General features: G+C 33.4%; 5 protein-coding genes and 1 pseudogene across 6 annotated transcripts; 2 read left to right on the top strand and 4 right to left on the bottom strand.

The window, feature by feature from the left end:
- Positions 1-431: 431 nt before the first annotated feature.
- On the bottom strand, positions 432-5,791 carry LOC145597411 (NAP1-related protein 1-like). 2 transcript variants are annotated; one of them, XM_081653568.1, is made up of 10 exons: positions 5,525-5,791; positions 4,174-4,296; positions 3,976-4,026; positions 3,735-3,806; positions 3,490-3,603; positions 3,334-3,395; positions 2,591-2,645; positions 2,420-2,491; positions 2,281-2,325; positions 432-776 (listed from the first exon to the last, which is right to left on the bottom strand). In XM_081653568.1, the coding sequence occupies exons 1-10, from the start codon at positions 5,651-5,653 to the stop codon at positions 717-719; spliced, it is 783 nt and encodes a 260-aa protein (XP_081509694.1). In that variant the 5' UTR covers positions 5,654-5,791; the 3' UTR covers positions 432-716. The 2 variants fall into 2 exon arrangements, with proteins under 2 accessions (XP_081509694.1, XP_081509695.1); XM_081653569.1 differs by having other exon boundaries at positions 2,420-2,476; positions 5,525-5,790.
- A 4,060-nt stretch (positions 5,792-9,851) lies between these two features.
- Positions 9,852-15,791, bottom strand: LOC145597114 (disease resistance protein RGA2-like; annotated as a pseudogene).
- A 6,361-nt stretch (positions 15,792-22,152) lies between these two features.
- On the top strand, positions 22,153-27,251 carry LOC145599327 (uncharacterized). Its single transcript, XM_081655725.1, has 10 exons — positions 22,153-22,285; positions 22,644-22,686; positions 22,780-22,839; positions 22,919-23,068; positions 23,458-23,483; positions 24,072-24,180; positions 25,521-25,555; positions 26,589-26,662; positions 26,749-26,837; positions 26,951-27,251. Exons 2-10 carry the CDS (start codon positions 22,644-22,646, stop codon positions 27,013-27,015), a joined length of 651 nt encoding a protein of 216 aa, XP_081511851.1. The 5' UTR covers positions 22,153-22,285; the 3' UTR covers positions 27,016-27,251.
- A 10,480-nt stretch (positions 27,252-37,731) lies between these two features.
- On the bottom strand, positions 37,732-39,314 carry LOC145597325 (protein PHYTOCHROME KINASE SUBSTRATE 3-like). Its single transcript, XM_081653461.1, has one exon. It carries the CDS (start codon positions 39,208-39,210, stop codon positions 37,999-38,001), a length of 1,212 nt encoding a protein of 403 aa, XP_081509587.1. The 5' UTR covers positions 39,211-39,314; the 3' UTR covers positions 37,732-37,998.
- A 1,987-nt stretch (positions 39,315-41,301) lies between these two features.
- LOC145597326 (putative methyltransferase PMT2) lies at positions 41,302-45,252 on the bottom strand. The gene is made up of 7 exons (XM_081653462.1): positions 45,091-45,252; positions 44,034-44,668; positions 43,641-43,851; positions 43,201-43,480; positions 42,473-42,862; positions 42,226-42,303; positions 41,302-41,837 (listed from the first exon to the last, which is right to left on the bottom strand). Exons 2-7 carry the CDS (start codon positions 44,658-44,660, stop codon positions 41,606-41,608), a joined length of 1,818 nt encoding a protein of 605 aa, XP_081509588.1. The 5' UTR covers positions 44,661-44,668; positions 45,091-45,252; the 3' UTR covers positions 41,302-41,605.
- Positions 45,253-45,701: 449 nt separating this feature from the next.
- LOC145597112 (cation/H(+) antiporter 14-like) lies at positions 45,702-48,891 on the top strand. Its single transcript, XM_081653281.1, has 4 exons — positions 45,702-45,971; positions 46,373-47,341; positions 47,635-48,247; positions 48,365-48,891. The coding sequence occupies exons 1-4, from the start codon at positions 45,702-45,704 to the stop codon at positions 48,889-48,891; spliced, it is 2,379 nt and encodes a 792-aa protein (XP_081509407.1).
- Positions 48,892-72,089: the final 23,198 nt, after the last annotated feature.

Genomic DNA, 72,089 nt, shown 5'->3' with positions numbered 1-72,089 from the left:
AAACTTGGGTGAAAACTGTTTGTTTACTTCAAGTGAAGCATATATTTTTACGACTCAAATTCACGTTATAATTTATTTTCTTGAAGTTCAAAACATAAAATTACACAGTATCAATCAAAATTCAATATCTAAAATACATAGACTGAATTAGCAATCAAATCCGTTTCACGTCCACCATTAGCCTAATTCATATACCAAATTAACATTTATTTTGTGGTAACCGTATTACTTGGAGAGTAGAATAGAATGTAACAGGGCACTGAAAATACATTGTACCAAGCTTTAATCTCACAAGACGGATGATAGGAGAGCTAGAAAGAGAGCTATCACCTAGCCACACCAAAAAACACATAATTTTTGCACTCATCGTCATTATAATCCTATTCCATTCATCAAATTTACTGAATAAAAGAGCACACTAAACAAAAATATACCAGCATCAGGAAAAGCTCGCATATATATTATCGAGACAACAGACATATAAAGACTAGTAACCCCGATATGTTACTGTAGAAGTCGGATACCTATTTAAATTAAGCAGAGCTAACACTGGAATAAAGCCACCATTTGTCATTTCTCAACCTATCAATTCAGTATCATCCCAACTAATAACCCCACTTTACAAAAAAAAGCTATAGTAATCCGAAAAGCAAAGCAAAGCAAAACCTGTAATAGCATCTTCAAATCGAAAGACCATCCACCACCACAAGCTACATTTATTCTTCATCCTCGTCATCATCTTGCTCATCATCGTCGTCGTCAGAGCCTTCTTTACCCTATCACATTTAAGAGAGATGTCAATTTCACAGCATTGCCTAGAATTTCACAGCATGCATTATATTATTGATTGTGCCCTGCTGTGTAATTCCTTACCATTCCCCTTCCGAAAACAAGAACACTTAGCATTGACAGGAGAAGGGAAGGAGAATAGGAGATAGCAAGAAAAGAAATTTAAGCAAGGGAGAGAGAGAGAGGCAGCCCTGTGTAAGTGAGGCGTGATTCCAATATTAGGCTAAGACGCAGCCTTTTGAGATAAAATTTTGCTCACTGTGGTCAAGGGTTCTATATCTGAAACCACAGAGTCCACATTCCACACTATTACAAATTCGACCCTTTTCAGTTTAGGACTGGGTTAGAACTTAGAAAGTAATTACTAGTGATTAGTGTGAGAGGAAGGTAAAAGATGGTTAAGGTGAATAGAGTACATAAATGATGGGGTTGACAGTAATCAGGGAGTTGCTGACTTGTATTAAGGGGATTCTTATGTCTTGGTAAATTAATCAGTGAGTAATAATTTAGGAATTTGGGTAATTAATCAGTGAGAAACAATTTAGGGATTTGGGGTAAATTAATCAGTGAGAAACAATTTATAAGGGTACATTATTTCTTGAGAGGAAGGTGGAAAATGGTTATGGTGAATCGAGGACAAACATTATAGGGTTGACAGTAATCAGGGAGTTGTCGACTTGTTAATAAGGGAAATCTTACTTCTTGGTAAATTAATCAGTAAGAAAGAATTAAGGAATTTTTTTTGTCTTCCTTTAATCCGTTTCCTGTTGATGAATTTGATTTGTCAATATAATATCAACCCCCTGATTCATGGCCCAAATTTCTTGTTACTAATGATTAACTTAACATAGAATGCGAAGCCAAAAGTAACGTACTTAACAACTCATGGCATGTAAACTCTAGATTAATAAATTACAAAACCATACTTATGTTTGGTTTGATTATGGAATAGAGTGTTAAACAGGTTTCTCAAAAGGAATGGTTTTGAAACTCTTTAAATAATTGGACAAACTTAAATTTAGGTTTGAAACTCTTAAAATTATAACACAAATTTAAGGTATGAGTTTAATACAATTTAAACCCATACTTCATACCTAAATTCTCTGACACACACCCTCTCAATGAATGATAAGAAAGAAGACATCTTTGGCTGGGTCAAGTACGATATGGAAGGTGAACAATATTGGGTCTAGGAGTAAGAAGGCGCGCTTTGGGTGTACCCCTTTAACCGTTTAACGTGAGGCGCACAATATAAAACGAGTAAAAAAATTTGCCTGTGTTCGCCTCATGCGCCTCTTTGTATGTAACTAGACTAAAGCAAAAAAAGGCGTTCTACCCTCATTGCCTAGAGCCTCATAAACTAGGCACACCATTTTATACACTGAATATTATACGCCTAATCACCCTTATGCAACCATCATAAACAATATTTCTACAGCTGAACAAGAATTCAATGAAGAGGATGAGCAAAATTTAATGTCATAAATTTACCTCTTCGTCATCATCTTCGGCCTCAAAATCTTCTTCATCGGCTTCCTATAGTAAAAATCAAAACGCACATAAGTCATGATATGTACAAACATCATCAAATTTGGCCTAAAAATAACATAATGCAGGTTAAAAAAATTACATTGTTGAAGTATGTGAGAGGGTTAGGCCATAGGTCCTCCTTGATGATTTCAGCGACCTGCATATGTACCACCTAACTATCATAAGTTGCCAGTTCCAAAAGAGAGCTACTAATATACTTCAATTATTCTGGGCAAAATGACAACAAAGGCCACCAAAATAACCCCGTTACCTCGTCATGGATGTCATCATCAGTTTGCTGAGTTTCACTGAACCAGCTGAAGAAGCTGCAAGCCATGAAAAATCAAAGTGAACTTCAATGAATTGGCTTACTAAAGTAACTAAATTACACAAAATGCAAATGTCTCTAACAAGACAAAAACATAGTTTCATCAAGGCCAATTTAGTGATCATACACTGATACACCTAAGACCAAACAGTTATTATAAAGTTCCAAAAGGAGTGTGAATCCCTCCCAACTAAATAGCCAAGGAAACATCAACCTAGACCCATCAATCAAAACATGATCAAGTTCAAATAGAGGTATAAAAAATCTATACTGCCTCATGAAGGCTGGGGTTTCAAACCATCAAAAGATCAGCTTATTGAGCCAAGCCAAGCATACCACTTGAGCTACTCGGGTAGACCACTTATCAAAGCAAAAAATTTCCTCCTTAATTCACCATCTTGATCATAAATGTTTCATCTATGGGGATTATTCCATTAACCTGGTCAAAATTCTCTCATTACACTTAAGATCATCCACACAGATGCTTAGACATATAGACATCACTTAACAGATTAATCCCCCAAACCACATCTACCACTTTTAATGGCTCAACCAGTAACAATCTAAGAAAACCAGAAAGCTGGAGTAGTATAGCCACAACTGTCCTTCTCAACAGGAAAACAGGCAGAATACAACTAAAAGGCTAGTTTAAGAGTACAACTGAAAGTCATATAAGGAAAATCTACCTTTCCTCAATATGGGCTCTTTTGTTCCCTTTCTTGTCATTGTCTACACCATTTGGGATTCCCTGCACATATTTTTCACAACAAATTAAATTATCAAGTCAGAGGCATACTAAGCAGTGAAGCGCCTTTAGAAGAAAGATGAAAAAAGGACATTACCATGCCTTCTTTCCACTTAATGGAAGTTGCAGTCACTTTAGTAGTCCCTTCATCAAGAAACGTGAATGTTTTGGTAAGCTTTGTATCTTCAAAATAAGGATTGGGGCTGAAGTTCTGGATGCAACACAGATGATATTACAGATGTTAGCCACTTTCCATAATGAGATGAGATTTATGGATATAATCTAGAAGTCGGACATTATGCAATCAACGCCACATTCAAAACATGATTCACAAGTACTTACAAAGGTGATGGAGTATCCTGATTTCACATCTTTAGAATCTTCTACATCGATCGAAGTTAGATGCTTGAAAACCTATCAGCAGAATGAAGTGAATTGAAATGAGCAACTCTATAAAATTTCTAAAAAGAAACTGAGATCCTTAAGAGATGTAGCTCAATGATTCTCATCTTTTTATTTGCCTTTGAAGTATCTAAACATGTTAAAATTTCCAGAAAGTTATACTTCGTATGATAATAGGTACCTTGTGATCTTCTTCAGTCACTAGCTCACTTAGAGCAGGATGACTAAGAAACTGCACCAGCATATAAAATAAGTTAGCATTAGATACAAATTATAAAGTAATGATCAGAAAGCGTTTTTTCAAGGCAAAATTCTAGAAATTATACAAAAAGTAAATAAATAAGAGGTCTAAAAAGACTTTAAAAAGTAGAGTACTTACAGCAGTCAACCAAAAGTCTGGAATGGACTTTATGATTTCATTTCTCTTATCATAAACTGGCTTTCGAACCTCATTGTACCTCTTCTCCACTTCTAATACTTCATCACTAGCTTTCTCATTGATCTGGAAAAATAAATACAAGCATCTTTCTTTATAAGGTTTCCATAACACCACTCATATCAATCAATAACATCAAAAACGACAAATTTATTTAAAACTGTTGCTGGCGTTGGCCACGTGATGGCTAATGCTCACATATGACCAAATTGTTATTATGAGTTAATAAATGCATATTCAACCATGTAGATTTCTCTACTCACACTTTAGTAACATTAATTTAGCAGTACACTCTGCAAACTAACTATGTACCACTTGTTCAAGTCTTACTATCTGAGATCCTGAGGAAAGTATGTGAGGAATTAGCTTCTTGTTTTGAGACCATGTTGATGGACTACATATCTGTGAAAAGACCACAGTATTTGCTGCTGCTCCGAGATCACAGCCAAAAGTTTTAAATTTACCAACTACAAAGCACCATTTCAGAATATAGATCCTCAATTGGTGGGTGCTTAGTAAGGTAGCGTGTAGCCTACCTCACTAGTGAGTGAACTGTTACACATCGGAACAATGATCAAAGACATCGAAACAGAACATTTTCCTATAAGTTAAAAGAGCATTAAAAAGAAATATATCTATAATTCCAAAAACGAATTAAAAGGATACAAAAGTAGAAATACATTGACCCCTCCAGCTTGACACATTTATGACTCTTTGGAATATCATAGTATCCCTAACTCAAATATTAATCATGAACATAAAATAAATGAATGCATGCTTCCATGAAACAAAAGATAACAATTCAGATATTAATTCATGGTCATCCTACTCATATAGTCTCTCAATCCAACCCCATTTAAATTCACTAACTAATTAATCAATCCGACCCAATTGATTCACAAATTTCCTACAAAAAAGTGTCAAAATTCCAACCCCGTCACGAATCAAATAATTTCGTACATGTATAAATTCAAATCCCACATAAACATCATCAAACAAATTGTCCTGTTTAAGCAAACAAAACGATTATACAGATAATAAGTAGTTAATTTGCGCACAAATTCCACATAAATCAAGCCAATTAAACTTCCAAACAATCCACATGCACACAAAAATCAGCTAATCCTAAATACCCATCAACAAAAAACAAAACCCCATCAAAATTCCGAGCAAAAACCAGAACAAGAACATAAATTTAAACAAAAAAAGACAGTATTAATCAAATACAGAAAACCCACATCAAAAACCCCTCATAAACCCTAAAAAAACCAAATTAGGGACATAAAAATCGAACCTTTTCAAGATCATCTTGGATTTCCTGAAGCTTTTCAATGGAAAGTACAAGTTCGCTGTCGATCTGTTCAGCATTCTCCTCATCATTCTTGTCAGTAGCCTTCAATTTCTTCCCTTTGTCGGCCACCATTTTTTGTTGTTGATGCTGCAGCTGCTGACTTTCTCTCTCCTCCGAAAAACCCTAAAACTGGATATCCTAAAACCCTAAAAAACGGTTTATGCAGGAGGCCCCCTCTTCAAAGAAAAGAACAGAACAGAGGAGAGAGAAACTGGGCAACAAAGTTAGAAATTAGGGTTTTTGAGCTCTGTTTAGCTTGAACCCTACCTAATGAAAAACTGACACGTGGTTAATCAAGGTTGTTTTTGTCATTTTGAAATGTTTTGAAGGTGATTTTGGGTAATTAAAAAGGAGTTTAGTTGCTAAAAAATTTTAGCCGTTGGGTAATTTACTAATTTATGGAAATTTATTTTTTATTTATTATTATTAATTTTTTTTCTATATGGGTTTGACACATGTTAGAACTTAGAATGTTTTATCTTTGGGTATGGAGCCCATTGAAAGAATTAGATTGAGCCCATGATGAGTTATTTGCCATATGGCCCATATTAATAAGGTGGATTATTTATTTATTTTTAAAATACTTTCTCTGTGTTTTTTTTAGGAAACTTCTTTTGTGTTTTAAAGTTGCTACCAATTGAATTTTGCACTATTCGCAGTTTCGAACACTATAACTAACTTTTGTGATCTATTACTACGACAAAACATAGTTATGTTGTCCATAGAATTTTGTTTGAATTTTCCTAAATCCTAATGTATATTTTATTAATATTCACTTTTTTGTGATTTTACAATGATTATAATTAGAGATATAAATCGTTAAAATTATGCAATGACAAGTGTGATAATAATTAATAAAATGGTGTAAACTAAAAAATGGTGGTGATAAAATAGTACTTGTTTTAATAAGTATTACACTTTTTTTTTTGACAAAAAAACTACATGGTGCGGCTGGCCACATGGTGCGGCAGGGGTTACTTGTATGGTGTTACTATAGGTTTTACTTGTTTCTGGGGTTACTTGTATGAGTGTTACTGGTTTTGTTAGGGGTTACTTGTAGGTGTATGTTACTTGTATTCAGGGGTTACTTGTATGGTTGTTACTGGTTTTGGTCAGGGGTTACTTGTAGGTATTACTTGTATTATAGGGTTACTTGTATACGTGTTACTAGTTTTGGTCAGGGGTTACTTGTAGGGTGTTATTGGTTTGGTACGAGATTTTGATATGGGGTTACTCAACCCATTCAAGTGTTCCATACAAGTAACCCCAGAATACAAGTAACTCCAGAATTGAAACAAGTAACCCAAAATACAATTTTTTTTTCAAGAGTTACTTGTACGATGTTACTGGTTTTGGTCAGGGGTTACTTGTAGGGTGTTACTAATTTTGGTCGGGGTTACTTGTAGGGTGTTACTGGTTTGGTATAGGGCATACGTACAAGCAACCCTTGAACAAGTAACTCATACAAGTAACCTTGAATAAGTGACTCATACAAGTAACCCATGCATACAAGTAACCCTTAAATAAGCTAGTAACTCGTATAAGTAACCCTTGAATAATTAATCATACAAGTAACTCTTGAATTAACTCATACAAGTAACACCTGAATAAGTAATCCATACAAGTAACCCCTTAAAAAAAACAAGTAACCCCTAAAAAATACAAGTAATCAGTAACTCCTAAAAAAAAATAAAACAAGTAACCCCTGAATAAGTAATCCATACAAATAACTCTTGAAAAAAAAAATTAGGGTTTTTCTACATTATAACCCTCTAACTTTCCGTTTTCTACGATGTGCCCCCTTTTTTGAGAAATCTACACTGTAACCTCAAAATACATTTAGGTTCTATATGGTAACCTTGCCGTTAACTAATTCCATTAGTGGGGCCCACTCACCAATTAATAATATTTTTTAAACGATTTGCGTGTTGGAAATGGTCCCATTAATGGTTTTGGAGGCTATTTTGTTCCTAAAGGGCTTAGATTTGACAAAAAAAAATAACACAAATGGCGCGTTTTGCATATTAAAAAATGTCTCGATTTGCGTGTTTACGTATTTAATATGCAAAACAAGACATTTGTGTCATTTTTTTTGTCAAATCTGAGCTCAATTTGGACCCTTTAGGGCCAAAATAGCCCCCAAAACCTTTAACGGAACCATTTCCAACACGCAAATCGATAAAAAAATATTATTAAGTGGTGAGTGTGCTCCACTAACGGAATTTGTTAACGACAAGGTTACCGTATAGAAGCTAAATGTTTTTTGAGGTTACAGTGTAGATTTCTCAAAAAGGGGGGCACATCGTAGAAAACGAAAAGTTAGAGGGTTATAATGTAAAAAAACCCAAAAAATTATAAGTAACCCCTAAATAAATAATCATACAAGTAACTCCTGAAAAAAGAAAATACAGATAACACCTGAAAAATACAAGTAACCTTGACAATACCAGTAACTTCCATTATTTTTGTTGACTTGGCAGCAGGCCACACCATGTGGCATGCTGCACCAAAAAGGTTATCTCATGGTCCACATCTAAACCCATTATTACTTCTTATTATAATTATTATCATTATTATTATTATTATTATTAGAATTATTATTATTACTATAATTATTATTATTATTATTATTATTATTATTATTATTATTATTATTATATTTTTCCTTTCGGATCTATTATTTTTCAATAAACTATTAACCCCACTTACTTTTTTTATACTCCATTTGTTCCACAATAATGTTCCTATTCGGACTTTTTTACTTTTTAAAAAAAAAAAAGAGTGAATCGTCTAAATTTCTCTCAAATTATAAGAACAAATTTAGCCATGTGAATCCAGTTTGATTCGTCTTGGTGAGTACATTATTAATATCCAATATTTATAATTTTTGCTAGTGTGAGATTAAAGATATTTGCGATCAAAGATGGATAAAACTTGCATCGATTTACATAAAATGAACATCGGAGGGAGTAATTTTTTTGGAAATTTTGACAATTACCACCTGCTATTCTTTCCATTTCATCAATTACCACATTCTATTGTTTTTTTTTTTTTTTTTGAAAATTACCACCTACTCATTTCTAAAACATCAAAAGTTACCACCTTCTTGCCTCCCAACTACCACATGACGTCATCTGGGCCCCACTCTTTACCTTCCCTCCTTATTCCCTCCATTTCTCATTCCTAACTCCCCATCTCAGCATTGATGATTTCATACCTTAATGAGGGCAAATAAGTAAATAACATTTTAAAAGGTATAATTGTCCAATTACTATTTATATGAGTTAAATCATTCACACAAGGAAAAACATAAAGACAATTAACATCATATTAATAGGAGCGTAAACGTTAACAAATATTTTAGGGATAAAATTATCATCACACTATTCATAAGTGTACTTTTTAAAAGGTAGAGATTTATAAAGATGTAATACTACTTTTATTATTTTATGACAAATTTACTACTGCATTTTATAATTTACTATTACATTATGTATTTTCGACAAGATGGCATAATGACATGTTCTATAGGAAAATTATTCAACAAATGTTGTTAGGTTACGGGTAAATGGCGAGTAAAAGGCAGTAGTGAGTATCCACATGGGTGGTGGATCGGGTGTGGGTTTAGTTTTCTATCCACTTAGGCGAGTGTGGGTTGAAATTTTACCCACCACGGGTGATGAGTAGGTGGCGTTTATGTATAAAAAATTTGGCGGGTGCGGGTACAGGCCCGTACCACCCAATTACCATCCCTATTTTTTTTCAGCTAATGTTTTATTTTACTTATCATCTAAAATTTTTCAACCTATGTTCTAAATTTTTTTTGTATGTTTTAATTTTATTATCTTATATTCTAAAATTTTTCTATGCTCTAAAGTTTTCATATGTTCTAAAAATTTATTTTTCTTATGTTCTAAATTTTTTTGATTGTGCAATTTTTTTTTTCTTTTAATTAATTTTTGCTGACTTGGGTAATGGACATGGGAAGCACTATGAGCTCATCAGCATATATAATTAGAAAAATCTAGGTCTCTTATTAGATGCAACATATCACCTTGGCAACTTTTCCTAAATCGTACTCATTTAAGCGTGAAAAAAAGGGGATACATCAGTAAAATTGTACACAAGTAACACAACCTTTTCATCTTGGTTAAAGAATGGACAACAATTTTATTTTACAGAATGCTAACTGAATATAATTTACACAGTCATTGTCACTTATTTAACATCTCGTTAAAAAAATAAAAAAAAATAAAAAAAATATCGCACCTCAGCTTGCCTTGTTCTGCTTTTTCGAAGAAGCACCTTTACAGCAAATTCTTGAAATATTCATCACCTGCATCTTCAAAACTCCTTCTATATACCTACCATAACTCATCTTCAACACAGATACTATCATGTTCTCATCTTGTTTAATTATCGCGCAAGTGTTTTTCAAATATTGACACCTGATTTCACCTTGATTTTGAAGCAGACTTCTAAGTTCCGACCACCCTTATAAAAAGCGAAACGTTAGCACACTAGCCACAATATCTTCTCTTATATCGACCAACTATGCCTCCATTTGATAATGTTGCACTGTTTCCTTGTGTCACTCTCAACAAATATCACGACTATCTTGGAAAAGCCCCTTTGTTTCATGTAGGGTGGCTTCCTGTTTTCCGGCAATATTCTCCTTGAGAAAGTAGTCACTGCAATTCTGCTACCCCTTCCACTTAGAACATGTAGCACCATGTGTTTTCTGGAATTGAAGCACCCAATGCATTACATCACCGAAAAACTCACCAAACCTGAAGTCAAAGAAAAGATACTGAGATTCTGATGTATTTATCAGTACGCTTGTCTCTGAAATGCAAATGAACCTAAGAGAGGGCTTCGGATAATCCAGTTCAAATGTGGATCCAAAGAAAAGAATTATAACAATACTGATATCTTACTAATGTGCTAAATCAAATATACATAGTAACTTTACTTGCAGGCCTTACAGGAATTAGCAACTTCATTACTTCAACTCTTCATTAAGGAGTGAATATTAAGGTTTGTGCTGTCAAGATAAGAATTGGTTTGGTGAGTTTTTCGGTTTGGTCAACCACTTAATTTTGGACCCTTAATATTGACCAAACCTGAAGTCAATGCATTGGGTTCCGAATAATAAAATTTTGGACTCGAAACCTATAGGGCACCCTATTCATACATGTTCCCTAAGAGGGTACCCTACAGGATACACGAAACCGGAACCTATCATTTAAGCTTAAATATGAAAGCCCTATACCAAATTTATAAAAAAGTCATCACCTACCTCTCTCCCTCCTCTTATTCATTTTTCATCTTACTCTATAGAACATCCTTTTTTTATTATTATTTTTTTTTTAACAATTTATCAAGTAACTATTAACTTACTTTGAAAGACAGGGTACCCTGTTTTGGAACTGGAACCTACAAGTACAGGATTGTTACGCTCACCCCTAGGCATGAGTACCCGAGTCCGAGTTAGGGCTGATCATTTTCGGATATCCGATCCGATCTGATCTGAAAATTTCGGATATTTTCGGATCGGAGAAATTGCGATCTGAATTTTCTGATCGGATAGTCGGGTTTTCGAATCTGGTAGTTAAAATTTTCGGACAAAATCCGATCCGAAAATCCGAATTTTTTTTCGGATATCCGATGAAACATCCTAAATCTTAAAAACCGGAACGGATATCCGAAATTTCGGATCGGATATTTTTGAACACCCCTCTAAGTAACATAGGTTCGTGTCTATGTAGAGAAGCAGAAATCCCACATAAGAATAAAGCAGTAGACTTAAAGAATGGCCATTCATGTATCAACACCCCAAATACCTGTATAACTCTTTGTATCAAGAAAGGGAAGTTAACAAAACAATATTTTGGTAGTCAGATGAACAAACACTTCTAAGGACATGAATATTCAACCCTGGAAAATTTAATACAGTGCGGAATAGGCAAATGGTAAAAGCAGTGTGCTTTCCTTGATTAATTTAACCCTGTAAGAAATATATGGATTTTCTTATACCCAGAAAGGCAGAAATATATCCTCAATTTTTTTTACCAACAAAAAATATAGAAAAAAAAAAAAAAAATCAAACATATTTTTTTTGAAAAATTATGCACATAATAATTATGTAAAAAAATTTGCAGTAAATTTATAATACTAGTAATTGCAAGTGAAATCCTTTTCTTCCCTATCATTTAACACCCTGTTGTACGTAATCAGATATTACCTTTTATCACTCGAGCAGTATATGAACATTGACTGAAAAATTTCTTGTTGCCGTGATCAGATATCTGAAGCAAATTTTAAAAATAAAAAAGAAATTAGCAGGCAGCGTTTAAAATTGTTGCAGAATCTCAAGTGAAAATACAATAATTCCTAAAAAAAAAAAAACTCATATTCTCTGTTTCTTACCTATTTTCGGGATATGTTGAATATTGGGCCAGTCAGCGCCATTTGGGTTCTTGCATCTTTTCTTAACTTCCCAACTACATACCGATAGTTCAAGTTCGGTTAAGGAGGTGAGGTAGCGCATCTCTTCTGGCATTGTTTTCAATGGACAAAAGCTAATTTTAAGGGATTGGAGAGATGTTAAGCATCCTATCCCTTTTGGCAGCTTCACCACCTTTGGTAGACTCCTTAATTTCAAGGAACGGAGAGTGGGAGCAAGGTATCTCCATGGCATCTCTGCTTCACTTCCTTCATTATTAATGCATCCTTCTCCCGTGCTTTCATTGTTGACATAATCTTCATCCTCCAATTCCAAATTATCAAGTTCTTCTAATGTAAGAGTCTCCAGTGCAGTGAAATGCTCCCACAGTTCTCGTCCTGATATACTCTTCAAATTATAGCATCTATGGATGTCAAGAGAGCGAAGACAGGACAGGCGACGACTTCGGAACACGTCCCCCACTTCTCCTACTCTCAATATCTCCATTTCCTGATATTTTACAATTGTGAGATAAGAACGATGGTCGAAAGAGTGGATGGGAAGAGTAGATAAATATCCCACGTTGTCTATCTCCACTTTTCTCAATCTCCCCTGCCATACTTGATCCTCTTTATGATTATTATTTGAAATTGAGGAAGAAGACCAAGCATGAGTAGTCCCCCTCATAATTGGGCCCAGCGCTTCATTAAAATTTATCAATACCAATACTTGCAGTCTCGGACTCAAAGGAAAAGTTGTCATTATTGGACAGTCAAATATAGCAAGAAAAGAAATCATTAGTGCTTGTGGTGTCTCTCTCTTCTCTGATTCTGGTTTTGGCTTCCACCATCCCTTTAACTTTGGCATATCACTAACCGTAAGCGTTTCAAGGGAGGGAAAGAATACCAACTCATCATCATCTGCTCCTCCACTAATAATACTACTTCTACTCTCCACATACTCCACTTCTTCCAATTTACACAATTCAAGGGCTTTCAAATGACGCAGTTGACTCATCAGTGGAAGATGCTCCGGTGTGTTACAATTAGAGATTCTAATTTTAACAAGATTTGGGAGACAAGTACTGAGATTCATGAATGAGCCCAGCACTCCATTAATTTCTGGCGAGAAAGGAAAAGATATCAAGTTTGGACAACCATACATAAGAAGATGAGAGAGCTTTGCTGCTTGTGGAATCTCACTCTTCCCTAATTCTGATGATGACTTCCACCATCCCTTCAAATTTGACATATCGTGAAGCTTCAGCATTTCAAGGGATGGAAAGAATACCAACTCATCTTCATCTCCACTATTATTACTACTACTCTCCACATACTCCACTTTCAATTTATTTAATTCAATGACTTTCAAATGACGCAGTTGACTCATCAGTGGAAGATGCTCCAACTTTCTACAATCAAAGATTGCAATATGAACAAGATTTGGGAGACAACAACTGAGAGTCGTCATCCAGGTTGGGAGCCTCACTACTGGATACTTAAACAACTCTAACCTTCTAAGATTAGAGTGGGGTTGTAGGCCTTGCAGCAATACTTGTGCATTATAATTCTCTTCTGTTTCCCAAGAGTACATAACTTCCCACAAATTTTGACTTTTTAGTAGCATTCCCCCTCCTACTGCATCGTATCTCACATCTTTTCTAACTATAATATTCATAGTGTGAGTATAGTTGGTGAAATCATCCAAATCTTCAAGTTGACCAACACCAGTTGACTGCAAATTCCAAGCTGCATTGCTTCTTCCACTTCGACTCACCACATACATTGTCAACTTTTTCAGAGATTTCATGCTATTCATCCCAGGAGGCATATGTGTCAAACGTTTGCAACCAGATATATCAAGGTGCCTAAGATTTACTAATTTACTCAACTCCCTTGGCAGCCTTATAAGATTTATGCAGCTACGCAACTTTAATGTTTGTAAGTTATAAAGTTTGGTAATGGATGAGGGCAATACAGGGTGACGATTATATGAGAGGTCAAGATACCTTAGATGCACCAATTCACCTAACAGCCTCAACGTTTTCATATAATGAGTATGAGTCAAACACAATACCCTCAAGTATTTCATTTTTGATACCTCCACATCAAGCCTTCTGAAACGGTGAGGAAGAACACACAGAAATGTACGCATCCTTTTCACCTTGGTCAAATCACCAGGTAGATCTTCAGGGGTTATATCAATATATACATGGCGAGTTTTCTCGTTAAAACATCGTGTGCTATAATTGCACACCAGTATTTCTGTCCCTGCTACCTCTTTGGCAAGATCATGAATCAGATCATGCATTTTAAATGATATAATTTTATCAGTACCCTGGGCTAATTCGACATCTTGGAAGAAGCACCTTTGTAGCAATTGCTCAAAATACTCCTCACCAGCATCTTCAAAATTCTGTCCATCTAATGGCATAATGAAGCCTTGAGCCATCCAAATACAGATCAAGTCCTCCTTGATAATTTTGCAATCTTTAGGGAATACAGCGCAATAATTAAAGCAGCTCTTCAAATGAAGCGGAAGGTAATTGTAACTGATCTTCAACACAGGTAGTATGCCATTGATTTCATCTTGTACAATGTTTGCCAAGTCAGTATTTTTCAAGTTTTCCCACTTACTTTCCCCCTGAACTCGAAGAAGACTTCCAACCACTCTTATGGCAAGTGGAACATTGGCACACTTTCGAACAATCTCTTTTCCAGTATCAATTAAGTGCGCATGCAATTGATGTTGCCCTGGTTTAAGTGCCATTCTCTGAAACAATTTCCAAGAATCTTCGTCTGAGAGACCCATCAATTCATGTTTCCAACGACTCTCCATAGCATCAGCTACCTTGTTGGAGCGAGTAGTCACCATAATTCTTCCATTCAACAGTTTTCTCAACTCATACCACTTACTGGGATCCTCATTCCATACATCATCCAAAACAAGGAGATATTTTTACCCATCCAACTCTTGCCGAAGTTTCATTTGGAGCTGGTCCATACTCAGACCATCTTGCCTGTTTGCCGGGTTTGCAGCTGCAAGAATTTGACCAGCAAGCACTTTGACATCGAAATTATCAGAGACACAAACCCACATTTTCAGAGGGAATTTCTTCCCAATGGTTTCATCGTGATAGACCAGTTGGGCTAGAGTCGTTTTCCCCAATCCTCCAATCCCAACTATGCTGACAACAGAGACATTCTCCTCAACAGTAGTGTCTAATAACATATCTATGACTATCTGTTTGTCTTTATCTCTCCCTATGATCACATCTTCTTCGCACACAAAGGAGTGAGTTTCCCTTGGGTTATGTGTCACTCGATTATCAATCGAGTGTCTCATCAACCCATTAGCAAGTTGATGATCATTCACAATACCACCCAACATCTCCCTTATCTTTTTAATCTCTCTAGACCAAGTAAAAGCAGAAGGAAGCTGAATCAAACAAGAGAAGAAACGGCTACCTGGTTCAAGCTGGTTGCGAAGAGCAAGAGTGGTAACCTCATCAAACAAGTCATCAGCTTGGTAAAGAGCTTCCTTAAGCCTTTCAAGCCTGCCACGCTCAACATGGGTGGGACAAGCGTGGTGCCGCCGCTCCTGTTCTTCAGCATCAAGAAGGACATTCTGGATGGTGGACATGGTGACATTGAGTTTTTCAAGCTGAGACTTCACACCAAATGCAGATACAATCTCAGTCCAAACGGGAGAACCCAACAATTGGAGGATTGTTTGCACCAGTGAAAGACCTCCTGACACATCCATCTATCTATCTATCTATTTCTCTCTCTTTTCTCTTGTGTGTTGCTTTTTTGAGGGATGCAAAGGAAGGAACAAATGGTTTTGATTTTGAATTTTCAGTGTCAATGTTTTGAATATATGGCAGGCAAAGGCCTTAAAATTTCAAATACTGACTGTAGGATTGTTTTTCAAGATTATTCATCATTGGGGGAATGGGAGATACATTTTACGGAGTAGTTTTTTTAATTATATTTTTACTTTTTAGCTTTAACATTATTGACTATTGCAACAAATCTGTCGTGCACTCATGCTATTAGCTTTAGCCTACTCCCTCTGTTTTTTTTTTTTATATGCATCAGCTTGCTCAGTACATTTACCGAGACGTTACTTTGACCATTAATATCTTTAATTGTGCATTAGTAAAAATTATAATAAAATTATATTATGAAACTAGACATTATGACAAATCTAATGATATATTATATAATAACATTTATTTATTTTTTAGAGGTGAAAAAATTAAGTCAACCATGGTATGTGAATAGTGCAATTGTCAAAGTGATGCATATAAAAAAAACCGGAGGGAGTATTATTTATACATATATATACTACTCATGCATTAACAATAATGTCATTAACATTAAATTTTTTTTTATTTGATAAAAGCCAAGAAAACGGTCATGAACTCATGACCTTTATTTGTCATGCGAGTCTTTCCCATACCCAAAATCTTTCCCAAACCCCAAAATCACTAATAGGACACTTAAATACTACCTCCGATTTCATTTGTTGCGAGTAAATTGAACCGAAAGTAGTAAAAACAAAGGTACTCCCTCCGTCCAAAAAAAAACGACCCATTTGGCCAAAACTTTGTCCCAAAAAGAATGACCCATTTGCATTAAAACACCCACCAATTTGCTACAATATTTGTGCAAAATTAGCTTCCCCTATAAAAATTTGATTTTCTATGTTATTTTATTACTTTATCTCTCTATTTTTTTACAAATCCCATGTAAATTTATCTTTCCAATATACTTTTACTTCTTTTTACTTAACTTCCTTAATACCCGCGTAATCAACCCAAATGGGTCGTTCTTTTTGGGACGGAGGGAGTAGTAGTATATAACTCATCCTTTTTTTCTTGCAATTTTAAAATGTACACTATTGAATTGTACTACACTTTATATTATATTTAGTGATTTATACTTTCATGAAAACATAAATAAAATATACTCGTATTAATGATTAAAGCTATGCATTGATTAATGTGAAAACAGAAATTTTGCAATTTTTAATTAGATAAATGATGCTATCTAGTACCAGTAGTTTGTTTCTTTCCATTATGAGACTTTTTTAGTATTAGTTGGCTTCAATTCAGTGTGCGTGAGTGGAAGTAATCATACACGCTTATAAAAATTGCAATTTGCATAGGAAAGATCTACAAACTTTTGTAAAAAAAATGGAGTATTTTTTGGAGCTTACCTGTGCAAATGCTCTCTTGGACATTTTCACAAACACCTTACGGGCATGATGATTTTCAGTGGCGGAGCCACATTCTTCTAAGTGGGTTTGCAAATTTATCATAATAGAATTTAAGCAAATGTAGTTTGACTCACTTGATTATATGTTTGGTTTCGATTGCTTTTCTTCAAAAATTTTAATGGATTCGAGAAAGGGGTAGTGGAGTTTTGTTGGCTGCATATATTGTTGATTGTTTTTGGTAGCCAAAACGATATGAGTTTTTGTTGGGCGGAAATGAGAACTTGTGAAATATTTACACACCTGAGGTTTTTTTTTTTTTTTTTGGATGAAAACCCCGGTAACTATTTCAAAGTACTTTTTTGTTCTCCGTTTGATGATTATGGCCCTGTTTGTGGTAGCGTTTTAGGTAGCGATTAGCGTTTTAAAATTGAGAGTGTTTGGCAAGGTAGCGATTCTAGTAGTGGTTAGCGATAGAGGTAGCGTTTAGGTAGCTTTTCTCAAACGTTAATAATAGTAGCGTTTAGAAGTAGCGGGTAGCGTTTGACAAATTTTGATTACTTTTCAATTAATATTAATATGAATTTTGATATTATTTTTTTTTGGTGCACTTAATTTTGATATATTTTAGTATCACAACCGCTACTTTTACCAAACACTCATTCTATCAACCGTTACTTTGACAGCTAACCTCTATCCACTACTAATTGATAGCTACTCACTACCTTAACATCTACTCGCTACTTGACCGCTAAAAGTTATCCGCTACAGCTACTTTTCCCAAACAAAACCAAAATGAAAAATAATAATTAAAATGAGAACAAAATGCTCATGGGAAGACTGTGTACCCAGGCATATATACACTCTCAAGTACTCGGAACTTGAAAGGCATTATCACTTTTCGTTTTTTTTTTCAAGAAGAGATTGAATTGCAATACTAAAATCTAGTCAAATAACACTTACATAATTCCTACAAAAACAAGAATCCTAGCAAAAATACATTACACCAACTTTAAAATCAAATGTATTACAGATTCGATCAACAATCGCCTTAATAATTTTAAAAAAAAATAATTATCTGAAGCAATACAATCTGTGAATTAGCACTAGTTTGACTTGAAATCCACTAATGCGTAGTCGTTTGAGTGAAGATACTCATGTGGTCCTCTGGATCCTTATGGAGATTATGAAACCTTAGATTTTCAATTATTACTATACAAATAGAAAAAGAAAATAAAAACAAAAGACTAATCATCATCTTAAGAATGAGATCTATTTATTGAAAGCAGTTATAAATTTTTTAGGGATTGTCACCGGTAAGAACACTACTAAAAACCCCTACCGAAAAAAAAAACACCTTAGAAAAAGCAGAAGCAACCTAGCAACGGAGTCTATGATAATTTTCCCAAATCCCAAACGAGAGATCAGATCTTAGATGAAACTAAGAAAAACCCTCTCAAGGAGAAAACCGAGAGGGAACATGACATTCTCGTCTTTCTTATGAGGCTTCTTTGTATACATATGTCATAGTTTATTGTTTTTTAATTTAAAAATATTTTTTATTTTTATTTAGGAAAGGATTGGAGACAGACTCTAATAGTACTTCAACCATCACGCTTTTTTGGTCCGATATTTGTAGGTCAGGCACTTTAAGTTTAAAGGGGAAAGGAAAAGGGATCCCCACCCTCAAATTGTTTTTAGTGGGAATTGAACCCCCATGTAACCTTTCCTACTAGACTAAGACCCTATTCTTTTAAGCTACTCTGCTGTGCTTAAATCTAGTTTGCTCTGCTCTGTTTAAAAATAATAATTAATATTGAATTATTATACTAATGATAATTAATATTTAATTATAATAATATTAAATATATAAGTATAGATATAAGTATAAATATAGATATAAGTAACTTTTCCGCAAGAGCTAGCCCCTCCGCGCGCATCGCGCGTGTAGAATACCCTAGTTAATATATAAGTATAGATATAAGTATAAATATAGATATAGATATAGATTTTGTTGGGCTAAACTTTTAAATAACATTGCATAAACTAATAGGCCAGAATGCAGTCATGAGCTTCCTTTAGAACTTAATTGAGTATGATTATTGAAGTTGTGAAAGATTATAACTACAGATATGGGCGGACCTATTCATGGGTCATGTGGCCACGTGAACCACATTTTTTGAGGAAAAAAAAAAGAAAAACTAGCTCGCATCTCTTGTTCTCTCTCACTGAAAAACCAGCTAACCCTAAGTCCCTAACTCAAATGTTTCTAGTCATCATCGTTTCACACTCTCAGCAGGGCTCGGTATTCCGACTGCCGAAGACTCGAAATCCAACGAGTCAACACCCTCCTGGCTCATACGGTCAACAAATTTATTTTCGGTCCATTAAAAGATCCGCCTCTGCGTGTAAATGCCATTAACGTCAAATTCTATTGTAGAAGGAATATTCAAAAATTCTAATATATAACAACTATGCTGCTTCTAATCATTATTTATCACATTATAAAAATATAAGTATAAAATAATATAATCCAAAATAAATATAATTCATACATTAACATCCGGTGAATCAAGCTTTTTAACAAGTGGATTCAATTAACGTGAACAAATTATATTAAATCATTTATAAATTAACAAAGTACGTAAAACTATATATATAATATTGTACACATCTAACTATATATATATATATATATATATATATATATATATATATATATATATATATATATATATATTATATGTCAAACAATAACATTCCATTATTCTTATTGCATTTCGTATGCTGCTTTCATCTAGGCCGTCATTTCCTACCGCTACACAGCTAAGTACATTTGATTTCAAAGCTTTCAAAGTATATACACCTAATTCATCATCTGTGAATTCTATAAAGTCGGAATCGGCTGAGAATGAACACGATATGACACATATTCTATCACCGATTGCTTCATTAAAAGCCAAACCTAAGAGACATCCATTAGGGATACACCGATAACATCCATATGCATTTAAATGCAAATTCACTTTAAGAGAAACACTCCCAATAATATTTAATAAAGAGGAATAAGTAATAAAATACGAAAAGAGTATTGAAATAATTGATTTATGAAGCTAAAGCAAAATCATCATTGTTTTCTCCATCACAACATTACATATTTCATAGAGAAGATAGTTAGTCAAACTAAATTTAGTGAACAATAATTTACTACTAACGTTATTGCATAATTAATTGATGATTAACATACCACAAGAGAATCGATGCATGTCTTTCCAACACATTGTTTTAAACTCATCCCTTCTTTCAAAAAACTACAGGAATCATCGATCAGTTGATGACCAACTTTTATACATCATGCACAATAAGATCGTGAATAAAACTATAAAAGTACTAGGTTTATTTAGGGAGTTAGGCCCTGTTCTCTTGACCTTAAAAAACTAGTATTAAGTAAAAATAATTTCAGTTCAATAAAAATAAGTTCAGTTCAGTAAAATTAATTTTAGTTCAGTAAAAATAAGTTCAGTTTAGTAAAATTCAGTTTTCTTAAAGAAGAATTATAATAGAAAATCAATAAAAATAATTTCAGTTCAGCAAAAATAAATTTCAATTCAATAAAAATAAGGAAATTTTGACTTTTGCTACCTGTCAAATAGGTTGATTTTACTTTTGCTACCTATGAAAACTTTTTTTTTTTACTACCTATCAAATCCCGTTTTTTAAATTTCGCTACCAGTTAACGAAATCCGTTAATAATTCCGTTTGTGAGATCTAGCCACCCTCATTACCACCTTCCGGCCACCACTCCCTCCTTAGCCACCCTAAATGCCTCCCATTCAACCACTATTAAAAAAAAGAAAAGAATTTTAAGAAAACCAGCCACCCCCTCCACCACCCTCATCCATCACTGCCCACCTCAAGCCAGCCACCCACGTCCCTCCACCACCTTCATCCATCACTGCCCACCTCAAGTTACCCACCCACCTCCTCCACCACCCTCATCCATCACTGCCCACGAAACCCTCGAAAGCACCCATCCACCCACCCACGAAATAGCCCTGAAGCGCCCAGCTCACGAACCTACATGTGAGACCACCCCATCGCGACCCAACCCACCCGCGACCCACCATACCCATCTGCGACACCTTCCAGCCACTCGAACCCCCTTAACGAAACCCCTAAATTTTGAAATCAAATTGGGGGAAAAATTAGGATTTTTAATTTTTTTCGAATCAAACTCATTGATTTCAAAACAAAAACAACAATTAATGAATTAAATACATAATTTTGCAATTCAAATGTAAACAAACAAAAGCCCTAAAACAATTTCGACAATATTGTTCGAATTATGCTCAAATTCGAACCAATTTCGAAGGAGGGAGGTGGGTGGGTGGCTTGAGGTGGGCAGTGAATCAGTGATGGATGAAGGGGAAAGGGGGGTGGTTTTGGTTCGGGATGGGGTCGGGGCTGCGTAGGGAAAGGGGGATCGGGGCTGCGTAGGGGTGGGGGAAAGGGAATGGGGATGTGTAGGGTTCGCGCGTCGGCGCCGACCGAAACTCTGGGTGTTGGCCGCTGGCAGGGGGGAGGGAAGGGGCGGCGGTTGAGGGGTGGCTGGTTTTTTTTTTTTTTTTTTTTAATTTTTAATTTATTATTATTATCTTTTTTTAAAAAATAATAAACTTAACGGAATCTGTTACCCTAACAGATTCTGTTAAAAGGTAGCAAAATTTTAAAAAAGTGCATATGTTAGGTAGTAAAACAAAATAAAAGTTTTGATGGGTAGCATAATTAAAATCGATTTGTTTCACAGGTAGCAAAAGTAAAAAAAATCCTAAAAATAATTTAACTTGAGCAAAAAATAATTTCATTTCGCCGTAAGCCCATAATACTCCCTCCGTATTGTTAGTACTACGCAATATAAAGAACGGGGTGAACTCCATGAAAATATGTCCTCTCTTTCTCTCTATATCCTATTGAAGGCTTGAAGCGCACTCCACGTAGGCGACTTCATATTTCTATCCTCCATTCAAGCAGCTTTTGAGGTAAGTTGTTTTTTCTTTTTAAACTCATCGAATTTCAATTTCACAATCTAGGTTTTATCGTTGAATCAATGTATTGTAAAATCAGTAAAAATAATTTAGGGTTCGGATTTTTGAACTATTGGTTCTAATTACTAATGTTACGAAAGATTATAACGAGCGATTTTGTTACTAGCCTAAGAACTGAATCAAATGTGCCTTTTCTCCCTATAATTACGATTCTAATTTGATAATTGAATCAAATTTGGTTGCTAATGTGTTGCAGAACCTTTTAATTGTTAGAATTGAACTATGATAATTGTATGATTGATTAATTAATGTGATAAGTATTGCCAAAAAATGAATAATTATACTTGTGCAGATGAATGAATTTGAACGTCAATATGGTTGTCCAGCGCATTATTGTAAGTCAATCGGAGTTTCGAATTTTGTTATATACTTTCCTATTTTTTGTGTTTACTCGTGTGATTTGGTTTGGTTTGGTTTGATTTGATCAGTCTTAGACTCAAAACCACGTCGAAATGCTGCTGCTTCTTCCAAGAACTTACATGGCAAAGGTGAGGCGGAGGCATTTAATCTTTAATATTACCATATTCCTATTGATATAATGATATTGATAATTGAATGTAATCATAGAGGAGGATCGGAAACGGAAACAAATACTGCAACCTCTTGGTGCCGACAAAAGGGCTAAAGCTGGTTCTTTAGAGACGCTTTGTTCTGATGCTGCCTTGTCTGATGAATCAGAATCACCTTCTGAAGGCAAAGGCGAGCTAGCTAACAGAGGTGATATAATTACGATTATATGTTTTGTGTTTCCTGCGTCATTGATTCTTGCTGATAAATGCCATATTATATTAGATTGATCCTTATTGAATAATTAATTTTACTTTTGGATATCAAGTACTATAGACACACCTTTTATTAGCACACAGGTAAGTGTTATTCATTTTGATTTTTATGGGAAAATAAATGCATGCAAATTATTGACGAGGAACTATCTTATAATGCTTTTGGTCAAGTTTATTGTTGTTGATACTCCGTAATATGTGCTTACACTTTGTGATGCATCATGTTCTACAATCTGACTGACATTTTTGTTGCAATTAGAGTTAGCTTGACTTTGGATTTGTGATCTTTATACCCAACTTATTCACCTTAGCTTATCTTCACAGGATCTTCTACTTCTGGCATGGAAGAGGTACGTCTGAAGTTGTGTTTGTATTTGGTTCATCTTTTGGTAAATCCAACCTTTAATGTTATGTCCCCCCCTCCCCCTCCTAGGCCAAGTCATATTTGGCCTCCATCAACTAATTCTAACATCCCCTTCAACACACACACACATATTAAATGTTTAAGCTAGTCATACATCCTCGCTATCGTCAATTGTGTTAACTGAACTCAACAGCCTTCTTAGGATTATACATTTAATTTGTGTAGTTTGATCATTTTGATGACGCCAAGCTTAAAAGGTTTTTAGTTTGAGATGAGTTCTGTTTTTGTTCAAACGTGATAAATAAAGTAAAACTTAGTCCAGCCATGTTTGAGTTCGGTTCGGTATGTTGCTATCTCTAGGTAGATGTTCCTCATATTTTTAATTGTGGGAGCCTTCTCAGAATGACATTTAATTTATGTACTTTGATCAATATGCCTACGCAGGTTTTTGAAGTAGTGCCCAAGTGTTGATTCTCCTTCACTACAAATTCTTTTATTGCTTACATTAATATATCTACTTGCTAATAAAGGTTTCTGCTCTTTTGCTGCATGATGTTAAATTTTGCAAATCCAGAGCTATCTGTCCCCGATAATAGATTCTGATGAGGAAAGCGATCGATCATCGGAAAATGAAAGTGTCCCTTCTGATTTACAATTGGTTGTGGATCATCTTGGTTGGAGCTGTGAGTGTTTAATTTTTATTTCTATTTTTTTGGACAAAGGTTTTGGAAGCTTCTTTACTTTGAAATTGCATATTGGTATGTTTTAGTTTCTAATTCTTGAGGATTCTTTATGAGTTTCTACACTGTAATGAAATATGGTCTTGAAGATGTTTTTATTGATTTTATGTCTTACAATTTGTTTGGATTGAATGAAATGGAGGGAAAAGAAGGGAAGGGAAATGGGGGGATTGATTATCTTTCATTTGGATAACAAATGAGGAAGGAAAGGATTTGGAGGGGAGAGAAATGGAAGTATAAAAATATAAGAAATTAATCTCTCCAACAATGGAGAGATTTGGAAAGAAAACTCATCTTTCTTCCCTCCCTTCCCTTTCTCTTCCCTCCCCTTCTTTTCTTTCCCATTTCTTTATCCAAACACACCATTAAAGTTGGTTAGTTGGGTTATGTGGTATAATGATATTTGTCGGTGAATTGGTGTACTTGGGAAAGTTAAGAACTCCGTACTATTTTCTTCTCATTAGGAACTTGGTAGTTGGGACTAGTATTTCTTTTAAAAAAATTATATGAGCTTTAACTGACCACAGTTTTGTATGTCCGTCACTACATAATAATTTTTTTATGTATAGTTATTTAATACTTTGTCATCAAACTGTATAGTTCTGTCTTTATGACTAGCAGACTAGTCTCAACATAAGATAGTCATTGGTCCTTGTTACACTGTTTGGTTACTAATGCAAATACAAAATCATGCTACTCTTGTTTAAGCTGTGTGTGTTTTTTTATTTAAAATTTATGTTTTTAAGAAAAACCATTCTAGTAAACTACTTAACATATGTCAAACTTGTTGCCATAATTGGCTTGTCTTTCTAATGCCATCTAAGTTTTGTTCAGTGTTCAATGAGTTACAATTTATAACCTACTAGATTTATTTTTATCAGTACTTTTTGAAGATTATCATAGTGTACTTCTACTAATAGGTGTTGTAGTGGAGAAAAAAAAATAGTCATGTGTACAAGATTTGACCACAAAAAATCGAACGTTCCCCTTTAACAAAAGGATGTTTTTGTTAATTTTTACGCCATTTGTATGAATGTATGATGAGTTCATGGATTAACTCTCGGATCATTTGCGGTTGTAGTACACTGAAAACCTATACAATGTGTTGCAAAGTGGGATAAATTTAATACTATTTTAATGCCAATTATGGTTACTTGATAATACTGAATTAATCTTTATATACAGGCCTATGGCTAGGTAAGCTTAACCTGTTGTTGTTATGTCACCTTGGTTGTCATGTAGGCTCTATATTGACCTAATTTTTTTTTTTTTTCATGTCACAGATATGGGTCCTGAAAAATGTACTCGTGAACCACAGGTTTGAGTTCATGCCTGTTATATGTATTATTATGTTTGAATATTTTTGATGATTTTGATAGCAACGTTATGCCAAAATGGTCCATGTGCTGTGTGTTCATATGTGATGCTCAGACTTGTCATTTGACCGAGCCGTACCAATGTTGAAACCACCCTAGTGAAGATAAAAGATTCTCAAACTTGGGAGTCAGCAAACCCACACCTGTCTTACGTGATCTTTGTTTCCCTAACCAAAGATAATTCATAATTCCAGACACTTGAAAACCTACAAATTTTCAATCTGAAATTTGAATGACAGATCAGACTTGTATGGATTCCAAACGCAACTTTAAGGTTTCCTTGCTGGAGGGAGTACCGAAGTAGAGCTTTCCCTGGTTCTCATTGTCAATTGGTTCTTGGTCTGGGGTTGGCTTAGGCCTTAGAGTTGTGGAGAGATGCATGTAAGGGAAGAGACAAGAGTTATGCAGGTATTTGATGTGATGGGTGGTTTGGAGGTTTGTAACCTTTTAGTGGTAAAAAGTTGATTTTCAAATTCAATCTTTCCCCTCCTTTTCCGTTCCTCTAATGGCGGTGAGGAGGTTTGTAACCCTTTAGTGGTAAGAAGTTAACCTTTTAGTGGTGATATCTCTAATATCTTCCAGGAGTGTACGTGTTTTGGGGAACTGGGGGTTATGGATGAGTTCTGGTTGCAAGTACTCATTGAGTGATTTGGTTGGAAAAAAAGTTGTCAGGATTTGCAATATTAAGGTGTCTTGTACATTTTGTGGTAAGAGTAGTGCATCTAGCCTTTACTAAAAAAAAAAAAAAAAAAAAAAAAAAAAAAAAAAACTTTGCTCTAGTGCATCTAGTGCCCTTCTGTTCTTATCCGACCTAATACTGCAAAAATTGCTCGACTGGGCATTGAATATCTTCTATTTTTATTCTACACAGCTAATTTGATTTTCACATTTGACCCCAGTTTTTTTTTTTTTTTCCCTTGCATCCGATCATCATTTTTGTGTGAGTTTCATATATGCTAATTTCCCCATATGTAGATATGTCGGATATACGTGGAAGGCGAGTCTTGGGAGGAGTCTGACTATATCAAGTCGCTGAAAGAAATTGGCTGGTAAAACATCTTATTTTAAAGTTTAGATGGCTTTCTATTATTCCAGTTGCTTCATTGTGTACTTGTGTTAACATGATTTGTGACAGTGACCATCGTTTCCTTGTTTGCTCTCGTAAGAATCCTTCCTGTGTATTCTTTGCCAAACTAACCACGTCAGAGGCTGCCAAACTAAAAGGTCTGTTTTTTCCATGTTAAACCAAACCCATCACAAAAGGTTGAAAATGACTGAAAAAAAAAAAAGGGGAGATGATATTATTCTCATGAGCTAGTTCACCTTTGTTTTTTCAGGTCACAAGAAAGTCTTTCAAGTGTTTATGTATGGAAGCTCCATACTGAAAGATTTCCGTTTTTGATCTGGTTTGGAGTAGAGCATGTTTAGAGTTTTATACTTCTTCGGTTTACTATTACTTGACTTACTGTTAATAGGCACACATTTGTACATACTGAGTGAGAACGAAATCCAAATGACAAAATTACCCCTGTTGATTAACTTTCCTACCCAAATGACAAAAATGTAAATTAAAAGGGACTATCCATTCCTACTTCATTATAATCTAATGACATTAAATTTATTTAGTTGAACTTTCAATACTCGTCTTTACTACAGTTTGCATAATGGTATCTATAACTGCAATTTTATGCATTACATATGTAAAAAAAAATATTTGACATAGTTTGACTAGACAGGCGGACACTAAAGCAAATAGATAAGTTTGGCTAATTATGTATAAAAATATATATTAGTAAAAGTTATAAAAAAAAAATTAAAACTAACATGACAATACTTTACATGATAGCATTTGAATTTTTTTAAATTAATCTAAAAATACTGTGAAAGCTAATAGATTAATAGTGCAAACAGTCGAATTATATCAATTATTGTGAAATAGAGGTAGTATAAAGTGATTTGAGAATCACAATGGATACCATATGGCTCAACATAACACAATTCCATCACTCAAACTAGTTAGGAAGGCATGAATATTAGGATGGTTGAATTGTTAAAATCATCAAATGGTAACTCTATGGTGTGGTCCATATATAATGATTATTTATAGACCTAAAGATTATGGCCATGTTTGGGAGAAAGCTGAAAGCTGAAGCTGATTGAGTTAGCTGATTGAGTTAGCTGATTTTGACTAGCTGATTTTATTAACTGATTTAACTAACTTATTGTATTAACTGATTATATAAAAGTGTTTGGTAAATAGCTGATAGCTTAAAGGTGATTGAGTATGTGAAATGACCAATAAGCTAATTGTGGGGTAGGTAGTTTAGATAGGATTTTAAATTAAATGAGGTTATAAGTGTCATTTCACAATAATTAATGAATAAGCTAATTGAAAAAGCTCCTAAAATGAACTTTTTCAAAAAGAGCTTATTTAGTGGAATAAGCTCTTTCAATAAGCTTACTACCAAACACTTGTATTAGCTTGTTTGACTAGTCAATCAGCTAAAGTTAGTCAAATAAGCTAATATACCCCTAATAAGCTTACTACCAAACAGGGCCTATATTTTGGTGTGTTGCCATTATGTAGATCAGTTGGCCCCTTCACAACATTCCTGGTTGTTTATGTCTTGAATATCTCTTCATTTAAGTAGTTATCTTTAAGCAAATTAAGACCAAACATTGTGTAAAGTATAATATAACAAGGTAAATCATATGTCTCTACTTTGGAGAGAAAAGATGTAAGACAAATCACTATCTATTGAACATGAAATAATTAAGACACTTTATTCTATTTTCGAGTATTATTATGTGTTATCTATTTTTGTTGGTTCTTATTAGTTTCTATTAGGCCGATTTTCATTTTTCTTCTCCGTTTATATTTTTTGAGATATTTTTGAATTTACAATATATATCTTTCAAAAATCTAAAAAGCATAAACCTAATCTCATTTCAGGTACATTGAGATATTTGTAAAAAACAACAAAAGAACGTTAATTTCAATATCTTCTGAACCAACCAAAAGAAAAAAGTTTGTCAATTATTGTGACGGAGGAGGTATTTTACGTTTCTTTCAAACTTTTTAAGAAAAACCTTTTAAAGTTGTGCTGCATTTATACTTATATTTTACCGTTTATATTTCCACATAAACAACTTCACTACTGAAAACACAATTACTGATAACAGTGACATACTTCATTGAGCTAGTGTATTCCACACATGAACAAAAGAAAACCTTGGCATTCTGCCAGATAAAGTGGAGGTGCAAAAGGAAGTTGTGTAAGAAGCTGTGGAGTACCTAAACACTATGTTTAGGCCAGCAACTCAAGTGAACCATGATGCAGAAGAAGACATGGAGGTAGATGCAAACTAGGGTAAATTGCAGAGCAAAGCAGAACAACAACAGGGACTGCCACACATAACCACTTACTTATCATTATCTCTCTTTTTTTTCCTTTTTTTTTTTTTTCTAATTTTTCTTTTTTTTTATTTTTTCAGTCTGAATCAATAGGTGGTTAGGTGTATTTTGTTTATTAGGACGAATCATACAACTAAGGCAGTCCTATGTAACTTTTGCTTAACAAGGTAGGGTGTTTTTGTAGCCACATTTTGAATGGAATGAAATGAAAATCATAGACAATTAATGGCAAAAGAATCCATCAAAAGAGTGCATGATTGTTGGATACAACACCTCAACACAAGGTTACCTTAACAACAACCCCTTTGGTGGGAAAGTTGGAGCAAAACACTTGTTTGAAGTGTAATTCAATGAAGTCCCTTCATCATTAACATCCCATAAATAAAAAAAAAATAAATGGGGGACTCGATATATGAGTGTATCAATGTCTGTAACATAGGGACTTATACATGAACAAATCCAAAGATTGTAAAGAGACTGATAGTACGTGTTCTCTACATAAATGATCATTAAGAACACTGGAACAATCAACCACCAATCTCAACAACACCAAACATATAACAGTCTCATCATTCATCAATCAAACTCCCAAAATTCTCATCAATCATTAACCAAATAACATGAAGCATAAAGGGACAACAAGATCCAACATCAGACAACCAAGGTCTCAACATCCAACATCAGACAACCAAGAACATAGGATGCCAAAAATAATCAACAATAGCAGCAAACATGGTCTCAACAATCACCATCCAAGTTAACCAAAACCAACCAAGAACAACCAGCAAAGTATACCAACAATGTATTCCAACAATTCACCAGCAAGATAGATCCACTAGTAAACAACAATCATGCTAGAGATTCAAAGCAGGGGACTTATAATAAGCATATCATACATCAAGCCAACATAACCCAACGATCAAACATGGGCAACATAAACCAACAAGCTAAGCTAGGATAAGCCAGAATACAACAACCCAACATAAATCAACATGCCAACAAATCAGACCTCAAACCGAACACATCCAACAAGGCAACATATACATCAAGCCAAAACAATAGGTAGTAACCAACAATGCTAGCCAACAACAATAATCCAAAGATTGTGGACTCATAATAATTAATAACCATAACATACAACCCATCAACATTAACAATTAATCAAAGCACATAACAAACAAGCAGTCAAATGTATCTAAGCAAAGGGACTGAATTAAAAAAAAAGTAATAAATTGAGTTAGGAACCGTTACGCTAGCAGTCACTTAGAGGGTTGAACCTTAGGGTTCAGCCGCCTCATAAAGTGCTTCAGAACAGGCCCATCGACAGAATTGAAGAACAACCAACTTTCTTAGAAGGAGGTGATGAACCCTTCTTCATTTCAGGCTCATCATCAAAGGACAGCGTAATCAACTCCTCGTTAGGCAGCCCACGCATCCTCTTGAGAGCCACCAAAGCCGCCTTCCGTTTAGCCCTAATCCTCGGCGCTGGCCTAGCCACTTAGATCTGGGCCTCTTTGAGGCCACTAAACTCCCCTCTCCATTTTTCGGCACCAAATATGTAGGTACATTAGTGAAAACAAGCGACTTCTTCCCACGGGAGTTACCCTGACCTTCACCAAGACGCAACTGCTCCTCTTCCTCAACGCTTTCCAAAACCTTACCCAAAGCCTCGTAAGTGGTCGAAGTACAATAAGGACCGGCTTCACCAGACTCCTAGAATTGGCGAGGAAAAGGAGATTCGGTCTCAACAGACTGAATTAGGGACACAATCAAATTATCCTCACTATCCTCACTGACGTCGTCAATGGCCATGAAAGCCTCGTGAAGTGGATCTAGGTTAACCATGTTGCGGGGGGACTTATTTTTTCAAGAAAGTCTATTGGTTGAAGCTCAGATTTGGAGAGTGGGAATGGAGAAAGTTAAGGATGAAGAGGAGAGAGAAATTCGAAGAACACAAACTAGGGTTCTTCTGGAGATTCATCGAATTAAATGTTATGGGTTGGGATTGTGAGTAGTTGGGGGGAAATGAGATAATAAATGGAGGGAGTAATTAGATTAGGGAAATCAGATTTAGTTTTAGGTTAGTACAATTAAAAAAGATAAGGGTAAAATTAAGAAAATTAAAAATTTATAATTAAGGGTATATAGGTAATTTCCACGGTTTTTGTTTACTAAAAATAGAAAGAAAACAAAAATTTGCACATAACCTTGATCATCCCGAAATGGCAAAAGTTGCAGATAACATTTAACGGAAGGTAGTATGATAATAATTTGGAAAAGGAAGGGAGTGAAGCGTAAATGGGGACCACTAGATATAATATAATGTGAGAGGGAGAAATATTATAAAATGATGTTGGGGTAAAAGGAAGAGAGAGAAATAATACTTGCATATAATGTGAGACGGGTTTCTAAATTTGGTTATAGGACACTTAAAAAAATAGTCGCCTTTTAAAAGCGAAACACTTAAAAAACAAAGGGAGTACTTGTTTGAATTGTAATTAAATACATTAAAATTTAAATTATTTTTGTAGAATATTATTAATTATTAAAGGTGAAGAGAACATGGTCTTATACAATTTGCATAAGTTTTGATAAGTGCATATTAGTAAAAAAATTACAATTTACATAATAATTGATTTTTTATCATAAAAATTAATATTTAAAGATAATAACTAATATTTAAAGATTATAATAATTTTTATTATTTATTTTTAACAACAATAATAATAAATAATTAATAATTAATAATAATAATAAATAATTTATTTAATAATAATAATTAATATTTAATAATAATATATAAATAATATTTAATAATATTTAATGATTATAATAATAATGTTATAATAATAGTGATAAAAATAATAGTAATAATAATAATAATAATAAAATAATAATAATAAAATAATAATAATAAAATAATAATAATAAATAATATCAATAATAATAATAATAATAATAATAATAATAATGATAATATACTATCTCAAACTCCTTAAAACTAATAATTGGGAGTATAGATATGTATGAGGGGTTAGAGAGATAGAGAGAAAGAAAAAATGGTTGGGAATTAGGAAGGAAAAAGTATTGAGAATTGATGTTAAAGTTCAAAAAAAGAAAAAGAAAAAGGATGACAAATCATCGAAAAGAAAAATAATAATCTAAAAAAAGTACAACCTATAAATGGAAAAATGCACTTAATTTTGATGACCCAAAAAAGGAATACAATCATGCTTATTAATATATTTTATAAGGTAAAGATATTTTAAAAAAATTTTAATTTTAAATTTATGTCAGGGGCAATAGTTAATCACATATAAAATTCATCAATTAATTTAATTAGGTTGGGGCTTGATTGTACGTGCAAATGCTATTAACATCAAATTCTATTGGAGAAGGAATATCCAAAAATTCTAATAAATGATAATTATGTTGCTTCTAATTATTATTCACCACATGATAAAAATATAAGTATAAAATAATATCATCCAAAACAAATATAATTCATACATCAACATCCGGTGAACAAATTAACATGAACAAATTATATTAAATCATTTATAAATTAACAAATTACGTAAAACTATATACATTATATTGCACACATCTAACTATATATATATATATATATATATATATATATATATATATATATCAAAATTTAAAATTCTATTATTCTTATTTCCTTAAAGGAAGAAAGTCTTTGTCATTGATATTCAATGAAATTCCTTCAATCTCAACACCAATTACATCCATATGCATATAAATGCAAATCCACTCCGGGAGAAACACTCCCAATATGACTATCGCAAACATCAAAAAGTCCACATCACGACTTTTTTACTAATGATGGATGCGCACACAAATCCATGCACGTTGATTGTTGCATTATCATAGCAAGTATGATTTACTTTCACCTTCGGTAATATGTTATGTTAGTATAAAAGGAAAGTAAATAAATTTATTACCTTTACCAAATAAGAAGTACTCTTATCATTATAATTAGTATATATAAATTAAACAATAATTGATCGATGAATGGTTTGATTACAAACTACAACTGTACAGAAATAAAATCAGATTGAAATGATTTTAGATAGGAGGTTAAAAAATCATCATGAACAACAATTGAGAAAATTAAAGTATATCATCTATTGTGTACTAAAGATATGAACATTGCAAATTTACAATTATATACATGCATGAATTTAAATTATGAATACCTAAAAGTAAATTAGGATTAGAGCTGACAATCGTGACCCGACCCGTGACCCGAAATTGACCCAAAAATGTAGATCCGAAATTGAACCGAATACAAAGCTCAGCCGACCCATACCCGACCCGAAGTGGAGTTGACCCGATACCCGAATTGACCCGTCCCAAATTAACTCCACTTGAAGCCCAGGCTTCCCCTGCCGGCTAATTTCCCCCACCCCTCACTCCCTTTTTTCCCTCACCCCCTCCGATTTCCCCCCACGCCCTAAACATCACTGTAAGCTGTTCTCTTCTCCATTTTAGGGCAAATAAAACCTTTAAATAGAGGTGTGTAGTGACATTAGTTTAGATTTACAATTAATAGCAATTGGCAACACACATTGTCGGAAAATGGAGATTTGTGGGATTAGGGGTTAATGTAGAAGATGCTTTTTCGACAATTTAACGGCGATGAGAATGTTGATTTAATCGGAAAAAGCAAGTTCGAAGGTTGAATTGTAGGTCGGGAATTCAATGATGAATAGCGAGAGTGATTGTTGAGAAAGTTTGGCAGATTGATTAGGAGAGATTTTAGTATATGAAGTTAATGGATACCTTTTGCTTCAACAAGGTGATTGCAGTGATGTTCAGGGGTGGGGGGGGGGGGGAATCAGAGGGGTATTGGTGTACAAAAAATGGCCCGAACGTGAAATCTACTTGAACCGGACCAGACGACCGGTGACTTCAGATACAATCTCGGTCCTTAAAATCCATGATTTCAGGTTTTTAGTCTGATCTGTGCAAAATCCAGAATTTTCAGGTCCAGACCTGAAACTGGTAAAGCTCTTTTAGTTAATTAATAAAGATGAATAGGTCCATAATAGGTTCAAACAGGTCTAAATAGGTCTAAACAACAGGTTTATAAACACGAAACAAAGTATTTTTTTTAAAAGAAAAAAAAAATCAATAATTAGATTTATTCAGGTACAAACCCGAACCAAACTTGATTTTTCAAGTCTAGAACGAAACCGGACCTATTGATTCAGGTCCGGTCCATAATTTAAGTCCTGGTCCATTCAGGTCCAGTATTGGACCGGTGTAAAACCCTAAGAGGGGCTGGGGGAAATCGGCCTGGTGAAGTTGTTGTTACTTAAACATCTCTAATGTAGTACAACTACAAACTTTATGGCCCATTTGCACCCAAAAAAAAAAAAAAAAAAAACAAACTCTATGGCCCATATAAAACCAATATAATGTAACCTCTCTTTCCGAATTCTTATCTTCCACCACTTCTTACATACTCTGATCACTTTCACCTGTAACTATAACAACTTATTACTCTATGAACTTGTTTATAATAAGGTCCATATATATATATATACTAGTACGGAGTATATATCTATGATCATCACATGAACCAACCTTTTCCGAAATCAACCAGTGATTAGAGTACACGTAAAATAAATAGCCCCGCCGCCCTCAATTTTAGTTGCTATCATATATAGTATCATGGTTTTCAAAGCAAGACACACTCGTAAAGAATACTACTAGTAAGTACGAGAGTAATAGTGCAAACAGTCAAATTATATCAATTATTGTGAAATAGAGGTAGGGCATGTTCTCATTGACTGAACTGAGCTGAGCTGAACTGAGCTGAGCTGAACTGAACTAAATATTTTATAAGAAAAGGAAATTAGGAGCTGAAATGAACTGAGCTGAACTGAGCTGTACTGAACTGAATTGAATTTCAACGTAAGAGAACATGCCCGTGGTATAAAGAGAATCGAGAATCACAATGGATACCATATGGCTCAACATAACACAATTCCGTCACTCAAACTAGTTATGAAGGCATGAGTATTAGGATGGTTGAATTGTTAAAATCATCAAATTGTTTTAGCCAAGAATGATTCAATTATCGTGGTACCTCTATGGTGTGGTCCATATATAATAAATATAGAGCCTTTGATTATTTATAGACCTAAAGATTATATTTTGGTGTGTTGCCATTATGTAGATCAGTTGGCCCCTTCACAACATTCCTGGTTATTTATGTCTTGTATATCTCTTCATTTAAGTAGTTATCTTTTTTTTTTTTTTTTTTTTTTTTTTTTTTTTTTTTTGACAAGAGCATTTAAGTAGTTATCTTTAAGCAAATTAAGACCAAACATTGTGTAAAGTATAATATAACAAGGTAAAGCATATGTCTCTACTTTGGAGAGAAAAGATGTAAGACAAATCACTATCTATTATAGAACATGAAATAATTAACTCTTTATTCTATTTTCGAGTATTATTAAGTGTTATCTATTTTTGTTGGTTTTTATTAGTTTCTATTACACCGATTTTCATTTTTCTTCTCCGTTTATATATTTTGAGATATTTTTGAATTTACAATATATACCCTTCAAAAATCTAAAAAGTACAAACCTAATCTCATTTCAGGTATATTTAGATATTTGTAAAAAACAACAAATTAAAAGAACGTGAATTTGAATATCTTCTGAACCAACCAAAAGAAAAAAGTTCCAAACTTTTTAAGAAAAACATTTTGAAGTTGTGCTGCATTTAGTGATTCATGTGATGCATTTATACTTACATTTTACTGTTTATTTTTCCACACAAACAACTTCAGATCACTACTGAAAACACAGTTACTGATAACAGTGACATACTTCATTAGTGAAGCTAGTGTATTACAAACTTTGGCCCATATATAAACAATGTAACGTAACTTCACTATCCTAATTCTTATCTTCCACCACTTCTATACATACTATGATCACTTTCACCTGTAACTATAACAACTTATTACTCTATGAACTTGTTTATAATAAGGTCCATATATATAATCATCACTTGAACCAACCTGTTTCGAAATCAACCAGTGATTAGAGTACACGTACAATATACAGCCCGCGCTTGATTTTAGTTGCTATCATACATGGCTTTCAAAGCAAGGCACTGATATAGGACAATAGGAGAGCCACCCCAAAAGCTAGCTCAAGGGGAGGAGAGCCCATTGTCCTATATAAATCCCACATCAATCCCTCATATGACCAATGTGGGACTCAAGTCCCATACCTTGCAATGGATAGTCCTATAACATTCGCCCCTCCTTAAAGAACCAACGTCCTCGTTGGTCACGGCCACGTTTGGTCACGGCTGGCTTCATCCAGGCCACCAACTCCGTGGGCCACCACTCCGAGGTTGGCTCTTTAAAGGACTGGTGTCCTCGTTGGTCACGGCCATGTTTGGTCACGGTTGGTTTCTTCCAAGCCACCAACTCCATGGGCCACCAACTCCGTGGGCCACCACTCCGAGGTCGGCTCTGATACCATTGATATAGGACAATAGAAGAGCCACCCCAAAAGCTAGCTCAAGGGAAGGAGAGCCCATTGTCCTATATAAATCCCACATCAATCTCCCATATGACCAATGTGGGACTCAAGTCCCATACCTTGCAATGGATAGTCCTATAACAGGCACACCCTTAAAGAATACGAAGTATAATTGAACAATAATATATATTCAAAATAAAAAAACATATAGTAGTATAAAGAGTAGTAGATAAGAGATTTTGAGATATGTTTTTAGTATACTTAAATATATATCTGGCTGCTATAGCATTGTGGGTCGTTTTAGGGACATTCTTTAGCAGCTATTATGACTAGTACTTTAGTTGTATCCTCCCACCCCAACCCCCACTCCCACCCTCTTCATTCCTTCTCTTGTAATTAATTAAGGCTCACCTCTTACCTTCCCTCACTTATCCCCACTTAGAATTGGCAAAGGAATAAGTGTCGAACGCCTTCATTATTATTGTTTGGCTAACAAAATTGCTCATGAGGGCATGTTTATACTTCATACAAACATGTATTTGACATTTCAAACTTTTTTTTCATGGGTAAATAATGTACTCTTTTAGCAGGGGCGAAGCTAGGAATAAAAAATTATCAGGGTCAAGGTTATTACTTTATTACATGTATCACAAAATTTCCAGTGGTAGATATGAAAAAAATTGAACACTAAAATTGGGGTCGGGGCCCCTGCCAAAACCATATGACTTCGCCATGTCTTTTAGCTTAGTAGTCTAATTATGATACCTCAGTACCTCCGCTCATATTTAGTTGTTATATTGCTAGTTTAAATTATACTAGCAGTACACTGGTAAATCGATCAAACCGTACTACTAAGATCTAAAGACTCTTCACCTCCACCCACCTAAGCCTACCAAAAGGAAGAATAAAAATTCTACTAGTAGAACGTGTGAGAAATGAGTACAATAATCGGTAAAATAAAGTGACAACACAAGAAAAAGCCAATAAAACAATTTTGGCAAAGAACCAATGTAGTGTGGCAATGTGGTTAGGCAAATGTGCATCTAGAATAATAGGTCCATCAATTTATAAAAAATCATGAAAGAAAAAAAATAATCCGGGTTCCCATTATTTGTCCCATTAAATGTTCTAACTTTGGTTAACAAGAAAGCAAAGAATAAAGCTCTTGTTCATCATTGCCATAAAGATATTAGAAATGCATAATCATATATCATTCTCATAGTAATTTTGGTAGGTCTAATACATGATTTCATACCTCTAATTCAATAATAACAATATCTTTTCTTACCATATCACTAAAGTAAAAAATAATGTACTACTAATCATCATAACAATGCCATACATTGACATAATTGTACGAAAATCATACTAAAGTAACCATATTTTTATAGATATTGGCATACACCAATAACAATATGGTACAATCGATGTCGATTCATGGTTGATGGTAGTTTCTTACAACATCGATGGCTTTGTGACTCGTACACCCTAGGAACATTCCACCCGAATTTGAGTTTCTTTGCATTTTTTTCCTTTCTAGGGTGATATTCCTATGACTTCTTTGTCGAGGGGTGGTGTTTTTGTGATCATCGTCGAGGTCAGAAAAGGAAGAGAAGTTATCAGCCGCGCTAGCAGTAACCACGCTCCATTCGATGCTCCTTTCACTAGGTGCATAATAAGGGGTTGATGTTTGACTACCGGGAACACCGGAAAGATTTCCAATCTCGAAAAGATCGGAGCTTGCATCACTACACACATCTTCATCATCTTCGGTCCTTACACTAGGACTAGCTGTTTTCTTTGCTAATGAGATGGTGAATGGAGTGGTAGGAGAGTTTGGGATCGCGTCCCATGATAGGATCGAAAGCTTCCTCTCGAGGTTGTGTTCGATTTCTTGCTTGCCTAGTTGGTGAATTCCAAACACATCTATTGAATTTTTAGGTTGATCTAAGTGAAAGGAAGCCGTGTCTATGATGGGGAATGCAAAGTGTTCTTGATGATGAGAAGACCGGCTTTTTCGATACCCATTCTCATTCCCTTGGTATGACTTGGGAGAAGATTGAGGTTTTTGATGAGTAGTAGTGTTTGTAGTGTAAACAGATTTCTTGTCAAAGCAAGAACCTTTACATTGAAAACCGGAGAAAAGTTTCTTAGGTAAAAACAACCCAATTTGGCTATTAAAACTTCCTTCGGATTTAAGACTTGGAGTTGGTGACTTAAGACTACTAGTACTACTCATATTACTCCTTGATGATTTTGTCCCTTCTAGCAAATCATCTCTTTTCTCTCTTTTATGATGCCTATGGCTATTGATCCCGCCACCACGACCTCCACCCTTTCTTGGTACAACGACATGACTACTCTTACCGCCTTTTTCATCATCATCAATCTTTTTATTGAAGTATCTCTCGGCCCCAAAAATATCCGATTCACCACTCCTTTGAGCTCGAGAAATGTTCCTCCCCACGATCATTGCTCGTGGGGTGGAAACTTCTCGAGCTGGAGAGGGACTACTCTTAATAGATTCCGCTAGACTCCTAACAAAGTCCCTCTCGGCTGTATCAAGGTAAGAGGAGAACGATACATCTCGAGGGTACGTTACACCACCCTCGTTACCCTTATAAGGTGAGAAAATCGCCGTTGCCATAGAAAAAAAAAAAAAAAAAACAAAGAAAGTGTAGTAATTTAATTGAGACTTTGTGAGTGAAGATGAGAAGGTGATGAGATAATTTAAAGCAAAATGAAGTTGAATGTTAGACCCTTAGCAATAAGTTAGTGCAAGTGTTGTATATAAATAGAGAATTACAAGTAAAATTAATAAATGGATGGTAAAGTTATAAAAATAAGTGGGGTCAATATGCTTGAAGCTTGAATGACAGTTTATCACCTTTTTCCTTACCTCCAGATGAAATGCCTCCAAGATCTATCTTTGTCTTTCACTATAAAATTTCCCCCATAAAGGACACAATCTTCTATGGCTGCTCTACCAACAATATTTTTTTTTTCTAAAAAAGAAAATAAAAAAAAAGTTTTACATATTTTTTTTAAGTTATCAATTTTTTAAAATTGTTTTCCACTGTTTTGGTAGGCTCTTTTCTTTAAACTAAGTACACAACTTTAATTTATTAAGCTTTTTATGTTTCATTTCTGATTTATTGAAGTAACACTTGCATTGTTAACATGTAGCCTATTTTGTTGTAATAAGTTAAAAAGAGGAGTTTTCTTGGTTTAGTTAAACAATAATGTGTTGAAAATACCTTTTCAGATCATTTGTAGAACATAAAGCTAGGTGCATTTTTGCCAAAAACATAATTAAGAACATTTTTGCAGCTGTATTAGGTAGGATTTATAATCTTTGTAACTTTTAGAACTGTATATGCATGGAAGAACGGTAAATGGAAAGTATCAAAGGATAATGATGTAGATAAAATTCAATAACTCATTATCGAATTGTCTTTATACACGTAATAGATTATAACTATGCCTATTCCCAATTTTACGTTAAAGCTAAGGCCACAAGGTATGAGCACGATATGTATAGAACACATGATCGAATTGTCATTATAAACATATGTAATAGTTTATAATTATGCTATTCATAACCTTACGAGTTTCCCTATCAGAAAATATAATGGATAATATAACGACCCAACATGTCCAAGGCTAGTGACAAAGAGAAAGAGTTCATGACTAAATGGAAGCTAGTCATCATTTGTGGTATTGCAAAAAAGAGAGATGAAAACTTAGATACCAAAAAAGAATAACACTATTTAACATTATAATATATGCTTTAGTAACATTATTATTATAATAACAGTAGAAAATATAATTTAATGCACTTGTTGAACAGGAGATATAATTTGACAAGGGGGGACATCATAGGTTATATAACAAGTGGTTAGCAAAAAAGTAGAATATTAGCCATTCATATCTAAAAATAGGGTCCCTTTTTCACAAGTAAATGACTTTGTTCGCCATAAATAAGGAATTTAAATGGGTTGATTGAGACGCTCGAATATGACATTGATTTTGAGAGTTTATCGAAGTTGTTTTTCCACAAAAAATTTGCTGTTTGAATTTATAAAGTGGCCAACATATGGCATATAATCTTAGTTGTTGATTGGTAACTGTCTTTTAATATGTAACTTTTTTTTTAAAAAAATATTGTAGATCCATCTAATCTTAACTATAGATTAGATCTTACACAGTATTACATAGATTCTTTTGAATATTTAACATGTCTAATGTGAATCTTTAGGTCTATCTCAAAAGGCTTGGTCGTTTGGGAATAATTAACGTGTCTAATATTGAACCTTGAATTTTTTGTTTGACACACACGTTATGATGCAACGAACATCTACATGTCTACTTTCTTTGGCTTTTAAGATTGAAGTCTTGAAATACTTGTAGTAAACAATGACATTTCGATGCTTCCTTCCCTAAGTTCTATAGGATCAAAAGAGGATGCATTGGTGTAATCAGAAGCATTGGGGTGTTATATCAATCGAAAATCTAATGAAAATGACCACATAACTCTAAGACGTTCACAATCATTAGCCCTGGTCATCGAATGAGTAACGTTTAGATCAAAAGTTGGTGAAACAGGGCTAGCAGAAGTTTAAGAGCATGTTTAAAGAATGTAGCTTGCAAAACAATTGACTGAAAGTTCATAATTTGGAACCACAGAACTCTCACTACTTAAAAAATACAGTAGTACAAACAGAATTATCACAAAAAGTACTCCGTACAAGTGTACAACATACTTCTTCGATGACAAAAGCAGATAAAACTTAGCTGCTTGGCATCTGTATACATCAGAAAACTGAAAAAACAGGAAGCAATGTCGCTCATCACTTGCAGATACGCATACACTGCATCTGCAAGGAGTGCAAGAAAACGCGACAAAAAGATGGTGGGAAGGCTTGCTGCACATTGAGGACCTTGCTTCAATATACATACTCTAGTGAACAAGAAATTACTCCAAAATTGTGCCTGTAGTATTGATAACTGTACTAAAATTGTTTCTACTTACAGACTTACAGTTACACAGAAGTGGAATTGTTTTCACCGGCAACCCAGTATTGTTTGACAACAAACAACACCTTTTCGGTGAGGAGAGGACCATCTTCATGATCCACCATTTTGGTGTTCCATCTCATGCCGGCTGCTATTCTCTTCACCTTCATAAGTACATCTACTTCATCTCTGAATATCACTGCCCCTTCAGGCCGTAGGATGCGATCCATTTCTAGTAGGATATCTTCTGCATTACATCTGCATATGATTCACAACAGAGTTGGCAATGAATTGCATAGTTAGCTATAGGATCATTTGTTGCATAACGCAAACACAATAATCAATAGGCCTAGTTTGCGACCGAAAACCTCACTAAGGGGTGCAACACATCTTGGAGTGTCATTTGCTCAAGAGTTGCATAAGATATATACCGTCTATCCAGATTATAAATCGCAGTTCTAAAATGGTGGACTAATGACACAGGCTTAAACAGAGGAGTTGTAAAAATTTACAAGAAGGTATTGAATGATTGTTAGATAGCTTTATTTTTAGACACATGAACATTTTAACAATGCGCAATAAAAGACAGGTTACCTTTATTTGTAATGAATTTAAGAAATAGAACGAAAGATGAAGTGGTTCTTACTTGTTCTTGTACAAGCTAAAAAGGCGGTTTGCATGTATCAGGTCATAAGTCCTGGGGTACGTTGAGAAGGCTTCACACCTGCAAAAAGTTAAAAGCTCAAGCAGTTAATTGATGGATATCGGTGGGAAGAAAGAATAGTAAGCTTAGATGACATGAAACAGCTCTACCAAATCATTGACACAAAATTCGCGCACAGGCAAAGCTAAGTCTAGACCTAACAGAAAGCAAAAGTTTACAGGAGGCTTACCAGTCATGATATATTCCTATCAGACCTCGTTCATAAACAACACCCAAAGTATCCTTCTCTGCAATCGTGGGCATAACATTCATAACCCACAAACTTGGGGAATCAAGTGCTGCAGCAAAACTTCCTAGACCAGCATTCATATCCATGATGTTGCGGTACCTTCCTGTATCAATCAATTTGTTCACCCTTTTGTAGTAATCGACGTGTTTTGACCAAAGTTTGATATCATCCTGAAACGTTTCAGCTGTGACTCCAGGAACAGAACCACTCTCTATTCTGTAAGGAATAGCATTAAGTCTGTCTGGAAACTGCTTCCACTCTCCGCCAGAAACTTCATCAGGAGAGCTTGTTTCAGGGTACGGAGTTATGCATGCCTCCATCTTCTTATACCTGTTATGCACAAGCCAAACAACAATTCTAAGTACTGCAATTTGAGAGGTAGAGCAAAAATGTACTCCTAGTTCATTGGGTGAGTTATATTGGGTGGTCTATGTTACTTGGACTCTTCATTTTACTTCAAATACTTATGTCACATCCTCAACACTTTCAAGATGAATTGTAGTATAATACTTTGACAATTCATTTTAAATTAAAATCATGGACATATCTATGTCTGACACAAGTACACAGGTCCAACTAACATAGCTAGCTAGTGGTCGTATAGGTTCATACTATTGAAAAATTTACCAATAAAACAGCAAAGAAGAACAGAACGCGTAGAAATCTACCAGACATCAGTGCCGTATTGTGGATCACACATAGTAGCACGAGAAACACGTTCCCTGCAACTTTCTCTTTTTCTCCAGATAGCAATTTCACCTTTCTGAGATTTCTTTTCCCAGCATAAAAGTTCAGCAATCTCTTCAATTTTCCTTTGTTCTTCTTGAAGCTCCTCCTTAGGACGCTGCCATGCTACATGATTGTTTTCCCAATTGATGGGTGGACCGGAGAGTATCCAGTATCCCCCGGGTCTAAGGACTCTATCAACTTCCATCATGTAAATTCCTCCTGCAGAAAATCATTTCCTTAATAACTTGTAATATTAGTAAAACTATAAACAACAATTCATTCATTCTGTTTTCTTTATTGCAGGAGGCAGCTTGGGGTTCAGGCCTTTAGTCAAGTTTGTAACACTCACTTAGTAGAAGAAATGACAAAATTCACTTACCATTTGCACCCCATGGAATCAAACACCTAGAGCAGTGAGCCATATCAAATGATCTAGGGGGATATGCGAGTTTTATAGTTCCCAAAACACCAATAATAGCAGGAACTCCTCTTTCAAGAGCAAACTGAACTTGTGCCTCGTGTGAGTCTCTAGGTGCAATTGACATAGCTAGAACATTTTTCTTAAACAAATATGCTCCCCAACTTGCAACCTAGCTAGAAATATGTCAATTACTCTTATAAAACATAAATCATCGAAATTGCTTATAACTCTGCATAACTCCCTCCGTCCCATATTATGGCATAATACTATACTAGTATAGACTAATGCAAAACGGAGGAAGTATAATATATAGTTACACCAAAAAAATCAAATTAGACGAATCAGACTTACCCCACAGCCAGTATCCAGAGCAGTTCTAATCATCCCATTATCCAAAGGAATGACAGAGGCTAAATCATTGATATAAGCATCTGCACCTTGAGGGAACTGCGTTCCCCCACCGGGGAACCTAAACAAACTACCCTCATACTGTATCCAGTTCTGGACCGCCTTCTCTACTGTCAAACTCTTATAAGGCGCGTTTGCATAAGGTACATAATCGCGACTCTTTGGCCAAGCAAAGGGGGTCACATACCCCTTAGGTGCAGGTATCAGACAATCCAATTTCTCCTCCTGTGGAGGACAATGTCTCTCCCTATAGTTCATATTCTCTCGAGGAAAGGTCATGGCTCGCGCCTGGTCATGACAGGGTGTGTAGTCTATGAAATGATCAGGACATGGTTTAAACTTCTTGACTTCATTAAGAAGTTCACCTCCATGATGTGTTTCATAGCTTAAATCAGTAAGAATACTGCAGTCTGTCTGCTGTGTGATCTGTACCGCGATTCGATCCCCCTTACCGAAGCCACTGCGCTGCCATGAACCCAATAGATAGAAAAAACAACATAATCCAAACACAATTATAACTGATAAAGGGCTTCTGGATTTGTTGTCTCCTGAGTTTCCTTTTGTCCCCATTTTTTAACCTACATTGACAGTTAGCAGTTCATACATCAATGTTCGCACTTTAACATTAGAGCAAACAACAAATTTACGTGGTTCACTAACAATGTGTTAGCTACGCCCACAAGCATATGTCAAATGTACAAAATAAGGCAAAATTTCGTTACCCCAGTAACTCAAGGTATCCCATTAACAATAAATATTGAAATTTAATCAAAACAACATAAGCAAAAATTCATTTTGATGATTCTCAAATCATACAAGACATTATTTAATTCATATTTTAGATGCAAAGGAAACAATATCACACAAATTTAATCTAGATGATTAATCGCACATAACGTGTGATATATAATTAGATTCATAACTACACAAAAAAACATTTCAGATAAAAAATGTTACTCGGATTCAATTTTCGAAAAATTAAATTACAAATTTAACTCACAAGAGATTGGCGACTGGTGATAATGAAAAATTTCTTCGTGTTTTTCAATTCAATGAAATCATAGTCGCATGATCACGATCTAATATTTTCTTTTGGAATGCAATTCGTTTAGTTGGTGATTTTAGTTGAATTTTCTATTTATAGAAAAAATGGAAAAACATATAATGGTTTTTTTTTTTTTTTTTTTTTTTTTTTTTTTTTTTTTTTTTTGCTGTATTATGTTAAAAAACTACTTGTATTCATGTATTTCCAACAAAAAAAAAAAAAAAAGAAATCGAGGCATATATTATATTGTTTGGTGTACGTAAAGCCACAAAAGGTAAGAGTAAAGGTAACAAATCTTACGTAATTCTGGTAAAACCCAACTGTACACGCTATTTTACCATTGGGTATCCTAAATTCCTAACTATAGTAAATCTACCAACAATTCCTCTCTAGCAAGCTCAAAAACATTTCTCTCTTATTTCTTTAAACCTCTTTTTTAACACTTTTTTTCTCTCATATTCTCCCTCGAATTTGCTAACACTACCCACCTATAATAATACGTCTCAAAATCGATCTTTACATACACAACCAGAAAAAATTAGCTACGAAAAGAAAGCCGCTCGCCCATGGACCCGGGGGCCGCAGAACAATTGGCAATAAAATCAAAATATGATCCCTTAAAGTTGTGGAGTGCGGGTTCATGGAATGGAACCGAGATGTTATGCCAAGAACGACCTATTTATTTAGGGTCTCCAACCATATGGTCCGACCATTTTTATCCCCATGGTTCAGATTCATCAACATTTATCCTTCTATTGTGCTTAATCTTGCTTATTATTACCCTTACTTCTTTCATCCTTAAACCTATTGGTTTGCCAGCCATGGCCAAAATGTTTGTAAGTTTCACTTCCCTTTATTATGTCCTCATAGATATATTTGATATGATATATTTTATTTCAGCACAATGATATAATTTGGACGTTGTTTTAATAAAAAATTAGAGGGTATAAATGCTTGTACTTTTTTCTAGAAATGTGATGCCCCCAGAAATTAGCTTACCAGAAATGAATATGACCTGTAGCATCGCCCAGACTAATAACTAGCTTACTAATAAGAGATAAACATCAAGTTCAAGTATATTATTCCAAACTTTACGACCAAGAATATGTAATAAAATTAGAATAATCGATAGTCAATATTATTCATGTATTTTTAATATTTTAAGTATAATTTCATTAAACATATAGTAAAAGTTTAATTTCCTAACATGAATCTTTCTTGTTTATGTTATGTGCAGGGTGGATTCTTTATTATTGGACTATTATACTCAAAAAATGCCCTTGGTTTTCAAACATTAGTCCCCCCGACAGTTTACTACTTCATGAACAGTTTCTCACAAATAGGGTTCATATTTTACACATTCATATTTGGTGTGGAACTTAATTTGTTAGCATTAATTAAAAAAGTAAGAAAGAAGGCTATTATCATATGTTTTACAGGCTATTTTACATCATTAGCATTTGGTTATTCCGGATTAAAAGCCCTTAATATAAAGGAAGATGAAGCCGGTTATTTAAGGCAGATGATCCTTAATGCTCAAACCTTCTTCATGGTTACTTGTAGTCATGTTAATGACCTTGGCATAAGCAACTCGGAAATTGGTCGTTTAGCTTGTGCTATATCTTTAGTCATCGATGTCTATGGAATGTTTTCGACTTTCCTAATTTTCAATGTTTACTTACCTTTTAGAGGTGGACATTTTGTGCTACCTTTCTATGTTATCGCGGTATATCTCTTTATGTTCTTCATTTGTAGGCCGTTAATCTTGGTCATTATTAGTTACACCCCTGAGGGACGTCGTATGAAAGACTCACATTTCTTGGCAATCATCGTGATCATTCTTGTACTAACAATTCTTAGCTTGCTAGTTGGTCAGCCCATGATAGTATTTTTATTCGCGGTGTTCCTACCAGAAGAGCCACTTACCTCGATTTTAAACGAACGATTAGATCTCATGAATTCTAGTGTCTTTTTGCCGGTCTTTTGTGCTATGCATGGATTTATAGCGGATTTTAATCACCTTGGCAAAACATCTTTAATAATAGAGTTCATTGTCTTCTTGAGTATCAGTGGCAAGTTCCTAGGAACTGTTATATCTTCAAGGATTTTCGGTGTACCTTTTTGGAGCGCCGTTTCCCTTGGTATCATCTTATGTTCCGGCGGTTTCCTTGACATTGCAATGCTCGGTATATTTCGTCATTCCGGGGTAAGTCATGCTATCTTCTCTCTATATATATATAATCCACGTTATGAGATTATGCTAATAAATTAGGCCATGTTCACTTCAACTCTAAATACCAATTTCTGTATTTTGTAAAAACTCTGTTTACATTAGTTGATTATATGTGACAAAAACACGAGTAAATTAACATAAATCAAATATTAAGAATAGATCAATTCAAAATCAGAGGAAATGAGCTAGTAAAGTTGTAAAATGTTGCATTTTGCACAAATCAAATATTAAAATTTCTCGATTTGTGCGTGTCATTGAAACTGCAGGTAATGGAAACAGAACACTACACCGTAATTGGGCTACATATTTTGTTCTGTACATGTGCATTTCTGCCTCTTGTGAAGTTCATGTACAATCCATCAAGACAATACTCGACGATCTTAAGACAAGGTGTGATTGCATCGGCTGAAACAGGCACTTTGCAAGTATTAACATGTATTCACAAGGAAGAAAATCTACCAGGAATTCTCCGTCTCCTCGAGGCATTCAATCCTACACACGAAACGCCTCTTCCAGTCATTGCTCTCCAACTCATTCAACTCACTGGCCGTGTCACTCAACCTATCCTTGCCCCCTTCCATGAAATTCAGTCCTCTGCTGCTTTTAGATCTAACATTGGTCGTTGCAATCGTATAATAAGCTCGTTGTTGAGCCTAGAACGCAGGACTGATGGTGCTGCTCGTCTGCAGCATTACATTTCAGTGTCTGCATATGCTACTATGCATAATGATATTTGCAGCCTCGCGCATGAAAAGAAAACCAGCCTTCTTATTCTAACTTTCCATGTACAATGGACTGCAGATAGAGAGGTGGAACACTTCTCTGAAGCTATAAGAGATGTCAACAAGATGGTTTTCGAAAAGGCACCGTGTTCTGCAGGTAGGGGCGGACCTATGTTTTTGACTTGTGGAGTCAATTTTAGAATATTTTCTCTAGGAAATTTTTTGTTGTTATGTTCTTAACTTACCAATCCCCTGTTTAATTTGGACTCTGCAGGCCTACTAGTCGATCGAGGAGATAAAGATGTTACCATACTGGATGTTGAGTATCGTGTTGCTATATTCTTCATAGGCGGAGCAGATGATCATGAGGCCCTCGCGTATGCCACCCTATTTGCTAGTCATCCTAGCATTAGGCTTACCGTCATATGGTTAAAATCGAAAATGTCAGAGAGTAACACCCACAGTTTTGATGACTATGCTGTCATTCAAGAATTTCACCATAAACTTCAGGGCAATGAGAGAATGTCATTACAGGAGATAGTTGTCAGTGATGGTGCAGAGACAACGAATGCTGTCATTGCCTTTAAAAATGAAATCGATTTAGCCATCGTAGGTAGATACCATGAGCCTGGATGTACACCCTTGTTTGGCCTTACAGATCGATGGTGCGAGTACCCGGAGTTGGGGATTTTGGGGGACATGCTTGTCACACCAGAGTTAAACTTTTCGGTTTTGGTTGTGCAAGAGGAACCTCATAAGACAACAGAAAATGATGATCTAATTGATGATTTTGTAATGTGATAATTATGCTTGATTTCATCATAGATAATACCCTGTTTAATGTATGAAGCACTAACATTGAGTGTAACTAACCTTTTCCATTATGCTTGATTTCATCATACATAGCATTGTACGAAGTATTAATTAAGAAAATCCGACGGATGTATCACATGTATGATGTACTAACAGAGTGCAACTAAAATTTTCCATCTTTGAACTTTGGAAAATCTCTGTATCATGTTCTTACATCAAGCTTTCTTGCAATATTTATTTTTCACAATTGTCCATTGGAAATTTGCAATTAAATGTCTATATTTCTTTAATTCTTTTTCTTTCTTTAGGAAAACGGCCAAGGAGTCACAACTTTAATTAACATAGGTTGTTTTAGAAAATAACACCCAAAAAAAAAAAAAAACACACACACACACACACAAATTTTGATTATAACACCACAAAAACAAAAACTTTTATTATAAGTTATAACACCACAAAAAAAAATCACAAAACCACTTAACGGATTTTTGGATGAAATCCGTTAGTGGGGCCTTTAGAAGACACATGTCAAGTGTTTATTGGTAACTCCATATACAAAGCTACAGACCATGCATCTTCCTTGAAGCACTCGCATTGACATCCCTACATAAAAGTACATTTTTGTCGTTTCAATTATTCTCTTAGCTTGATCTAACCTTCATTTTTGTAGCTGATTCATAGCTTGAAGTGATCAGCCTTGAACCCACTTGTATCTAAGACTCTCAGTGTCTCAAGAATACTATTGTTTTGAGTTTGTTAACTACAAGAAAATATGTGTATTAAAGAAGTATTGATTTTAACCAAAAAAAAAAAAAGAAGTATTGATTAATTATTGTATTGCTTGCTAAAACTCACATCAACTATTGTAAACTGTAGAGACATTTGGAATTCGGAATCAGTTGATCTTCATCGTAATTTCCAGCTTGCGTCTCACTAGGCTATTCAGTTGTGACATTGTGCGCGTCAAATTAGTGATGCTTTGAGCAAATTTAACCGAGTTAAGAACACCAAGCTAAGGGATGTTTCTACTATGGTCATCTTAGATATGACTATAGGTATACTTAAATCTCATTGGCTGATTTTAGATTTATTTTTTTAGTTTGGTCAAACTTTATTTAAGGGTATTCAAGGTATTTTTTTTTTTAATTCATTTTCCTATTTTCCATAATTCAATTAATGAATTTCTGAAAATATTATTTTAATTTTCGAATTAATTTTATCTAAATCTAATTTTAATAAAATCTAAAATTAAGATTAAAAAAAAAAAAAAAATCGAAAATTTGTTCTTCGTCGTTCATCGATGTTCATCAATGTTCTTCCTAGTTCTTCCAAATTTTTCATCAAATAATGAAATCAACCACGATTTTATGTTAAATGTACCTTAATTTCAATCGCGCATCAATGGAGACCGAAAAAATAGGCCAGATTTATACAGCCATTGCGCAACTTTATGGTACATATAATCGGTTTCTTTCATCCTGTGGGTGGGTTCTTAATCTTTGAATAACATATTTTAATTGTACAAAGTCAAGCATCGGATTCGAAAATAGCGATTTAAGGTATAAGAAATAAAAAATTTTTAAGTTTTGAGGTAATATATGTTCGTCATGAAAATCTGAGAAGAAACCGTAACACATTTTTTCTAACAACTTTGTTTGATCCAAAAAATCGAAGATCGAATTATAAACACTGTTTGTGATTAAGAGGTATTGACCCAAATTTGAATATGACATAGCCTTTATTGAATTTTAATAATTGTAAACAGATAATGACCAAACGTAACATTGGACATTTCCAATTATTATAACAGAATTTACTTCGATGGAAATTTATAATACGATGAACCTAGACATTGATTCGAACTAATCAATAAACAAAAATTATGGAATCGATATATTTTAAGTTTAGAAATTGCATTTTAATATTGGAAATCACTTATTCTAATTATGATCTTTTCCTAAATTTCTATCTTTTTAAATTTTGAATAGATTAAATATTGGTAATCAGTTATTCTACATAGGATATTTTCCTAATTTATTATCTCTAAAATTTAAATGATTTTTATCTTTTAAATTTTAAAAAATCTTTACAAACAACAGCGTTAGGGTTTTTTGCTTCACATCTTTATCATCCTCGCATATCCTTTTCAACCGAATTTGTTTCACGGTTTGCACAATTATTTTTGTTATTCAAATCATGGTGAAAAAAGCTAAACCCAATGTAAGTATACTCGAAATTGAATTTGTTTTTTGCTATGTATTTTAACCAATATTTAAAATTAAATTAATTTTTTTTTATGCGTATGATGAACAACTTTTTATTTTTTTAAAGGAATTATTTATGAACATTGATTTCGTCTATATAGGGTTTATGTTTTAAGCAAATTAAATTCATTGATAATGGTATAATTCCATTTTTAAATTACTCATGATCTCTGGAATTGATTTATCGTTAGAGAAAAGTAAGACAATGGAGAAAGAAATAACTGATATTCTCTGCAAACTGTCAAACATAGAGTTGACATTGGCTAAACTCGCTGCCGATGTTGCTGCTAGTATGTCACAGAGTTCAACCAAGGTTCCAGAATCAACTGATTGTAGGACTGATGGAGAAGGAGACACTGTTGGTAAAACTCCGCATGGAAATCGTTCGTATTCTCCTTTCCTAAGCCCTGATGGCGAGTTGATGGTTAGCTCACATATCTCAACAACTAAGAGAAAGCTACAAGTTAATGACACTGGCGAAGAAGTAGAGGAAAAACACTTCGCTGGCTTCGATGTTGACTCATTCGACATAAGAAATATCCGTTTTACCGAGCCTCAATTTCCACCTGGTCTGGAAACACTCCAAGATCTTAAAGAGGATGAAGAAAAAGCGAAGGACAAAAAGACAAAAGATAAAGTTAGAAGCCTTGATATCAAAGTGCTGACTCCAAAGCCAAAAGAAATAACAACCACTGATAACGGTGAACCACAGACAAATTCGGAGAAGAGGCCGCTTAGGAGGCCAAGACAAAGGAAATTGAGTCAGATTGATGATAACAGTAATGTGAATTTGAAAAAGGTAAATATGTAATCAGTAAATATAATATTGGTCACTACATTACGGTTTTTTAACGACTGACCTATTAACTGTTCTTCCCCATTCACAAACACAGGTTTCATCTTCATCAAAGCCAAAAAAGGGGAATAAAAGCAATTCAAAGGCCCAAGATGCACAGGTAATTTCATCATATTTATGCCCAACTTTTTTTTTGTGTACCGACTAATCATAAAATGGTATTCAGAAATATAATTACCTGTAATTACATATTAAATTATTACTAATGCCATAGGCCCAATTATCAAAATCAAAAATGCGGAAGGAATACACTTCTAATGCAATACCTGAAGAGGTGATATGTAGTAATATTTATTTAATCAATAGGCAAAGACATATACATATATAGCGCATTGCCTATATATGTATTGCTATATGTCTTTCTTAAACCTTTTATGCTTAAACTGCAGGGACCAAGTGAGGTAATTGAAGTACATACTACTGATGATGATGAGGATGTGTTACGGGTTAATGAAGAACATTCAACACAATCTTTATTTCTTGAATATGTATCACATTTGGACTCCTTGGAAAAACAAATATGTGTGAATGTTCACAAAGATGAGAGCAGTGAGGAATTTTATTGTGCCAAAAATAAATCAATTATCAGGTTGACTGTGGGTGAATCTTGGTGTTTGTTTCCGGATAATGTAATTACTAATCAGGTATACTATTATTACTAATTTCACATCGAATTTGTTTTCTGGGACATTATTTGTTTTGGTGGAACATGACATGACACTTTTAATTTATTTAACTATTTTAATTGCAGCTCATAAATGTCTATTTGTATGATATACAAATGGGGTTACATGACCCAACTAAGCTGATATTGCCAGCAGCATTCCAGGTACATTGGCTTTTACATAAAATGGGAATAAAAGTATTATTTGCTAAACTCATAAATTTACATTATACATGCTGCGTGTAGACATTAGTACTGAAGTCAGACAAAAGGTGCTCGCATTACATGACTCCATCTATTCTCAATTACTGTTCCAAAGTTTTTGATCCATTTATACCGTCTTGGGATCTCAACAAGATTGAACAGGTTTGAGATATTTAACATATACAAGTTTTGTCTAACATAAATTTATGTCTTTGATGATCTTTGATGATAAGTGAGCCACAAAATGTTGTTTGTTCATCAGATATTCATACCCGTTATGGAAATAGAAGAAAATCATTGGTTCCTATTGGTGTTTAATGTCAAAATAAAAAAGGTGTGGGTAGTTGATTCACTACTAGTCACAGACAACAAATACAATCTTGCTAAGGATATGGTAATTAAATTAACTATATGCAAATACTCTTATTGTTATTAATTGTGTGATTAACATGGTTGATAAAATTGTGATTAGATTAAGTGTGCCAGCGATGCAATGCGGAGAAATCCATTGGGTCAATTTTTTTAAAGATTTCAATAGTATTACAATGGACACTTTATCTCTTTTAAAACAGTCAAACAGGTATATCCAACAACATTCCTTTTACTAGATTGTTTTCATTGTTCTAATTTAAAAAATTATAATTTAAATAATTTTTGGTGTACAGTCATGATGGTGGAATGTTTGTTTTAAAATACATCGAGTGTGGTGATATCAACGCCATGAAGGACATTACTTACAGAGTACGGATCAAATTTTATTTTTTGTGAAACTTATATATGTCATTTGTGGCACAATTAATAACTTCCTTTTCATTTGTGTCATTGACCAGACAATTGACATGCGTGTTGAACGATTAAAGTACCTAGCAAGACTTCTTCTTAGCAAGAACAATGATGAAAGTAACATCGAGAGGTTGATTGGTGATAAATCCAGCTGAATTTCATGCCAATGTATCTTTTGGTTTGAGAATTGTTTTACAAGTATTTACCTATATTAACTATGGACAACATAAATAAAAGTTCAAGCCTTACAAATTACATTAATGTTTACAAATTGTTTTTTTTTTCTTTATTAAGATAGAAGTTGTGTAAACTATTTCTATCTTTCCTTTAGTAATGAGTGATGTCTAAAATTAATTATACATATTACCCAAATACAATCAAAGCGTAAATTTCATGCCAATCAATATTTTTTTACCCTTTATGAATGATACTGCTAAAAAATAAATTGAACACTGTACTTTCGTACAGTTACTCTGTTAATCTTATGTAATGACCAACCTATATTATTGCCATAACACAAATAATTTTAATTCCAACAACGTTGTAAGAGTTGTAACTTGTAAACAACTACTTTTAACACAAATAATTTTCTTTTTTTAACAAAGTTCATTGAAATTATAAACGAGTTCCATAGCATTTCTGTAAACAACTTTAGAGATCAATAGTAACATGTATTTTGAATAGGTTTTTACCTAATGCAATTAATGATATTACAAAAATAGTGTTTTCCCTAATCAGTATCATAAATGAGTCACAAACATATGTAATGGCCAACTTTTATTCTGGCCAAATCATGTACTCCATTTTTACAGATACATTAATAATGAAATTAATAAAACGTATTCACATAAAAAGGGTATGTGATTAATGATAATGTAAAAATAGGCTTTTCCCTAATTGTAAAATACATTGATAATTGAGTACTTTACAATGGCGTTAATGAAAATACAGTGATTAATGATGATGCAACAATAGACTTTTCCCTAATTGTAAATTATGCCCAAATAGGTTTTCACCTAATGTGATTAATGATAATACAAAAATAGGCTTTTCCCTAATCATTATTCTAAATGAGTCCCAAGCATTATGTAATGACCAACTTTTATTATGGCCAAAACATATACTGCAAAAATAGGCATTTTTTTTAACTAAGTTGTATTTTTTTCTAAACATATTTATAAAACACCATCTAACTGTATTCTATTACAAATACTACATTATATTAAAATTATAAACTAAGTAATACTACCTTGTTCATGTCAGCATACTACACAACAAACTTGTCCAAAATATTAATCGAAATAACACATAAGAAATACGAAATAGGTAATGTTCAGAAATAGGATTTGTTAATGCCAATCACATGTCAGTCTCATGGTCCTTGTTTTCAGTGGTTGAGGACCCACCTCAGGCTGAAGCTCACTTGCGTTGCCCACATTTGCAGTAGGGTCTTCAGGCGCAACCACATCTGCAGTAGGGTCTTCATGCACACCCTCATTTGTAGCAGCATCAGCAGCAGCTTGAGGACTTGGTTTTTCCTCCGCACCATCAGCAGGAACATCAAGAGTTGATTCTTCACCCTCAGCAGCAGCAGGAGCTTTAGGAGCTTCAGGAGTTGGTTCTTCGACAGATGATGAAAGGCGCGAAATCACCAATTTGACGCTTGAATCAACGTCCTCCGTGACCTCCTTCTCACTGCCACCACCCTCTTCATCACTCTCTTCCTCTTCCTCACCACTCTCCTCCTTTTTCTCACTTTTTGTTTTTTCTTCACTCACCCTTTCCTTTCCTTTGGTTTTTTTGGTTGAAACTTCAGTTTCAACTGCCTTGTCCTTTGCCTTTTTTTTTTCAACTGTCATAATTTCAACTTCCTTCTCTTTCAACCCCTTCTGTTTTTTCTTTGGTTCCTTTTCACCTTCCTCAAAAATGATCTTCTTCTTCACCGTCCCTTTCTTTTGGTTCACATCTTCTTGTTCTTCTTCTTTTTCTTCAACCACTTTCTTTTTCTTTGAAGGTTGAACCTCTTGTTCACTGTCTGCATAATCACCAGTGCCAGAGTCCTCCTCATCGTCATAATCACTGCTCTCCTCCTCATCTTCTTCTTCAGATTTTGCTCTCCCCTTTTTCCTCCTACCTTCTTCAACATCTTCTTCACTAGTCACTGGATGATACTCTGCCAAAAAATTAGATATCAGCCTCCACATCTGATTCACGGCTGCACCCCACTTGTCAATCTTATCGTTTATGCGATCAAAGGCTCTCTCAATCATCTCAACATGTGGTTTTGGAGCCTTTCCTACCATATTCGCTTTATCCTTGTCAATAACCCCCATCATCTGAAAGATAAACAAATATCCGTTCATACAAGTAAGAGAAAATATGACCAAAAACAAGCACAAACATGTTTTTGACTCACCTTGCTTGTGAAGTAGCCATCTTATAACTTGCAGATTAATTCATGCAAATTCTTCGTCTTCACATCATTCCAGTCCCTAATCCTTGGCAGATCATACTTCCAAATGTTTTGTAGTCCCTCCCTAGGGGAATACTCACAAAATATTCCCTGCATATATACCCACAAGCTAATTCTTATTACCAGTGTACACAAGGCATACAACAAAATAGATTATGCCACATTCAGGTAATAACCTATATACAAATATGTCAAAACAATTATACAAACAGAACTCAGCATACTAAAATGTATATATAAGTAATCACCATTAACAATGTTTGTTAATACCTAATACAATTCAGGACAGAGACAAATCTACATTTGTTTTTAGGTAATGATTAACATAAACATTTGTCTTTACAAACATATACTGAAAATACACAAACAGTCTGCCAGAAAATACTCTGACATATACAGGTAATTACCAATATACAAAGATGTCAACACACACATCACTCTTTGTTAATACTTTCTCTGATTGAGGAAAGGCACAAATTGACTTTTATCTTTATGGTAATGATTTACATAAATATATGTCATCACTTACATATATTGAAAATACACCAATAGGGCCACATCAAGACAGGTACTAATCCTAAATATACTCTGCCATTTACAGGTAATCACCTATATACAAACATGTCAAAACAAACACACACAGGACATTCAGCATCATAAATAGCATATATTAGTAATCACCTATATTCGTTTTTGTTAATACATAAAGAATCATAAGACTAAAACAGAACAAATATTATTCATATGTAATTACTTTCTTAAATACTGGTAATGACCAAATAATAAAAACGCTTAAACAAAAGCTTACCATTAGAAGCAGAGTACATCCTCCCATATGTGTAGGGTTTTTCTGGGACTTGTAAGCTGTAATGGCTTCAACGAGACTATCCAAGACAAATTTTGCAAAATTCCAATGTCTTACACAATCATCTTCAATAACAAGATGTAGCCATGCTTTTTTTGGCTTTTCATCAATGTTTGGACAGATTAAGGCAGTCATAACAAATATCGTAAACATGCGAATAAAAAGAGGATCATCCTGTGCTGTCCTCTTTAGTTCAGCCACCATTCCTTGAACTTTAAGGGTCGTAAAATTCCAAAGCTTTTTATCTAACACATCTTCATTATCTAACTCTGAACTGTCAATCTCAAATCCATGATCACTAAACCCCAAAAGGTACTCAACATCCCTAGTTGTAATCACAATTTTGTCCCCATAAGCCGCAAGTGTTCTAGTAGCCGGATCAAAATGATCAATGACCCACTTGCACATTGTTTTTCTAGTGGTTTTAGTGTTGTAAAGTAACATAAAACCAAACCCCATTTCCTCTAGCTTATCCTTTTTTTCTCTTGGAAATCCCTTAACTAGTGAAACAAATTCTTCAAGTTGACATAAAGGTTTCCACGGCACCTAAACAACACAAATCAATATTGCAAATATTTCTAATTAAGAAATGAGTGAAGTGCATGGTAAGAACAATATGAGTAACAAGTACGAAATTTCAATTTACCGTGGTTGAACTTCTAGAAGGGAATGGTTGCAGTTTCGGTTTCTTTTCTGTTGGTGCACTACTGCTACTTGTTTTCCTTTTTCGTGTAGTCATAATTCACTATATATGTTAAAAAAAAAATTAATAAATAAAATTTGACATTACAATTTGACAGTCTAAATCGAAGAGATAGTCATGCAACTTCAAAATTAACCACAATTTTGACAGTCTAAATGGGAAGAAATAGTCATGGTACTTCAAAATTAACTCACTAACATCAGAACAGAACCCACAAACATCAGAATAACCCATAATCATCACAACATTTAACAACATTCTCTAATTAGACATGCAACTATAATTCTCATGTCATTGCTTTTTTTTTTTTAATTGAGAAAATAACAACAAACATCACAACAATAAACCAAAAAATCACCACAAATTTGTTTCCAGAATTAAACAACAATTAACAAAAAAAAAAATTGTAAATTCGTAATTCTAAAATCATAATTTCAATTTCTAAAATAGTCAAGCGTAAACAACATCAACTCTACAAACTCGAAATTAAAGACAATTAGTCAAGCACACTTACAATGTCGTTTGTAGTTGCTAGGGCCGCCTTCGTCACCGTCGTTTGCACCGTCTTGAGCGTGATTTGGTGTAGAAAAATGTATACTAGAAGATGAAGAGAAGGATGAAGTTAGAGAGAGAAAGTTAGAAGAGTAGAGAGAGAGATAGTGAATAGTGAATTGTTTTGAATGCCGTGAAACATAAAGTAACCGCCATTACTTTTGGTAAAAAAACAAGCGGTTGAGATTGCTTGATTTTAAAACACTTTTTTAATTTTTTTATTTAAAAAATAAATGGTTACAAAACACAACTCCTTAAAACACGTAAACCAAATCCGTGCAATTGGGTAATTTTTTTTAATTAAAGAAACAATTTTATTTTTTTTTATCACAAGGAAAACACAAAGAAATAAAAAATGGAATCAATATAATCTTATGATATATAGCATAACTTTAAGATTATATTCCTTTATAACAGATTATTTTTAATAGTTTGTTTTAAGGATAAACTTTATAAAAGATTTTTTTTAATAGTTTGTTTTATTTTTCTCTTTTTAACACTACCCAAAAAAAATTGATTTGTTGTAACTATAATTAATTGATAAACATCAATGATTTTACCAATTTTCACTCAAAAAAAAAAATTGATTTCAAGAATTAATACTTAAATTTTGTCAAAACACATAATTAATAGTGACAGAATAAAAATTCAAAACATGCAACGTGTCTTAGATAAAATCAAAACAATAAAGAAATTAATATTCAAAACATTAAAATCTTATAAGATAAACATGTCTCGAAAGTATTTTATTCAGTTCGAAACTTAGGTAATCACCAACACTAATTCAGGTAATCTCCAAAAAAAAAAATCTGACAACTAACCAAATAAAAAACTACAGGACTTGTGCAAAAACTGTAAGCACATATTTCAGTCTAAGAATTAAGATTTATAAGAATAAACTTTATAAAAAGATTTTTTTTAATAGTTTGTTTTATTTTTCTCTTTTTAACATTACCTAAAAAAAATTGATTTGTTGTAACTATAATTGATACACAGCAATGATTTTACGAATTTTCACTCAAAAAAAAATGATTTCAAGAATTAATACTTAAATTTTTTCAAAATACAGAATTAATAGTGACAGAATAAAAATTCAAAACATGAAACGTGTCTTAGATAGAATCAAAACAATAAATAAATAAATATTCAAAACATTAAAAGCTTAGAAGATAAACATGTCTCGAAAGTATTTTATTCAATTCTAAACTTAGGTAATCACCAAAACTAATTCAGGTAAACTCCAAAAAAAAAAAAATCTGATAACAAACCAAATAAAAAACTACAGTACTTGTGCAAAAACTGTAAGCACTTATTTCAGCCTAAGAATTAAGATTTATAAGATAACTAATAATCAGTGTTCGGATCCCAATCGAATATGGTTGGCACTTTCTCGAATTTACTGACTTCATAGCTATCTGTAGCAGTTGCTGCATCTCCAACATTGTATGTCCTTGGCATGAACTTTATCAAAAGGTCAACAAAACCACCACGTTTGATGACTGGTGGAGCAGCTCCTTGAGACCCGGCTTGGCAATGCGTACCCTGATCGGTAATGCATGAACAGACTGGCCAATATCATGAACCATTGTGTCGACATTTACATTCCCAATAGTCTTAACATTCTGTTTAGGTTTACCCCTGCCCTTTCTTTTCTTTTCTTCTCTTATGATATCCTTCTCCTTAGGATTTTTCTTCTCCTTCTCTATTTCCAGGATCATTTTTGCTAATTTGTCTCTTAGCCAAACAGATCGATCATACGATGTGGAAACCATTCTACAAAGCTGTGTACCTAGACCACTGAGGAAAGTATAACGCCCATTTGCCGATGCCTGATCATTTCTCTTTTGAAGTTCATGCTGCTTCAATGAATTTGATATATTGCTCTTCGCTTTTATTGTCCACCTTCGAAGAATGCAACTTTGTGGTAGTTCAACCATTCCTCTATATTTCATGACCGCAAACATATGTCGACAAGGTAGACCAACTGCATTGTATTTCATACAACAACAAACCAGTTGTTTTAGCTTATCATTGTAGCACACAATGTAATTACAATCTTTCACCACACAATCATTTAACACGTAGGTAGTTGACGACCCATCACGATGCCCTTTCTCTTCTTTCACCTTTGTCACAATGTGTCTTGATTCAAACTCAAGCTCTTTACAAAACACTTCGTACACATTCCTTGTGTAGGTTCGGGCTGCTTGAGTTTTCATTTCAGTCAACACACCAGTTATAACGGGAAATGTGTGAGTGGATCTGTAATCATCTTTGTCTTCTTCAAATCAAATATATTCAAGCACTTGGTCATACAGCTCCACAAAACGATACAACATTATCTTAGATGTTATAACTGTTTTAAGTGTGCTATTCATAGACTCACATCTTTGAGTGCTTCTCATACCTGCACATAAAATATGTAATGACTAATATAACTATCACTCAACACATATTTCTGCACATCTGCATATTTTTATATAAAAACAGAAAACATTGGTAATGACATACAAATATGTTTAGCATTGCACAAAAAAAAAACCACTAGTTTTATTCAAGAATATATAACACAGGTATTCAGCTTAGGTCATAAAATTGGTAACCACCTATATAAGCATGCATCATTACACCAAGGATAAATTAGTAAGATCAAATACATGGGTAACCACCTATATAAGCATGCATCATTACACCAAGGAAAAATTAGTAAGATCAAATACATGGGTAACCGCCAGAACAGTAAATGTAATGATTTATATAATTATTGGTCATTGCATATATAAAATAATGTACTTACCTGCATAAAATTGTCCAACCATAAAAGCCTCAGCCCATTTTGCTTTGTCATTATACAGATCTTGTGCCCACTTTTTATCTCTCACTTTATCATATGCCTTCATTAAGTCTTCCCATGCTTGTTCAAACTCAGATGGTGTCCGAGCGCCGTCTACACATTTCATGATTCCACTGCAAAAGCGTCTGTTTGTATGGCCCTTGATGTTGCGCATAAGATGCCATAGACATAGCCTATGGTGAGCATGTTTGAACACTTCTCCAACAGCGGTTGCCATAGCCTTGTCCCCATCCGTGACAACAGTGTAAGGAGCAACGTTGCCTCCCGCCTCGAGTAATTGTCTAAGCACCCATATGTACGTGTCTGTTTTTTCATTTGCAATCAAAGCGACACCAAACGGCACGGTCTTCCTGTGGTGGTTGACACCTACAATCACCACAAATGGTTTGTTGTACGCGTTGACTTTATAAGTCGTGTCGAATGCAATTACTGATCCGAAAGCCTTGTAATCCGCTTGGCATATCCCATCACACCAAAACATTTTGTCAATCCCATCATAATCATCACGTGTGTACCTTAAAAAAAGAAGGGTGAACCATATTAGCCAAAGAGGTGAACCGGGTGGAACGCCAAAACAAAATAATCAATCACGTGTTTACCTTAAAAAAAAGGAAGGGTCAGCGGCTTTCTTTCCAAGTAAGTACGCTAACACGGTTTCTGTGTCTCCATCCTTTATCTCCTGTTTTTTGAACTTCTCACACGTATTATACAAGTCTTTTGTTAAGAACCCAACTTCACGAATTCCCCCTGCTGTTATTGCTAAATTCCTCATAGTGATGGATGGTTTCACTCCAGACTCAATTAAGGACTTAATTCGAAGCTCATCGGCTTCGCTGACTTTTCGATGGCTCCTGTCATGTATTTTAACAACATGAACATTATTTAACGAATGTAATATCTAATTAGTTATGATGTATATGACAAAAAGTGAAAACCAGCCTTTCAAAATAGACTTGGTTCATGGGAACTAATTCATGGCCATTGTGCTCAGCCACAAATTCTTTCACATACCATGAATCATCCCGATGATCCCACTTGAAACTTATGAATGCTTTGCAACCACATCGTGTAATCGGCCTCTCTCTACGCTTTCTATCAGGTCTTTTAAAGTGTTTCGTTTCTCGAAACCCTTCTCTGTTACACCAAATCTTTTGAGAAGTCGGATGACCATCAATTTTGCTCGTTGTTGCATGCTTTAGACGGATTCCAAAACCTTTAACCTTGGCATACATCTTATAAAATTTAATGCAAGTATGATGGCTTTTGAAAGACAGTTGTTGCATATCTTGAAAAGTGAATTCTTCTATCTTCTTGCCAATTTTTTCCCACATGTCAGCAAACGAATCAAGAATTTCATCATCGTCACACTGATACATTATCAATCTCATCTCCATCATCACTATCCTGTATAATTAGGGGACAAATGTCGCAGTTAGGATTTTTTTACATTGCTAACAAATCAAGTTTTTTGCTATGTATCGTTAATAAAGTATGAATTAATTAAAAATAAACAAACCACAGTAAAAAAATTTAAATTTCACCTACCTCAACAACATGATCATCAGCTTGATTGGTATCATTAGCATGCATATGTGAGCTTTCTCCTCCATCAACATCCATATTAACCTAACACACCACAGACCCGTGGAGAATTTGAATTTCAAAGTTTGAAAAAGGTTGTATACGGTTACTGAAAAATTAAACCCTAAATGTACGTACATGTAAATAACCACTATAAAGGATAATAATGAATCATCCCTTTTTTTTGGTAACTGATAATTACAAATCTTTTACGTTATTCTTATATTTGACTAATATTTTACGGAAGATTTTAATATTTTTATATTTCTGGTAATTATCTTTACACATATATAATTATTTTTTTTAATTACTTTTTTTGTTTGAAAGATATTTGTTTTAACTATTTGTTTATATCAGAATTTTAAAAATAATTATTTTTTTTTTACTGATGAGAAACTGAAGCTAGGGGAATAGATGTTATGGGAGGTAAATATTTTCAACCTTATTTTATTATAGATTGTCGTTGCTGTATGTAACCAGTCTGATAATTGGTATTGACAAATCCATGTTTTGGTTAATACACATTTACGTAGATTAGTATTTAAATCACCTCAATATTTGTGTTTATATAATTACATTATAAACATAATGTAGGAAGGACCTCTCTAACTTGACGCAAATATTGTTTCATGAAGGGTTAAATATCATGTAAACATTTATGAAATATATATTTCTCTATATTTATATTTATTTCACTATATTTTTAAGGTAATGACCTTTTTGTTTATATGTTAAACCCTTTTACACGATTTCTGATTGAATTAATAAATCGAACCCTTTTCTTATTAAAATATTATACAGAAATCATTAACATAAATTTCTGTAGCGCTAATTACTATGTTGTTTAATAATCCCCTATTAACATAAATTTTGGCTATTAACATGAATATGGTTTTAATTATCATAAACTAAACAGTTTACCATAACTAATTATTCCATATTAAGTGCCTATAATTACGGTGCAAATTATTCTATTACTCTTTTAATTAAAGTATTAAATTATTGTTGATTTAAATCTCAGCACAGTTTACCATAACCTTTGTTAATTTAAATCTCAGCACATTTTAATTAAAGTATTGTTTTTTTAAGGCAAGAATAGTATAATAACTTAAGTAAGTATAAATTTTCTCTCCAAATAAAATATAAATTAAAAATTCACCTATGCATAATATATAGCAACAACAATTAAACAATTTCCGTATTATTCAATATAATGATTATGACACACAAATATAAAAAAAAAAAAAAAAAAAAAAAAAAAAAAAAAAAAAAAAAAAAAAAACAAAGCAAAAACCCTTATGGTTTTATTCGAAATTAACTAGACTCATCATCAAATTAAAAACATAATAACATAAACATTAATTATTACAATTAAAAACATCTAATCATCCAACGTAAGATCAATAAAATCAATAAATACGGTTATCTTGGGAACTTTTTCAGTACGTTTGGTGAACCAATTTGGAGTCCATGTTTCTTCATTTAAAACAACATCATAACGCGTCTCCGCAATCTCAAGAACACGCTTTCCATTCTCATTCAACGGTAACTTGTTGAACATGTGTTGCTCTTTGTAGTAGGAGTTCAGCTCGAGCCGAAAGATGTTTTTAAGAAACTCTGACACGGTTACATCATCAATCAAAGACTCGGCTTGTGTTACACCACAAACAATGATTAGTCTTTTCATAAATATGCGTATTTCGATTAAATCTTTTGCATGACTTACATCATCACCTAACATTCCGGGAAGAGGCCCATCATCCGGGTTGTCATCGTAGGGCAATCCTTTAAACATACGATACACTGTAACTTCATCGGCAATAACCATTTCTAACGTAGGTAATTGCCCACAAGCATGCAATATGTCGCTTACCTTTTTTTCTCCAATACTATAAAGTAAATGAGTTATAAATAACCTAAATTCAAATATGTCAAACTCATGATCAAAGACTGCTTCTGGACTAGGAGGCATTTCAGATGATATTGAAATTAAGAAGAAAAATTTAAAGTTTTCACTAATAGGGTAAGTGATAGGTAGTGAATAACTATGCTGCTTTCAATAGGTGATTTAGCTATGAATATAATGCATAAAATTAGCGCCAAAATGGTTGATTTTCCCACCAAAAGTTGGCGCCAAAATGTGCATTCCAATATCCCTTTAGAGATTATTTAGATCAATATTAAATTGTATTTTGTTAAACAGGAATAAATCCTTGCAGATTAGATATCATAAGATAAATATTAGTAAAGTCAATCTAATCCTAAAATAACCTTTTATAGAATTTCTAATCATATTTCCGCCTATAATATAAATTCGTAAGACTAAAAAATAATTGATAAAAACCAATAAAGTTTTCAAGCTAACCCAAGAAACACTCAAACAAGTTTAATCAGTCGTGTCATATAATGTAGTTGGTCATGACATATTATGTCATATACAACATTAGGTACAAGTTATTAGTTTTTACTTTTAAAATTTTTCTTTGGTTGATTTGAAATTAATAGCAAATAAATAATATTATAAGTAAAGCTTAAAAATATAACTATAGGTGTTGATTGCTTAATTTTAGGAGCAATTTAAATTTTTGTTACCATACAGCTTTTATTTGTATGCTAATTTAAGTTTATTTTTTGGATATTTGCTATAATATGATATGTTAATTCATATCATATATTTTGTTAACATTTACAGTATTATTTTCATAATATAATCTAAGGCCTTGTTTGTAAACAAACATTTATGAATTGATTATGAATAGTAATTGCTTAATTTTAAAAAGATATTATATTGAATAGTGATTGCTTAATTCTAGGAGAATTGGAGCAAGATATATACACAATATCTTTTCTTAAATAAACAAAGAGGAAACAAAAATATATAGATTATAACTCCTTTATGATGATAGATACTGTATTATATAGTGTTTGCTTAATTTTAGGAGAAATAATAGAAATTGAAACAATAAGATATGTCCATAGCTTATTAGCGACTCATTACAAAATCTAATTCATGTTTCGTTTTATTTATCCCATTTTTTTGGTAACTCGTTAGCATTTAATATTTAAGATGTTTCAGAAAGGTAATGTCCTATCCATGTGTAGGTTAACACCTCTGTTCCAAACTAAATATCGAAGCTTACCATACGTATGGCATAATTAAGACCTACAACGGTGTGTATTTTTTGTTTTAATTAAAATTACAAAAATTAAAGTTTAATAAAAAAAATTTTAAAAAAAAACTGTAACTTGCATGTTCTTATCCACAAAGAACGGTTACACAATGAAAACTGTCATTTGCTTTTGTTTATTATAAATTACTTCATTCTACATGTTAATATCTTATAACACACACACACACACACACACACACACACACACACACACACACACACACACACACACACACAAAAAAAAACGCACATACACACATTAATTAAGACAGAATGGAGATCAAAGAGATTAATTCAGACAATGTAGAGGATGGGCAAGACAGTGTATGTGTTAGATATGTTTTTCATAATTGATCTTATTTAATTATTATGAAATTCATTATACTATTATAACACAAACATAAATATAGTAACAGTATCTTTATCGTATGTGATGCATTTTATGTGTTTGATGCATTTCCTGAATCATATATTTATTATCATACTATATATAATGATTTCTTAAATTGTTCATAACTTGCATTGATTATATGTTATGCATTTCCTAAAGCATATGTTAATATAGAGCAGTCATTTTATGTTTTTATAATGTTTTTTTTGGTGCGATTATTACATTTAATTTTCAAATACCATGCACAGCGCGTTCGTATTGTAGGCAAAAGGTCATTGGACGATGATGGATGCAATACATCTTCTAACAAAAAACAAAAAGGAAATGATGTTTCAAACTATGATGAATGGCAGTTAAAAAGACAGAGGATAATTGATGAGCAAAACGGACCATCTAACGTTAGGGTTTGCAACTATTTACAAAATATAGCGGAAGATATAATGAGGGACCCTAAGTGGTCTGTTCCTCCGCTGCCAAAAGCATTGTACTTTCAATTGTGCACATTTCATGATGTGATACCTGTTGATCCCAAAAGTCCTTGTGTTGGCGGAATCAAGACCGTGATGGAGTTAATTTGGTCAAAAATGAGTGAAAAAAGGGTTGCTCAATCAATGGTTGTCTGTCGTGAGTGGGGTAGGGCTATACCGTTCTATGTGAATGATTCTAGAGTGCGTCGGAGGTGGACTTGGTTCAATGACAACCCTGGTGGATTTAAAATTAAGAGGCCAAAGCCGGATTATTTTAAATTTATGGCTTTGCGACGTCTACGTCAAAATAAATAATGTAATAGTTATTAAGTATTACTAATGTTTATGTTGCAAACAAAAATTTATTAAATGTAGTTGTGCTGAACAATTTATATGTAATGACTAATGTAATGTATGGATTTTACTAATATTGATATTTAAATTGCATTTTTTTTTTCGTATTTATACTGTAGTTACTTTTTTTTGTAAAAAATTTGGAATTTTATTTTATTCAAGTTGACAAATTTAATTTCAAGGGGATTGAAACTAATCTATATGAATTATATGTACATGGTTTCTTTTTAAAAAAAAATAAAAAAATAAAAAAAAAACTGTACTTGTTAATAAATGGTTACTCCTTATTAAGTGGCTATAATTATGGTTAAAATGTATTATGATCATGGGTGATGATTTTATTTTTGAATTTAGATAATATCTTTGGTAACTGCATAATTTATCTAACCGTTTTAAAAAGTTTTTTTTTTTTGATTTTTTTTTTACAACCGTTTTAAAAAGTTTAAAAATTCTTTTTTTAGATCGTGTGAACATGTACAATATTTGGTTTGGTTTACTGATATTTATATATTATCCTTTTTTAACTCAAAATTTATTTATTATTTATTTTACTCTAAGATAAGATAATATATAAGATATATTTGATTCACATAAGATAATATCATATATTACCGTAAAATTATATTTAAGCTGCACCTAATTCGGGAATAAGTTAGATAGAGAATTGGTGGAAGTGATTTTGTTGATAAATATATAAAACATATATTAGGTTAACAAAAGATGTTAAGGTATAAGATATGACTAAAGCGATGCACACAATATGGACGACATCATGTTTATCGCTAAACTATGTAATATATAATTATTTTTTAAGCCAATACCAATAAATTGAAAATAGTTGCAACACAGTTTTTTTTTAATCTATTTTTTTAAAAAAATAAGTAGTAGTAATTGGAATAATTCCAAAAAAAAGGGTAATTTGAATTTTTGAAACACTATATGTAATTTCCAATTAAAGATATGATGTTACCTGTTAGATAGGTTTAATTATTTCTTGGGTCATCTATCATATGTTAATTTTTTTTTTGAAACATATCATATGTTAATTTTATTCAGGAATAATTTTTTATTTTACAATATTATATTTCAATCGTAAATTAAAATCAGTATTAATGTTTTTTGTAGTTATTTTTTTTACATATTTATTTTGGTTTGTAAGATTTATTCCATTCTTAGGCAGTATAATATTAAACCAAATAAGTTACACATTTTTTCTTCTTCAAAACTAAAAAAAATAAATAAAAAGGTTGCACATTTTGGCGCCACATTTTGGTAGGAAAATCGATGCATTTTGGCGCCACATTTATGCTATATATACATGGGTACATTACCGCTTCAAAGCACAACGGTTATTCATCACAATCGCTTTCTCTTTTACTACTTCCACGCTTTATCTTTCTCTTTGTCATTTTAATTTATTAAAAAATGGCTCCTAATCCGGATGCTGTCTTTGATCATTTGTTTGACATTATTAATTTTAGTTTATTTATTTCGCATTTGCTTTACACTATTGGGAAAAAAAGGTTAGTGAAATCTTGTATTCTTGTGGGCAATTACCTACGGTTAGAATGATCTTTGACGATGAAGTGTCGGTGTATCGTATGGATAATGGGATGCCATATGATGACAAAATGAATGGTGGGCCTCCTCCCGGGATACTTGGTGATGATGTCTCTCATGCTAGAGATTTCATCCAATTTCGGATATTTATGAAAAGACTAATCATCGAATGTGGTATAACACAAGCGAAGTCTTTGATAGTAGGTCAGCCAGAGTTTTTACAAAATATTTTTCGTCTTGAACTTAACTCGTACTACAGAGAGAATTATATGTTCGAAAAGATGCCCTTAAATGAAAATGGAAAGCGTGTTCTTGAGGTTGCAGAAATGCTAGATGATATGGTATCAGATGAAGAAACATGGTATCCAACATCCTTCACAAAGCGTCCCGAAAAAGTGCCAAAGATTACAAAATTTTTTGATTTTGTTGATCTTACATTGGAGGATTAGATTATATATGTGCAATTATTTAGCTTCCATGACTTTATGATTTTCCCATCTTAAGAATTTATTAGACTTAATGTAATATTAGTAGTGATTAATAAAGTATTTTTTTTTATAGTTATATGTGTTGACCTATATAAATACATGTTATTACTTATCTTGAAACATTATACAATTCGAAAAGAAATGTTATATGAGTGTAAAATTAAAAATAAAAATTAACAAAGGCAACAGAATAATGTAGTTAAATAAGCTTTTATAAATATACCATCAATAATTATATTTAATGATTTTATTATAATTATGTAAACCTTACATTATTAGGATATATAAAAAAAGCTCATTTTCATAATTATTGTTTTTTTGTTTCCATTATTTTAGCCAAGATATAAGCACTGAATTTTGAATGGGTCAATTCTTGACATAAATTATAGAGGATAATTTACGTATCATATAAGATATTTAAAGTAAATATAGCAACACAATACTGTATATAAATTGGTTGATTGCAATAACCACGAAAAAGCATCCTTCATATTATAAAAGTGACATTATAGACATTAACATTCAATTCATAACACATGTATGTAGTATTTTCTTTCCGACACAGTAAGACCTCTTTAAAACTAATGATTGTTCAAAAAGTCACACATACGTGGTTAAGGGTTGTTCACTTAAGCAATTTTTATAAATGATAATTGTTTATGATCCAAATAGATGTTGGTGATTACAGATGTTGATAATGTTTAGTAAATAAAAATTTATTTGGTTTAACACTAGTTTTTAATAACATCTTATTACATAATGTTGTCACACATATTTTATAAACTCTAAGATTTAAGAATTTTAAGAAATTAATAAATGAAAGATAAATAGGCATAAACATTAAGTCACTTCATAAATGTCATCATTATCCCATATCATATCAACCTCTACACTCCATCTCTCCCACCCACTTATTCACCTCGGTTAATGTAACTTCTATTTAAAAAAAACAAATTTAAACAAAATTCACAATAACTCTCCCTTAAGTAAACAAAACAAAAAAAAAAAAAAAAAAAAAAAAAAAAAAAAAAAAACTGTTTTATTGAACCGTCAAAAAAGTAAAAAATAAAAAATAGAAAAACAAATTGTAAAACCGCCTTTACCTTTCACAACCCTCCCCCATTTTTCAAAAACCACCATTCTCCACAATCACCTCTCAAAATTGGTTCCTTCTCTCTTGAAAAAAACCTCCATCGACTTCAAACCCGAAACAAAGGTATGTACTTTTTTAAGTAATTTGCTTTAATTACATTTTTTTTGGGTTTAATTATCATAAACTTTGAATTTATGCTAAGATCACCACTTTCGAATGTAATGTTGGGATAATTGCATATAATTTTTTTAGATTGTTTCGATTTTTCTTCATTTTTTGGGAATGTTTACTCATGATTGTGCTTTTTCCGTTCTTCTTCATGCTTTATTCCAATTTTTGAGCAATTCTCATGTTTTTTCGACTCGTCGAGTTCGTGTGTATACTATGTTTTGTCAGTTATTTTTGTTGCTTTGAATTTATATACGATAATAAAGGTTTAACATATAGACCTAATTGCATGTAATATTTGTAATTCAGTCCTAAATTTCACAAGTTTCTCTATTGTTGGTAGTTTTTCGATTATTAGATAACTTAAATTATTTAATTTTAACAACTTTATTTGTTACTTTGTCTAATGTGAATTTTGTTGTTACAAGAGCAATGTATAATAAATTATTACTTACAAGTGTTGGTTTCTAGGCTAATTGACTATATTGTAGCAAAAATTACATTGTTCTGTTTTACTTTATGATTTTTTCCTTTTTGTGTCTTTGATGATGAGTGGCACTGTTAAAAAAGTGAATAACCTTTTTGTTTTTCTTGGCAATAATCAGTTATTAGTTTGGTCACCACATGTTTGCCCATTAACATTGAATGCTTTTCTGCTTGTCATTGGTTATGACCATTTTATAATTTGGTCTATACCTATTTGTCACAGATTGCTTTGTTCTGTTCTCTTAGGTAATGAGCCTTTGTTATTTTAATCTATACCTGTTATCCTTTGAAAGTAAATGCCTTGTTCTGTTCTCTTAGGTAATGGCCATTTGTAGTTTTAATCTATGCCTGGTACCCTTTGAAAGTAAATTCCTTTGCTAATGATCATTTATTATTCTGGTGTACATCATATTGCCTTTGAAAGAATATGGCATGTTTTGTTTTTCATATGTAATGACCCTGTGTAATTTAGGTGTATACATGTTTTTCTATGATAGTAAATGCCTTGTTCTGTTAACCTTTGGTAATGATATTTCATTCTATTGGTGTATACATGTTTGCATTTGAAAGTGAATGAACTATTCAACTTGTCATTGGTTTTATGATTACTCTATTAGGCTGGATCACTTATCTTTAAAATCTACACTAATATTTCTTACAAGACTTTATGCATTTTTTTTTTCAGAAAAATGGTTAAAGTAAAGCAACAAGCAAGGCGACAGAACAAGAGACTAAGAAGAGGGGCACCCATAGTTGGGTTGGAAGAAACTTCCCCTCCTACAAAAAGAACAACAAGGCAATCTGCATCCACTCCTGCAAGACCTTCTCATGCTGCAGCAGGTGTTAGCACTGAGCAAGCACCAGAAGCTGACGAACGGTTTCGGTCCAACCTGTACCGAGAGTTGTACTACAAGACATTCAGTAATCGGGCAATTTGTGATGGGCGACATGTAGACTTTGAATCCCTCGGCGAAGCCCATGCTGGTTTTATACATCAGTGGTTTAAACTCCAAGGATGGGAGAAGTTGCTAACTGAACAGCATCCCATATACCCTGACCTTGTTCGCCAATTCTACACTTACTTTGATCATGCTAACAAAACGAAGGGAGTAATATACACTTGGGTCAAGGGAAAAGAGATTAAGTTGGATGAAAGTTTATTGGCTAGAATCTTGAAAATCCCGCGACAAGGGGTGCATGCCGTTCTTCC

The sequence above is a fragment of the Chenopodium album genome, chromosome 20 (assembly GCF_948465745.1).
Source record: "Chenopodium album chromosome 20, dcCheAlbu1.1, whole genome shotgun sequence".
Taxonomy (NCBI): domain Eukaryota; kingdom Viridiplantae; phylum Streptophyta; class Magnoliopsida; order Caryophyllales; family Amaranthaceae; genus Chenopodium; species Chenopodium album.
This window is presented reverse-complemented; position numbering and strand designations above follow the sequence as displayed.

Excerpts from the sequence above, each read along its gene's own strand:
- LOC145597411 (XM_081653568.1), bottom strand. The coding sequence starts at position 5,653 with ATGGTGGCCGACAAAGGGAAGAAATTGAAGGCTACTGACAAGAATGAT. Across the intron at positions 3,807-3,975 it reads TGACTGAAGAAGATCACAAG|GTTTTCAAGCATCTAACTTC; the intron begins GTACCTATTATC and ends TTCTGCTGATAG. Across the intron at positions 2,646-3,333 it reads AGAGCCCATATTGAGGAAAG|CTTCTTCAGCTGGTTCAGTG; the intron begins GTAGATTTTCCT and ends CATGGCTTGCAG.
- LOC145599327 (XM_081655725.1), top strand. The coding sequence starts at position 22,644 with ATGAATGAATTTGAACGTCAATATGGTTGTCCAGCGCATTATT. Across the intron at positions 22,687-22,779 it reads TGGTTGTCCAGCGCATTATT|TCTTAGACTCAAAACCACGT; the intron begins GTAAGTCAATCG and ends TGATTTGATCAG. Across the intron at positions 25,556-26,588 it reads AATGTACTCGTGAACCACAG|ATATGTCGGATATACGTGGA; the intron begins GTTTGAGTTCAT and ends CCCCATATGTAG.
- LOC145597325 (XM_081653461.1), bottom strand. The coding sequence starts at position 39,210 with ATGGCAACGGCGATTTTCTCACCTTATAAGGGTAACGAGGGTGGTGTA.
- LOC145597326 (XM_081653462.1), bottom strand. The coding sequence starts at position 44,660 with ATGGGGACAAAAGGAAACTCAGGAGACAACAAATCCAGAAGCCCTTTA. Across the intron at positions 43,852-44,033 it reads CTCTGGATACTGGCTGTGGG|GTTGCAAGTTGGGGAGCATA; the intron begins GTAAGTCTGATT and ends ATTTCTAGCTAG. Across the intron at positions 42,863-43,200 it reads CAATACGGCACTGATGTCTG|GTATAAGAAGATGGAGGCAT; the intron begins GTAGATTTCTAC and ends TGTGCATAACAG.
- LOC145597112 (XM_081653281.1), top strand. The coding sequence starts at position 45,702 with ATGGACCCGGGGGCCGCAGAACAATTGGCAATAAAATCAAAATATGAT. Across the intron at positions 45,972-46,372 it reads CAGCCATGGCCAAAATGTTT|GGTGGATTCTTTATTATTGG; the intron begins GTAAGTTTCACT and ends TGTTATGTGCAG. Across the intron at positions 47,342-47,634 it reads GTATATTTCGTCATTCCGGG|GTAATGGAAACAGAACACTA; the intron begins GTAAGTCATGCT and ends TTGAAACTGCAG.